Source organism: Glycine max, chromosome 9 (assembly GCF_000004515.6).
Source record: "Glycine max cultivar Williams 82 chromosome 9, Glycine_max_v4.0, whole genome shotgun sequence".
Classification (NCBI taxonomy): Eukaryota; Viridiplantae; Streptophyta; class Magnoliopsida; order Fabales; family Fabaceae; genus Glycine; species Glycine max.
Window position 1 is genome coordinate 3509866 of NC_038245.2, and position 58229 is coordinate 3568094.

The 58229-nt window shown below is 30.5% G+C and overlaps 3 protein-coding genes, 1 non-coding gene and 1 pseudogene across 4 annotated transcripts; 3 read left to right on the top strand and 2 right to left on the bottom strand.

Moving 5' to 3' along the window:
* Positions 1–15227: 15227 nt before the first annotated feature.
* LOC100305812 (uncharacterized) lies at positions 15228–15845 on the bottom strand. Its single transcript, NM_001250111.3, has one exon. It carries the CDS (start codon positions 15762–15764, stop codon positions 15480–15482), a length of 285 nt encoding a protein of 94 aa, NP_001237040.1. The 5' UTR covers positions 15765–15845; the 3' UTR covers positions 15228–15479.
* Positions 15846–30555: 14710 nt separating this feature from the next.
* Positions 30556–39177, top strand: LOC102665200 (sucrose synthase 2-like; annotated as a pseudogene).
* Positions 39178–39397: 220 nt separating this feature from the next.
* On the bottom strand, positions 39398–39470 carry TRNAN-GUU (transfer RNA asparagine (anticodon GUU)). The gene has a single exon. It is a non-coding gene; the product is annotated as a tRNA-Asn (tRNA).
* Positions 39471–41134: 1664 nt separating this feature from the next.
* LOC100778771 (probable acyl-CoA dehydrogenase IBR3) lies at positions 41135–48869 on the top strand. The gene is made up of 17 exons (XM_041005359.1): positions 41135–41478; positions 41634–41771; positions 42183–42323; positions 42427–42558; positions 42899–43084; positions 43483–43560; positions 43806–43919; positions 44163–44261; positions 44630–44747; positions 44893–45155; positions 46241–46435; positions 46572–46714; positions 46872–46956; positions 47046–47255; positions 47919–48071; positions 48199–48303; positions 48403–48869. Exons 1-17 carry the CDS (start codon positions 41344–41346, stop codon positions 48592–48594), a joined length of 2487 nt encoding a protein of 828 aa, XP_040861293.1. The 5' UTR covers positions 41135–41343; the 3' UTR covers positions 48595–48869.
* Positions 48870–50894: 2025 nt separating this feature from the next.
* On the top strand, positions 50895–53490 carry LOC100784682 (pectinesterase/pectinesterase inhibitor). The gene is made up of 2 exons (XM_003534788.3): positions 50895–52038; positions 52523–53490. The coding sequence occupies exons 1-2, from the start codon at positions 51012–51014 to the stop codon at positions 53233–53235; spliced, it is 1740 nt and encodes a 579-aa protein (XP_003534836.1). The 5' UTR covers positions 50895–51011; the 3' UTR covers positions 53236–53490.
* Positions 53491–58229: the final 4739 nt, after the last annotated feature.

Genomic DNA, 58229 nt, shown 5'->3' on the forward strand with positions numbered 1-58229 from the left:
AGTTGAAAACAATTCATATATAATATTTAATTAACTGAGTTAGATCTCTAAGTCTCTAGTGATTAATGTAATAAAATAAGTTAAAAACAAAGACACTTGCTAAACTTAAAGATTATATCTATAAAAAAACTGAGATATTTCACAAGTTAAACCATTAACTTAAACATACGAAGAATGTCGGGGAAACGTTCTTAAATCATAACTAATAAGGAACTTGTAGTTTTAATCTTCTTGGACTTGCATGTATATATTTTATTGGAACAAAGTATATATATGCCTTAAAATATAGTTACCTGTAACTTGAGAAAGATAATTCATTTATAATAACTGGATATCCTTTATTTTATGAAGATTTTTTTTTTAACTTTATTCTTTTTCAATATATAAGTCTCTCCATACATATATATATATATATATGTGTGTGGGTGTGTATATGTATGTATGTCGGCCTACATATTTAATATATCTTCAGCACCGTACAAAAATTGTTTAGGAATTTTTCTCAAGTATATTATATAAATATTTTTTTAAAGAATGAGAGAATATTTACAAATTAATTAATAAAAAAAGAATTTTAATTTATGAAAAAATTGATTTTATTTATTTTTCTTCTTATGATTTCACAAAAGTATTTTTAGAAAATTTTAACCAAACAAGCTATATAAAACTTTCAGATCAATAAAATTCAAATAAAATTTGCAGACATAGCACATTGATTCCTTTCTCATTTGAAACAGTTGATTTTATTCATGATGGATATAATAATATTCCTCCCAACGTCCCCTTCGGTATCCTTCATTCGGTAGTGATTATTCTTAATTTTTCACTAACAGTTAACTAATTCAATTCAATTTAACAAGTGATTCCGTGTCAAACATAACTGCGTCAAAAGTAAACTCATTCAACAGATATATCTGATTCTTCAACATTATGTTCAAATTCCACAAAGAAAAGCATTATGTTGTAATTATTTTATATGTTCAAACAATTGTAATTAAGTTAGTTGGAAAATGCCGAACCTCTTTAGCTAACTGATTGTCTTTGATTATTTATGCCAGTCAAAGAGTCAAACACGTCTTTAAATCTTACGCTTTGTTACTTGCGTAAACTGCATGACGTAGTTACATTTGGTATTAATGTCTGGAAGGAATATATATGTAGGAAAAGAATTAGAAAAAGGAAAAGTAATTCTTGTCACTAGACACTAAAGTAGTAGTCACGAAATCCCTATTCCTATTCTGGATCAAATTTTACACAAATAAGATTAATAACAAGAATTTAATTTTAGAAGTATAAAAATACAAATAATTAAACAGAAAAATACTTTATTAACTGTAAATACTCAAATTTATCTTTATTTGTTTATTTTTTTTAGTTTTATTATTTTTACATACGATCCAACCCAATTGGGCCAGTCTGGGCGCATTTTACTTCATATTGTTTCCTTAAGGGAATTGCTATTTCCACTTCCATCTTTTACTAAAATATTCCCTTTTTACTTACTTTTTTCCAAAAATACACAAAAAAATCACTCCCTTTTATCGAATTTACTCCTTTTTAGCGAAAAGATTATGTCGCGACGACATCGCCGAACAATGATTTTACTGCAAATACATTGTAATCATCACTAGGGATATTCAAAGTTTATCAAAGAGAAATGATAACAGCACTTTTTCTAACATTTTTTTATTATTGGTTGAAATTTATTGAAAATCACAAATTTTTGTAGATTTCACTTCTCATTTAATGATTCTCTATCCTTGTTTTATAATTTTCAACAAGTTTCAACCAATGAGAGAGTAAGTGTTAGGAGTGTGTTATTAACACTTCTCATTTATCAATTTTGGATCGGAGCTTAGTTTACCTATTACAAATTTTGATTTTTTATGTTGATTATCTTGATGGCAGATGCTACTGGCGTAGTCTTTCATGGTTAGTTTTGTTTCTGTTTTGGCATAGTATCCCTTTGTATAATGCTAAAAAAAAATATGAAATTCGCAGCAAGGTAGTGATGTTGAATCAAAAAAATGTTTATAAATTGCTTTAAAAGATCAAAGTAACAGGAAAAGATATATGTCTGCATAAGAATCCATAGTAAAGTGGAGTTGCAACGGAATTTGGCACAAATAAAGTCCTTTTCCTTTCCAAGATTGAGTCCTCAAATCATATAATTTTGTCAATGTTAATTGCACTCTCCTTAAATTTGTTACTTGTGTTTCTAATTTCTATAATTTTTCTTTTACCTGTGCAAAAATGAATAACTATGAGGAGGGTAAAATGAGAATAAGTGGGAATTTTTCAGAGGAAGAAGATTAATCAAAAACACACATTGTGGAATAAAAGAATCTATTTTATATTTAAATTATATTATAAACAAATGACATATTAAAATGTGTACTTATTAATGAGCTCTTGAAGCATAAAAATTCTGCAGTAGAATGAAGACTCTACGTGTATTCACACAGACTGACCTTTATTCGTCAACAACTTTGACAAGTGGAACGTGCAATCCAAGACTCTATTTATAGCACGCTGAGGATACCAAATTTCTGATCAAATCAAAATCATTATTGATAGTATCTTTTTTAAACTATATTATTTCTTGTTACCTTTTATTGCTAACCATTTAGCAATTAAAATTGAAATAATAATTGATCAAGTCAAACTTGTATCTAGCCGTCTTTTCAACCCAAATTCCAAATACAAAATCATACATGTTTGTTTCTCCTTTTTCACCAAATCTTTCATATTATTTATATTTTCAGTGCTAGCAAAAATATAATAATATTTCACCTTTTTGAAATCAATTAATCATTTGATCATATTAAATTCTCTAATTTAATTAATCATCAAATATTAAAATAATTTCTTTAATAGAGATTAGAACACTCGTTTGTGTGTGATCCCGTAGGTTCAATACTAAGCCAGTAATATATTAATCAAATTAATATACTAATCAAGGTAGGCGTCTAGCAACACTCCTTAACGCCCAGATAGCATGAAGTAACATTTTACTTTCAAAAACCATTAGAAGAGTAGTGTAATAATTTCTTCCATCTTTAAAGCTCTGGGTTAACTCTAGAGTATGATATTACTATCAAATCCTTTTGAGTTAACTCATAATGACTTAAGAAACTTATTTCTTCTTTCATTTAATTTTCCTGGTCAAGATATAATTTTATTCATAGAGCTCAAACTCATTATCAAGAGTTGATGGATTCCTTCTTGATTAATCATTAATTGTACAGGTATTTAATCATATTCAATATTCATTCAACAAGTGTTCTAAAGCATTAGGTGTCCGGAATCAAAATATAACAAATAACCTATTAATTACTATGACAATCTCATGTCAAAGAAAGTTATTATACATCTTCTTGAGAATTTTTCTTTTGACAATTTATGGTAAGTTTTAACCATTAGAAAATTTCAATTGAGTCTGTTCAATGATCACATCAACATGTGACTCATCTATATATGCAAATTAATAAATGAGATCTATTAATATTTATCCAATAAATACTAGCACATATATATTAATCTATCTGGATTATTGATATCCTATTTAAAATAATCCTATGATCAAGAATGGTTTAGATTAAAATTAGAACAAACTTGTTTCTCATTATCATAATTTTTATTATAATAACAAGTCTTTAATTTTAATCAAGGACATTATCAAATGGATCATTTAATCAAATAGTGAAATATGACAATGAAAATAAAATAATACTATATTATTAGAATTAAAATCGATTACGTGATGACCTGGATCGTGGACATACAAATTTATTCTCAACAACCACCAAGTACTATGTGTCAATCCTCTAACTTAAACCCCTTAGGAAGAGTTATTCTATGAAGCATCAAGGAAAATGAAATCACAATCCACTTGAAAACAAATAAGTGATAATAACCCAACCTTTATGATTGGAGATCTCATAAAGAAGGTTCAATGGATAAGAACAAGTCAATGGTCAAATCTACTAGCACTAAAATTGTTTTAATCAATTTTAATTTTTTGTCCCTTCATATGATGTGAGATAATTTTAGACACTACATTAATGGAAATTTAGTTAAACTTTATGTTGTGAGGAAGCTTAGCACAAGTCAATTGTCAAATCTACTAGCACTAAAATTGTTTTAATCAATTTTAATTTTTTGTCCCTTCATATGATGTGAGATAATTTTAGACACTACATTAATGGAAATTTAGTTAAGCTTTATGTTGTGAGGAAGCTTGACACAATTCAAAAGTTTTTAATGATTTTCATGTCCTTTATGGGTGGTGTGTGATTTGTATCATACACATGATGATATTACTTATATGAGTGTCAAGTGGAATCACTTGTATGAGATCTTGGCGATATTTCTAAAAACTCATGAATGTGGAAAAAAAAATTTGCCCCAATCTATTAGTTATGTTGTCCTAATCTATTATTGAAAAAATGTGTTAAATCTTAAGAAATTATTGATGTAAACTCAGGATGCTTTAGAACTCTTGAACACACAACACTTAAATTACTCCCACCCTAAGAAAGCTAACAATCAGGTTTGGTGATCCACTCAAACCCTTGAGTACAAGAAACAAGGATTCTAAGTGTTGGAAACGTGACCAAAATGGTCAAGCTTTGACAAGTCTAAAAAGTTCTATATAGAACCCAAGAGAAAACTCTCACCAATATGAATTTTCAAAATACTCAATTTCATTGTACTTGGTTCTAGGTACAATAAGCTTTGTCAACATATATATATATATATATATATATATATATATATATATATATATATATATATATATATATATAGGGTAAGTGTTAACCTAGATAATTTAATAGTAAATCTCTATGTAACAATAATTAACTAATCACATAAAAAGACCCAATTAAACTCACATTAGTTAGCTTGTTTAATATGTAACATCTAGATACATTTATTATACCCAAGATGAAAAGACTCTTATTAAACCAAAATAAATAAAAAGACACTTATTGAACTCTAAATTTCGTTCATGAAATACATCAATCGGACATAAAAGCACTCTTTTGGTACAAAATAACATAATGAAACATAAATACAACCAACAATAGTTGGTAGTCCAAACTCATTAACTTTAATGGTTTTGGCTCAACTCTCCTTCTACAACTCCATATTTAGTCCAAGTTAATCTAAAAATATGATTATGCTCAGATTTAGTTTGGAAAAAAATTTGTTTGAGCCCAATGTCTTAACAAGTTCAATTAATGATTCCTTGAATCTCTTGGTCATTGCTCTTTTGGTAGACCCACTTGAAATTTGCAAAGGATCGCTTAAGGTGCTTGAGTGTGCTTTTTTCAGCCTATGTTTCTCATCACTTGCACACCACACGGATAACTGGATATAAGTTATTGAGAACAATGTGAATTCACATGTCTTAGGCTTAATTTGGTTCGCGATCATACATTGTAAATTATGCATGGTTTGTGAATGATGCATAATTCATGAGTAGTTTGTGATTGATTGTGATTTTGAACTTCAAAGAGAACATTATCTTTCAACCAAGGCGATATAGGATTGATCAAATAAAAGCCTTTTAGCAATAATACACTAGATCAAACTATATATATATATATATATATATGTATGTATGTATAATACAACATTTCAACAGCTCCTATCTGCAGTCTACAGAAGATCGTATTGCAGTTCTTCGAGCTGCTTCCTATATATATACTGATCACATACATTATATGAGTTGGCTTATAACACACCCATTATAGAAGCTACCTATATATTATATCTAAAGTCTAAACCAAAATGATTAAGGTTTGAATGATCTATCAAGACGAGTTTGTGGCTTGGGGTAATTCACAATCATAATTCCACCATAGCGAGAAGCAGCGTCTCTGCTATTGATGACACTGATACGATCTTCCAACTCATCATTTGGCATTTGAACCACCCAACGTCCTTGTCTTGAAGGAAATATTCCATTATTTGTATTGTGTTTTCTACATGCTGATCTCTGAAGCATGGGCATTCTTAAAATCATGCCGTACACATACATACCTGGCACACGTTGTGTACTCATAATACGTAGCAGATACGTGTCAAAAAAATGTTGGATATTTAATTTGGATACTTCTTGGGTGCATGTCGAACCCGTATCCCAGTCCAATAACTAAAAATATTATTTTTTTTATAAAGAAAGAGTAAGAGTTATAAACAGGATCAGGACCAAATGTGGCCTATTGATGGAGATTAATTGGATCCACTTGAAGGGTCTGAAATTCTTGAAATTGTTATTCTTTTTCTTGATGAATCAGATTTGGAGACAAATTTATTTCACTTACTATAAACATAAAAATAATAAGATTAGAACTGTTCATGTATGATATCATAGTTGAACATTTACTTATTATATATAATTTTCTATTATTAGATTTTTTTGTCATATTGAAGAATTTAATCTTATTTTATATTATTTATGTTTAATCATTATTCATAAAATACAGTCTCACTTATATTGAATTCTATTGTTAGCATATACATATTTTATTATTTTTAAAAATTTATATTAACATACCCATATCTTAGATTTTCGGAAAGTCCCGTATCCAACCCATATCCAAGCAAAAGGTGCTGAAGGTCCATAAAATTTGTCTATCAGATCAAAGCCTTTTGAACCATATATATATAGCTTACATAAATTTTTGGTCCCTTGATAAATATCTGTTTTTTGCGTTTGGTTCCTAATAAATTTTTCATTTGGATCGAGTTTTTAATATTTGAAAATTTTTATCTTAATTTCTCTATCCTTAGTAGGAATTTGTTATCTGCCTATGTGGTTATTAATCGGCCATGCAAACATATCATGTGTGATGTCACGTGTGATTTTTGTTTGACTAAGATTATATATGAATTTTTTTTTCTAAAAAAAATAAAAACAACGACCTTCTTCTCCACAGTAGGAACAACCACCAGCGTCACAAACCAAGCACCTAACTTTCTGTCACTGCTAGACTCAAATGACAAAAGGGTGCTTGTGTTTGCGTTCGATGATCTCAACGATGAAGCATCCACTACCACCATCGGCAATCGATAACGATGTAGAGGACATGAAGATGAAGATGAAGGCGAAGGCGGTATAAAACAAGAACAACGTGGAGCGCTTGGAGGGACTGGTGCGTTTTGACGAACCTTCTTTTTGAGGTGTTGAAGCATGTGGACGTGTGGATGCTAGCAATGTCGGGGTGTGTGAACAAGCAGTGGCACAAGACGACGCATGATGAGAGGCTCTGGGAACTGATCTGTAGAAAACAGTGGGCAAACACTAGCTGCGGGGAGCAACAACTATGATTTGTGGGGGTTGTGGTCCTCATGCTCGGTGGCTTCTGTGGCCTCCACGTGCTTTATCTCTTCCCTCTCTCACATGCTTGCGTGATATGTAAGTAGATAACGGATTATAACTAACGACAAGGACTTGGAATAAATTTTTTCAAATATTAGGAACCCGATTTGAAAGAAAAATTTATTAGGGATCAAACGCAAAAAAAAAAAGTATTTATGAGAAACCAAAAATATATTTAAGCATATATATATATATATATATATATATATTCTTTCCTTGCTCTAATTTGTACTAGTTTTTTTATCTCTATTTTTCCCCTTTGAAATCAATCGGAATTCATGTAATAGCCTGCTTTGTTTTCCACAAATTTCACTCTATATTTTTTTTCTCTCGAAGAAGCACTCTGTTTTTTTTTTTTTTATCAGTTTTGAAGAAGCACTCTATATGGTCCTAGTAGCAGTTGAATGAGTTGAATCTACTAATTAATAGTTTATTTATTACCTATGACGATTATTTCAACATAATAATATGCTTTCTGATAAATAAATAAAAAAGCATTGCAGATATATTGGTTCCATTTTTCTTTTTCTTAACGGTACATTTAACTCATATATAATGGATTAGAACTTTCGTGCAACTCGCCTCCTCTTCTCAATTCCGTGATTATCCAAGTGCAAAATAACATAATAATCTAACAAGTATATATCCACGGAAAAAATCAATTTATCAAATGATACTTTCTGTATCTAATATTTAACTGTTAAAATAAACTCATCCAGGATGTGGCGATTGGAGTAATCATCATATTCTTCGACATTAATTAGGTGATCATTGAGGTCTAAAAACATTTTTAAGACAAGACAAGCCTCACAAATCTCAATGTATATAGTCGTACTCATAGTAACAGTTGAATCTAATACTAGTAATATTTTATATTTACCACAAAAATACCTAATCGACGATTTTTATATATTTTTTTTAATCCTTCGATTCTTTAAGGAAAAGAAATTTTTATTAATTTAAAATTTGATCGAAATATAAATAAAGTCTGAAATAAAATATTCATCTAAAAAATCAAACTCAAATATTATTTAAATAATTCAACTTTAATTTCAAAACACATTAATCATTATATTTAACAAATCCAAATGAAAATATTGCAGATATTGGTTCCTTTTCTCTTATGTTTTTTTAATTCCTCAAGACTCTTTTCGTGTGATAAAAGCCTAAAAAATAATTAAATTATCAAATGATGCTTCCGTGTCTAATAGCATAACCTCGTTAAAATAAACACATTCAGGATATATGCCGGTTGGTGGTGTATCCGATTCTTGGACATTATATATGTTCTAGCAACTTTCTACCAAACTTTGCTTGGTGCAATGCCACCTCGCTTTGGTGCTTGATTAATTTCCATTTATCCCCCAAACAAAATATTTGTGTAGTACCAGTCAAAGTGTTAAACACAATATTTCCTTTACCCTCTTTAAATCTTTCGCTTTCATAGTGGCGTAAACACCATGACGTAGTTATATTCGGCAGTGTCTGAATAATATGTATGCAGATATGCGAAAAAGAAAAGCAATTATTCTAATTACAACAATAATGGTAGCGGCATCCCTATCCCCTATCTCTAAGATGCGAACTTCACTCTAAGGCATAATGGCATGAAATCTGTACAAGTACAAAAATATAAATTATTAAAATTAAATAAAATATTTTGTTACCTAATTAAGAGTCCATGACGGATCCCGAAACTTCAGACAGTAGAGCTATATAGGATAATTAGATTCAGACGTCCAAGTAATAGGGTGTGTTTATCAGCAAAAAAATTATAGAAATATATACAGGTTTGAATGCTATACTACTCCACACTAACATATTTATTTGTATTGAAATTAAAATAAGAAATTAATATTACATTTATAGCTTTTAATTTTAAGTACACCACAGTCAAATCTATCTTAATTTCCTCATAGAAAATCCTAAATTTTCCCGTTCAATACGTTCATAAGGTACAGGATAGGTATCTTCGTCTAACTGATCACACGCACAATTATTAAATTTAATCAAGTTGTTTGTTGTACTTTATTAATTGCAAAATTCATTCATTTGTTTTGTCTATTACATTACATTAAATGGGTTCCTTATTTTTTAGTTCACTATATGAGTTTTCTAATATTTTAAAATACACTATCTTAATTGTTGAATGTTAAATTTTAAATGTTGACTAGATTAAAAAATTAATCAATATTTTCTTAAAAAATGAAAATTTTAAAAAATATTTTTAAAAAAACTAGAATCATGATCTTTGAAGTAAGAAACATATTCTTTTATCACTATACCCAAGTACTCATTTAAATATTTGGTGTAAAATATAATATTAATATAAGTTTTATGTGAAAATAATTTAAAATTCAATTCTTTTTAATTTATTATATTTTTATAATCTTATATATTGTCTTTTGAAATATAATATGTAAGATTAAATTCTTTTCTCATAAATTAGAATATGTATATTTATATAAATTTTATTTTTATTTTATATATTATAAGAATATGAAACTTGCTTATATAAATATATATGTTCTAATTTATGTGAAAATAGAATTTAATCTTATATATTATATTTTAAAAGATAATATATAAAATTATAAAAATATAATAGATTAAAAAAGAATAAAAATTAAATTTTGGACTATTTTTACATAAAATTTATATAAATACTATATTTTACACAAAATATTTAAATAAGCACAAACACTTGGGTGTAATGATAAAATGTGAATGTATGTATACATGATTTTAATGATGTCAAAGAAGAATCAAACAAGGTTGCTTCAAAGGATAAACAATGCTTCAAGATTAATACAAGATTGCTTCAATAAACAAAGCCTTGTTTCAAGATTCATTAAAAATCAAGTCTTGCCTCAAAATAAAGTGTTTTCAAGACATGCAAGACTATGGTAATCGATTACCAGAGAGTGTAATCGATTACCAAAAGACAAGTTTGAAAAATAGCTATTTAAAAGGGTTTTGAATTTGAAATTTGAACATGTAATCGATTACCAGCAACTAAACTCTTGAAATTCAAATAAAGTCATGACCCTTCAAAATATAACTATATAATCGATTACCAGGAACCTGTAATCGATGACCAGTGAAGAAATTCAGAAAAAGCTTTTTGAAAAGACACATCTTTTCAAACTATTTAGAAAAGCACAAAGGACTTGTGTCTGACTTCAAAATGCAAGAGAGAGATATTCCAACATAACTTTATTCATTGTCAAATGCTCTCTCAACAAGTCTTGGACAAACACTTGCAAATCTATTAAGAGTTTATACAAGATCTTCAATTGTAATATCCTTCTCTTAAAGAGAGAATTCTTCTTCTTCTTCTTATTCAAAGAGATTGATTAAGGGACCAAGGGTCTCTTAAGTTGTAAGGATTCTTGAACACAATGGAAAGATTATCTTTGTGTGGTTCAGATTTTGTAAAAGGATTTTTACAAAGAGAGTGGAAAATCTCAAGTGAGTTACTCGAGAATTGGAAGTAGGTACAGGAAGTGACCGAACCGGTATAAATCGAGTTTACATTTTTCTCTTCCCTTATCTCAATTATTATTGCAATCAATTTTGTCTTATATGTTTAAAAAATATTATTAAATTGATTACTGCTTCTTCTTCTACATTCTGAGTCTATAATTTAGAAGGGGATTAAAAGTTTGTTAGTGAAAATTAATTCATCCTTTCATAAGTTATTGAGGCCACTTGGTCCAACATAAAAGAGTATTTTTTTACTTCATGATTCTAGTTCTTCCTAAAATATTTTTTTAAATTTTTATTTTTTAAGAAAATATTTAGTGAATGTTTAAAATTTAACGATAGTGAATTAAAAAATAGAGAAACCAATTTAGTAATAGACAAAACTGGGAACAAATTTTACAATTAAGTCTATAATTTATTAACAAATGAAATAACACTTATATAATTAATTAAGTCTATAATTAATCAACAAATGAAATAACACTTATTTAATTAACTGTGAGGGTAATGAATTAGGGTATAATTAATTAATGTCCATACACGTACTGCATGGGAGCTTAAAAGAACTTAATTTACAAAGAAAACCAATCACATCCCTCACTTTTGCCACATCTCATATTAATATTTTTTAATTAAGTAAATTAAAAAAAAATAAAAACATAAACGCGCGTTCGTGATTTTCACCCTCGACTCAAGTAGTTTCACTTGTGTTTCCGATTCACGCACCCAACCGGGAGAGGAAATCATGAATCCTAAAGGCTAGCTTTCTGGGAGAAGGAATCACGAGAGGACACGGTCCCCGTCCCAATCCACCAAGACAAGCTTGGTACACAACGAAATCATCATGCCGAAGTTGGATATGCGGTAGAAATGTTAAAAAAAATCCAATTATATAAAACTAATTCACAATATATCCACCAAACAACTTTAAATCCATTTTAATGGGTTATTTTTATATTCAAATCCAATTTTTGGATTTTAAAAATCAATCTAATTTTTAGACACATATATTATAAACAACCCAACAATGTTCTCCTCTTCGCCCATGGAATGCATCATTGGCACTGTTCCTTCTTGCTGGACCATAGAACTTGTCTATCAGAGTAAAGCCTTCTGCACCGATCTTCCTTAGGTCTGCTTGAGGAGGTGCAATAGATGTTAAATGTTGGAACTGTTTCAACAGATTTTAGTTTTTTTTATCAATGTATTATTGCTAGTAGAGTTGTTGGTTTGTTGCTTGAAACATTGAGGACCCAAATGTCCTTTTTATAGAACAGCACAAGTGGTTAATTAATTAATTCCTGTAGCATCATGCTGCTCTCCGTGTGGAACAAGGAAGAATATTTAGTTACTCGAAGGAATAAATTAGAGAACAATATCTAGGCGTGCCCGACTAGGAATTAAAGCCACTTCTTCCCCACAAACCAATAATTGTAGTAATCTAAATTTGAGTTTTTAGATTTTTTTTTTTATTTGGATTGGACGCGTTTAAGCCTTATTTATAGAGGGAATATATTCGAATTTATCTTTTTACAAAGCTGAAATTTGGGAGAAAGTGAAAGTGGTCACAGACTTCTATCTAAAGATGTGAAATTGTCATTTTTTTTCACCCACAATTTGAATAATTAATTAAAAATTTGAATAATTAATTAAATTATTATAAACATTCTGTTACTTGAAACTCACCAACAAAAATATAAAAATATCGAATTTTCTCCTCTTTAATCTCACCTACAAAATCCTTTAAATTTCATTGAATTTTCATACAATTTTTAACTTATAAGCTTTTAAAATATATTTCTTATCCCAAATTCATTATAAACTTCCAAAATATTTATATAGAAATACTATTTTAGTGAATTCTAATATTTAATTGTTTCCACACAAATTTTTATATACCCTCGGAGCATTGTATTCAATCTTACAAGTTACATATCTATACTTCATTTTTTTGAAAAGAATCATTTACTATTCATGAAAAAAGATTTTATAATGTTTTAAAAAACCCTAACTACTTAATTAATGCATCCCCTCTCTCAACAATACTTTATAAGGGAGCATTCTCTTGGGTCCTGGCCACACATGTGCTCTGGTAATGGATTTAAAAAGATTTGTATCCTTTAGACTGGCACATTACATCTTATCCTTTGATTATGTCTCTCGCGGAAAATTCGGCTGTTGGAAATAACGTATTAAAGTCAATTTTTTTCCAGCATTATACTTCCAGCAATATTATAAGTGTATCGTACTTCTTTTAAAATTTTGATTTATTAAACAAATTATTAAAGCGATTGATTTAAGCTTTTCTATTTATATACCACTATAAAATTATGAATAGAATTGAATATGTTCATATTTATCATCAACATTGTCGAAAAACTGTATTGCAAATGAAGGTTTTCCACAAGAACACGGAGATTGGCGAATGGGATCTAACCAACTCCGGAGAATCTTTTTCAAATTTCAACTGAAATTACTTGACAGTCTTAATTAACGGAAGAATTAAAAAAAAAAAAAAAACCTCGCGTGAATCTAATTCCTTATAAATCAGTAGTTTCCATAGTTTACTTAAAGTGGGGAAGAAAGTATATGAATCTCTTGCCAATCAACATCAACACATAAGGTGTTACAAACCGGCACCACAGGCTTTTTTTTATCGTCTTAATTATAATCCTTTAATTCATAATTTTTTTTTTATTAATATGAAGTTTGGCCGGAAAATAAATAAAATTCGATTAATAATTATTTCTATCCAGTATCAAATTCGAATAATTCCAAAGCGTGCAATTCAACCTTAACTTAATATAAGCATATAGTCTTCCTAAAATGGGTCAACTTCAGACAGCAGTAAAATTGTAGATAAAGAATGAGCAACTGCAGCACTTATGAATGTCTTTGTGGTAGTCTTAGCTTTCACTTGTTTCTCCACTTGAATAGATTTGTGCAACAAATCTTCTTCCATCTTCACATAATGTTGTAATTCTATCATATCAGGTATCTTTTTCTTTATAGATCTAGGAGTTACACTTAATAGATTTTAAGTTTAAGTTTCTTGATATACGAACAGTCGAAGCTTGTGTTTATCACAACGAGGAGGACGGACGTACATTAATCACTTGAGTTCACGCATCACACTAGGTGTGCATGACCAGAAGTGTACAACCATAAATAGTTCTAAATAAAATAATTTGTTAACATAAATAACACTAAATTTTTTGAATATTTTTTTATGATAAATATTAAATATTTTTTATATTTATAAACTATTAAATAAAGTTTTCATTTATTATTTTCTTTATAAAAGAGAATATTTTTAGAATATATTTTGTTAACATATACCTTAAAAAACACTAAAGTGACCATCAAGTGCATGAATCCATTGGCAGTAGATTCAAAATTAAAGAGTCCTAATAAGAATTTTAATTTGGAATGTGAAATTTTTTAAGCTGAGTTGCAAATTGCTAACAATACAATAATACAAAATTTTGAATTTAAAATTAAAAAATGATGATAATAATACTTTTTTTACAAAATTTTTAATTATTTTTTATTGACTAAATTTTATGTACATCTCACTACCTTTTTAAAATTATAAAAGAAATAAAATTCTTCGGTGAACATAATCATATTCAGTATTCGTATTAAGGTTTTGTTTAGATGATTTTTTCTATAAACACCTATAGTAGGAAAATAGATAAGAAAGTAAAAATGTATTATTTTTTAAAAGTTAAATTAACTTAAACATTTAGTTTAACAAAAAAACTTATATAATTAACTTTTATAAAAGCTCTTCTCATAACTTCTCTAAAAAAATAATAAGTTAGTTAATTGTAAGCTTACAAAGGAACACAATACATTTTACCTTGGAACTTTCTTTTCTTTATAAGTATTTATAAAGAAGTTTATCCAAATAAAAGCTAACGACAATTAATATATGTTTATAGATAAGTTTATTACTTACTTTTAGTATCACATAATAGTTGGACTTATGTTTTTCTTCTTCTTATTTATTTGATGAAGATTAATTTTAGAAATTAAAGAATTCTTTAAAAAAATTGTGAAAAAAAAATTAGAAGCTTTAAACTTTATTGGGCAACAAACACATGATTTTTGCTTTAGTTAAATCTAATTAAGATATTCGAAGGTTTTACTTGTCTACTTTTTAACATAATTACATGCATCGACCATTACGAGCGACCTGCATATATCTCAAACTTGCATATGCCGGTATTATTTTTTAATTTTATATTTATAGTTTCATACTATATACATACCATTTATTTAAAAGTGACGAGAATTGTAATCATGTAAAATACTTTATCTGTTGAAATTTATGAGTAGAGATTAGTTTCTGAAACTAAAAAAAAATAGTAGACCATGCATAACAAGTAGTTTCATTACATCCCTTGATACTTGAGTACTTTATTCAACTACATATGTAATTTACCTTCCACAAACTACAGAAGACCTTGATATAAATATAGATGAAGGTCTCCGAGTTTTTTTTTTTATACACGTATATATCAAACAAGAGTAAGCTAACATGAAATACAGACCCATTTGAAGACACCTGATATTGATAACATGCATAAGCCAAAAAAACTTAAAATTTTAAGGGTCTACCCCAATAACGAATTTCGGGTTTACCTGCCTTTGGATAATTCATAGCAGATTTCGCAGCAAAATGGCCAGTTGTTGCCTCCATGCCAATTGCAGCAGAATCTTCCATGACATCATTAGACACATTATAAACAACCCAACAACGATCTCCTCTTCGCCCATGGAATGCATCATTGACACTGTTCCTTCTTGCTGGACCATAGAACTTGTCTATCAGAGCAAAGCCTTCTGCACCGATCTTCCTTAGGTCTGCCTGAGGAGGTGCCATAGCTATGTTAAATGTTGGAGATGTTGCAGCAACTGATTTTAGTATGGTTGGGTTTTTGAGTTGTTGGCTAATTTGTTGCTTGAAAGGATGAGAGACACAAATGGCCTTTTATAGAACAGCACAAGTTGTAGCACAAGTTGTTACCCCGTGAAGCTTCATCTACAGCTTTCCGTGTGTAGCAAGAAAGAATAATATTTAATTTTTCTAAAGTATTAAATTAAAGAACAGTATCTTGGTGTGCCATCTAGTGATTAAAGCCACCATACCATTGATTATATTAATCTGTACTTGAGTTCTTAGATTTATTTATTTGGTGTTGGCAATTAGGCTTGATTAATAGAGGGAATATATTCGAATTTATCATTTTTAAGAAGTCGAAATATTTTGAGAGAAAGTGAAAGTGATCGATCACCCACTTTGTGTATATCTATCTAGTTTCTGGCGAGATAGCTGCCAAAATAATAGATTTGAGATTCGTATAGTGCAATCTGAGAATAATCACGGTTAGCCGGCCAAGATTTAGGTGATTGTTGTCGCCAAAAAATTCCGTTCAACTCCAACCATCTTGAATAGAAAAAGAAAATAATTGGATCCTTGGAACATTTGCTAAAAGAAAATGGTAAAGCCACATTATCTACTAGCAACAAAAAATTTATCATCTTATTTATTTCTAATTCATATTATTTACTAGTTATATCAATCTTATTATATCACAATCTTATTATTATAACATATTTTGAAATTATATTATCAAGTAACTAACTTATTTATATATATTTTATATTTTGAATTTTTATAAAATTCAATAATAATGTAAATTCTAATAAAATAATTAGTATTAAAAAAATATTTTAATAAATTTTATATTATTTTATTTGTGTTGTTCATTATTAATCGAACAATATACATAATAAAAAAATTTATCTTGTAACTCAAGTATTGGCTTGTACTATTTTCTTTGTTCTGGATTGTAATGCATAACAGACACAACCCAACCATTACTAACTTTTAATTAACTAGGTTAATATATATCTTGCCTGTATCACATAAATATTGTGATGTCTTACATGCATGCTATATCACGCAAGTACTGTGATAATAATTAAATAAAAGAAATTTGTGTTTAGAATCAGCAAGTCAATACTACAACACAAAAGCTGATGCTAAATAGACACTAGCGTCCCGACTTTCCATCTGCCTCTAATCCGACACTACAAAGCTAAAAAGTTAACTTGTTGTGTTCATATATTCTGAATGTTAAACTCACGTTGTTAGTGTCGGCTTATAATTAACACAACTGGTATTGACTATGTGGCCAACATTATAAACATCACAGCTTAAACCAAATTATGCACTGCAATTTGAATCCTTGCCGGCGCTCATCATTCCAAATTATGTAGCTATAAATGGTCAAAGAAAATAATTAAATAAGGAAAAAATAATAATCAACCTTTGTGACAATTCTGATTTAATTTTATTGTTCAATAACTCGCTAGAGTCCAGGATAACTCGGTAGCAAAGTCATTTTGTAACAAACTCGGAGCAGACTCAGGTTGACTCGGGCAGAATCGTGCAAACTCACGAGTTTGGGGTCAGACCATCACTAGACATAGTGTTGCGACCTTTGCCGTCGCTAGACATGACACTGGGAGTTCTTGTTTGGGGTGGTGTTGGTGAGTTAGGGTTTCAAGAAAGCCATCTGTGTTTGGGGGCAGAGGCACAGAGTTACTATTAATTAATGTTGAGGTTTTCATAAATGACACATCTCTTGTTTATTTTGAATTGTTGGGACATGACCCCGTACAAATATTTTAAGGTCTAAGGCAAAAATGTTAAAGGGATCTTTTTTTTATAAAAATTTTAAAGAGACTTAGTATATTATATAAATATCAATTTTTATATTAATTTTTTAGCTTTTTCAGTTGTAAAATCATTATCAGAATTTTATAATCAAGGGAGTGTGATACTTCACTTTCAATAAATAAAATAGCTAACACATTCAATCTATCTTGTAACATTGTTGATTTTTAGATATGATTTAAATAATTTTAATTTTGAAAAACTTTTTTCAACAGTAATAACTATTATAGGAATTGTCAATAAAATTCTATATGCAATATAAACATTTGAAAAATAATCTAAAGTTTTAATATAACTCAATACTTCTATTGGTGTGTTAATTTCTTCTCTTAACACTTCTCTTAGTACTTTCAATTTTGAAAATAAATCAAGACCATCAATATCAGAGTATTCATTAAACCTTACAAACTATCCAAGATTAATACAATATTTTTTTAATTCATCCTCATCTAAAGCTTTAATTTTTTTGGAATCAAATAAAAAATCAAAAATAGTCTCATATTGTAAAAATTGTTCAAATCGTGTAAGAGTTAGCTTATATATGTTCTAGTCAAAGTCGTATATATGTTTAATTTATTCTCAAATAAAAAACAAAAAATAGTCTCATATTGTAAAAATTTTAAAAATAGTCTCATATTGTAAAAATTGTTCAATTCGTTCTCAAAATAGTTCAGAAGGATCATTGGCCTATATATGTTCTAGTCAGAGTCGTATATAGAGATTATAAGACCTAAAATAAAATTTACTTCCAATTTTAATTTAATACACTTTGTTAATTTTTTTTAAAAAAAATTGTGAGTTGCTATTTTAAATATTATTCAAATGTCAAATTGACTCAATTAAAGATTTAAATTAATTTATGTATACAAAATATCAACATGAAATAAAATTTTAACTAAATGTGTGATGTTATAATCAATATTTTTCGTCAAAATATCTTTTTTTATATATCAACCATAGACATTAAATTTAAATTTTGTACTAATTTCAATAGATTTTTTTCAGGTAAAGGAGAGGTTAAATATAAAATAGATATAAAATAATTTTCTTTAACATTTTGAAATAAAATTAAAATTTTAGATAAATGATTTACGATGACCATTACATTCATAACTTAAGATTATGTAGTCTTATTAATAAAAAAATGATTATAAATAATAAATCATATCTTAACAAAATTTGCTACTTAATAATTTAAATTGACAAAAAATATTAAAAATGTAAAGAAAAAAATGAAACTCTTGGGGACCTAAGGCAAAGGTCTCATTGACCTTATGGTTTCCGCGACCCTGGTTGGGACTATGTTTGAGCCTAACAACGTTTTTTTTTTTTACGTGAAACATTACATGAATTGTTGGGACTCTCGTTTAGATATATATGTTATGTTTTACATTAAAAAAAAAAATTTTTAGACACTTAAAAGAATTACATGTTATGTGTACCTAGTGTATAACAATTCATTATATGTTATGTTTTATGTGCCTAACAACATAAATAATAATAAGTATAATAGTATTAAAAAAAATAAAAAATAAACTATTTAAATCATAATACATAGTAATAAATGAAATAAACATGTATTTATAGATATTTTATTTCTTTTATTTTTTTATATAAAGAGTTTACCAGTAAAATCTATAGAGATTGAACTAGTTTACAAAAATTTCCTGAGTTTGATTAACGGTTTTATAGTTAAAAGCTCTAGCTAATAATAAGTCGTTGACAAATCAAGTAGGTTTCTGTGGTACTGTGATAGTATTGATCTAACACAAGACTTTAATTAAGTTACAGTAACATTACACCAGATCAAACTAGATACTCACAATACAACAGCTCCTGTCTGCAGTCTATAAAAGATCTTACTGCAATTCTTTGAGCTGCTTCCTATGTAATATATATATATATATATATATATATATGAGATGGCCTACTACAAACACACCATTATATATCAAGGTTTGAATGATCTAGCAAGACGAGTTTGTGGCTTGGGGTAATTGACAATCGTAATCCCACCATAGCGAGCTGCAGCATCTCTGCTATTGATGACACTCATAGGCTCTTCCAACTCATCATTGGGCACTTGAACCACCCAAGGTCCTTGTCTTGAAGGAAATACCCCATTCCTTTTGGGTCTGCTTTGTGCTGATGGACCATAAAACCTGTCTATTAGATCAAAGCCTTCAGAAGCTATAACTCTCAGGTCAGTGGGTGGTGCCATTGATGATTTGATGATGCTCAATAACAGTACAAGAGACACCAGTTTCAGTGGAAGTTGATGATCTTTGAGTGTATGTGTGTGTTTGTTATCTTGCTTCTTGCTTCGAAACAAGAAGCGCAGGTCCACTTTATAAAGAAGCAAAAGTGGTCTTCATATGGGACCAAGAATATTTGAAGTCTACAGGTTAATTAGAATTTAGAACCACCACTAGGCCACACCATGTGGTGATGAATTTAAAACGATTTTTATTCTTTAAGGTAGCTTCATTTCATCCTCAATAAAATAAAGTTATTTGATTTAGTTAGTGTTTGGTTTTATGTTAAACTACTTTAAAAATACAAGCAAAAATAAATTTTTTAGGTAAATAATCACATATTTAATTTGATTTTATATTGAAAAATTGTTTTTGAGTTGAAGTAACTTTATTTTTACATTAAAAAATTTATACCTTTTATTAGTATCTTTTAAAAATTGTTTTTGAGTTGAAGTAACTTTATTTTCTCATTTAGCGTGTATAATAGATGGAATATTTCAATATTTATCACCAAAGTTGTCGAAAGTTGTATCTAAATAATGAAGGTTTTTCTCAAGCACATTAGATATACTGAGCTTGATCTTTCGAGATAAGATGGAAAATGCAGGTTGGACCATTGGTGAATATATTGGGATAGGCCGGAGATTCTTTTTGAACTAATATATATATTATTTGGCAGTCCAAAAGCAGAAAATTGAAATGGAACAAAATGTAGAGCATAATGGCACACGAATCTAATTCCTTCTTCTTTTATCATTGAATTTTTTTTTTAATTTCCTTTTCAACAGTGAAAGAAAGTATGAATCTTCAGTTGTTCCACAAACCGCGTTCGTACCACTGATCAACTTCTTAACTCCATATCTAATATAACTACCAAAAAAAAAAAAACAAATTTATCAAATGAGGATATGGTACTTTCGTTGTTAATATAAAATTGCGTTAAAATAAAAACTCATTCAGGATATGCCGGTTAGTGTATCAGATTCTTCAGCATTATTTGTTCTAGCATCTTTTTTATTACTTTCAAAGGTTCTTAACTACTCTAGTTGGAAATGCCACGACCACGCTTTAGCTACTTGTTTGATTGTCATTTATCCCCCCAAATATATATATCTAAAGGGTCAAACACAAGATTTCCCTTACACTCTTTAAACCTTTCGCGTTCTTACTTACGTAAACTCCATGACGTACGTAGTTATATTTGGCATCAGTTTCTGAACTCTGAAAAAGAATATATGAAAGCAAGAAGGAAACAAAAAAAAATTCTAATTACAATTAATAGAAGTAGCGGCATCCCTATCCCTAATAATTATATGCGAACTTACGGAAAAGCACAAAGGCATGCAATATGTAGGAGTGCAAAAATATAAATTATTATAAATAAATAAAATATTTGGTTAAAAGATACCTAAGAGATCCAAAAAATTCAAGCAGTGGATCTGAAATAGAGATGATAATTAAAATCAGACTCAATTAATAAATACATAAAAAATACTCATGATATATTTTGTTCAGCATGATAGAGAAATAATACATATTGTAAGCTTACATGTGCCAGCTTTAATCAAAATCAGCCCCACCCCAAACCATAAATACTCATGATATATAGAAATGAATAATATTAAAATAATTATCGTGGAAGAATAAAAAATTATTTTAAAATAATTATTATTATTTAATATAATATTAGTTATTTAATATAATATTAATTATTATTTTTTACTTATATTTCATTATATTAATGATAAACTACAAAATCTATAAATATATTAATGATATAAAATTAATTTTGAAAAATAATTATTTGTTTTTATCTATTTATTATTTTTTCTTGGTTTATCTAAAATAATCTAAGACACCGATTATTTTGAGAAGGAGGAAATACTAATTATGAGTCTAACAATGTCTATATATTGTTATTTAATAATTCACAACAGATATCCATGCTATTAACAGCAGGGCCATGGAATGGTTCATTGACAGTACTGCTCCTTCTTGGTGGAGCATAGAGCTTGTCTATCAGAGCAAAGCCTTCCGCCCCAATCTTCCTGAGGTCTGATGGAGGAGGTGCCATAGATGTTAAGTGTTGGAGATGTTGCAATGGATTTCAGTGTGGTTGCTATTTGAGTTGTTAGACTCTTGCTTCAAAGGATGAGAGACACAAATGTCCTTTATATAGAAAAGGCACAAGTGGTTCCAGGGGCAGACCAGCAAAAAAAAATAAAAATTATGGGATCAAATATAACCTAAATAATTTTCTGATAAAAATCTATGTTAACTATTTATTTATAAAATAAATAAAATTTATTAAAATTAATTTCGATAAATATCTTGTTCAACTTAATATTTCTTTTTATTATATTATTGGTGTGAAATACTTAAGATTATCTTTATCAAAAAATCTAATTATATATTTTTATTGGATATTTTTTCTCATTTATATTTTTTTTATTCACAAAATTTAAACCTAGTTAAGATCTTGCTTTAGTCAATTATTACTCACATCAGCAATTTATTAATGTACAATTTAATATTAGTTTGATTTTCTATAATGAAAGTCTCCAAATAAAAATAATTAATTGAATACTAAAATAATATATTAATTATATTATATTATATATATTAAAAAAATCAGGGAGTGACCCCCCTCACCTATACGTTGGTCTGCGCCCAAGTGGTTGCGAGTAGCTTCTTCTGCAACTCTCTACGTGGAGCAATAAAGAATGTCTAATTATAAATTTAAATTCACTTTTTGATCCTTATAGTTTAAGGATTGCTTAATTTTGATCACTCAAATATTTTATTTCCATATTTGGTTATTATACTTTTAAAATTTAGTATTTTAGTTCGTTATTAGTCTATTATTAATTTTTAATAGAAATTATTGATATGACATCTTAATTAATGTGACCTTAACATGTTAAAATAACAAATGATTTCATAGTGTAATACATAAGTTAATATGATACAAAAACATAATTTTAATATTCAATTTCACGTCAATTCATTCGATATCACATCGACAACATATATGTCAGATTATCACTGTCATCTTTTATATTAAGATATCAATTTTAAGTTAATAATTTTTGTTAAAAATTCGAAAACAGATTCATAGTGAATTAAAGTGTCAAAATTTTAAAAAGGCGAATTTAAGCCTTAATTATTCTAAGGATTAAATTAGATAACAATATCTAGGCGTGCCCATCTATCTAGTAATTAAAGCCACTATATCAATGATTATATTAATCTATATTTGAGTTCTTAGATTTGTTTATTTGGTTTTGGCGGTTAGCCTTGATTTGTAGAGGGAATATATACGAATATATCACTTTTGAAAAGTCGAAAATTGAGAGAAAGTGAGAGTGATCACAGACTTTCTGGCTAGTTGCCAACATAATTGGATTTGAGAGTCCTATAGTGCAATGCTGATGAGTTTAGTTACTCTTGGCCAAAATTCGGGTTATTGTTGTCGCCTAAAAATTATATTTAACTCCAAACATCTCTAGATTTGGGATAATGCTGTAGCTGTACTGTAATTTTGATCAATTCTTTTAGTTTTTTTGAAGGAGGAATTAGACCAATATATTTTCTGAAAATCTCTTAAAAATTACCTTAATTTATATAAATAGAAAAACAGCTTTAAAAAAAGTTGAGTAAATGAGTCTTTAGGAAACAAAAATCAATTTCTCTCATCATAAAGCGATTCAAACCTTTGATTTATGCCTAGAATTTTTTTTACTTAATATTAATATTTAGGCTAAAATACAATTTTCATCCCTCTATTTATCTAAATTCATAATTGTAATCTCTTTATTTTTTAATTAAGATATTTCGTCCCTCACTTTTTAAAAAAAATATGTTATTTTAGTCTCTTTTTTTAATTTCAAACTCGATAATGTACTTTTTTAATTTTTTTTAATAAATTAAACTTGTTAACAATTAAATAATTTTTAAAAAATTATTTGTCATATAAATAATAAATAGACATGTGTTAATCAATATTTACAAACTATATAGATCAACGTTTGAAATCAGCCACAAGAATTCAAACTGTGAATCATTTGAAAGTGAAAAATAAAATGTTTTAATTAAAAAATAAGGGACTAAAATTATGAATTTTTTAAAATGAAAATGAAATATCTCAATTAAAAAAATAAAAAAACTAAAATTATAAATTTGAGAAAATGGGAGAAAAATGCATTTTGTCTAATATTTATGCAACTTTTATTATAAGTTGGTTTTAAGGTATTAGTAATTAAGGTATTTTTTTTCTTTGTAGAGTGGGATTCAAACATGTCAGAGGAAAAATACTTTTATTTATAATAAGGCTCCTAATTTTTTGTTAGTTTTATTGATTTCTTTTAAAAAAAACTCTCACCACAAAATTTGCTTTACACCTAAAATAATGTTGGGCTCAAATAGTTAATAATCTAAAATATATAAAAATAAAAATATATTATCATGAAAAATAATCTAAAATAATTTAGATGACTCAAATAGTGTTATAAAGCGAGCATCCTCCTTCCCTAGACTTCAACATGATAATCAAATTCGCATAAGATATGCTTGGGTGAAAAAGGAAAGTCATTCAATGACATAATTAATCATATCCTCCTCAACCATGAATTTGGATCACTCCAACCAACTGCCGTCTTAAACGCACGAGTCATTATTCTCATCTCTTTACATACTTCTCAAATAATTAAAAAAATAATAACAATTTTCTTTTAGTTAATCTCTGGTTAGACGTGTACAAAAAGTTACATTATAGTTTATGATCATTGTGAGATTATACTAGCCAAATATGTATACAGTAGTCATATTTATCTAGAATAAAACTATTTTTCATGAACAATATATAGATACTTCTTTATATTTGACTCAAATGAGATTGATTTTGGTATAAGATATGGTCTTCTAAAAAATGTATAGTATTATTCAGGTTAAAATATATTTTTAGATTTTTATGTTTTTTATTATATTCACTTTGATTTTTTTTCTTTTAAAAAATTCAATGTTTTTAAAGTGAGTAATGATAATTACGAATTTTGAATTTAATTGATAGTCAATTTTGGCTAAAAATGATTAGAATTTTTTCACTCTAACGTCATTTTTAATGAAATAATGAAGAAATTAATATCATTATAATTTTTTTATCAGCAAAAGTTAAAAAGAAGAAAATTTCAAGTGCTTTGTAAAAAAATTGATGAAAAAATTAGATAAAAAGCCTTGAAAAAAAGTTATAGACTTGGACAGCTCGCTTAGAGCACAAGATCGGCCCAGCGCGTTTGCTCGCTTAGTGACTAGCTCATGCTTAGTATGAAGAAGGCCAACGAGAAAGCACAAGGTCGCGCTTAACGCGAACTCTGTGCTAAGCACGTGATTTCACCGTCATTCCCGTTAAGCCTAGGAATGTGCACTAAGTGCAAAGTTAGCATGAAAAGTAAGTTACCTTAGACCTATAAAAGGAATAGGAAGCAAAAAGAAAAGATACACTGAGTCTCAGAGCTCTCTATTGGATATATCCAAAGCCTGAGCATCTCTAATAGGAGAAATCGTTCTTCTTTAGTCATTCTTCCTTTTCCTTCTTTTAGTCATCCAATCCCTTCTTCCATCCACATCAGCCCCTGAAGTGTAAAGTCTCTCATGACAATGAGAGGCTATACCCCATTGTTGGGAGCCTGACATACCAACTCTTGTAATGTAACTTTTTCTTATCATCTATTTAATGCAATCTTGTTTCTATTGCTATTTTTCTGTGCCTATTTGTTTATTATGGTCTAATCATCCATATAATGTTTAGGGGATAATGCATTGAAAAATGATTATTTTCTAAAGAACTGAGAAAGAGTTTCTAAATGAAATCATTACTAGAAATAGATTGATATTCGTTTAGCCTATTTCATGCATCTCTAATCTTAATACAATTTATTATTTTTAATTTTGCAAAGAAATTTGGGAGAGAAGAAGAGATAAATTAGGCTCTTCATGCGGAAACCAAAGATAGAGTATCTTAATATATAGATGTGGGTGGAAACAGGAATATCATTAGATAAAGAAAATCATTAACATTGCATCACAAGTAGTTTTGACATGTTAGGCCCCAACATGTTTGGATTCTAAATTCATCTTTCTGCATTTAAACTATTGTTTAAGTTTGCTTTCTTTTTTTTTTCCTTTTACCCTCAAATTTCACACTTACAATTCTTTATCTCTTCTACTTCTTCTAATTGCTTAAAGATTGGATTTGCATCACTTTAAGTACAACCAAAGTCCACGTGGATTCGATACTCAAACTTTCGAGTACTTTATTACTTAATATGAATTGATACACTTGTCAACGAGTTAATAAGCAAAAATAAACTTTTTTTATAACAATGATCGTTTTTAATTTTGAGACACAATTTTGAATTATTTTTTGACTAATTCAAGACATGAAACTTATCTCATTAGATTCAAGTGCATGAAAACTACAAAACTCAACCAATGCTCGAGCCAAAAGAGATGAAAAAATAATGTGAAAAGTGAATTCAACAAGTAATAAAAAAAATCTAATATTATATAATTTTTCAGTTGCCTATGATAAACATTTTTTACATGATTTTTAACATGTTTAGGACACCTTTTAATTCTAACACCATAGGTTTCATATAAGTGAATCTAATGAAACAAATTTCACATATCGAATTAGTTAAAAAAAAATTCAAAATCATGTTCCAAAATTAAAAAATAATAATTGTTTTGAAAAGACTATTGAGATTTACTTTAAAAATATAAAAGACTAAATTATTTCTTTTTTAAATAAGAGACCAAATTAAATATAATAAAATCATAAAGGATTAAAAGTGTTGCAATTTGTACCGAATCATGATTTTGTTGTATTACAACTTTGTCCCTTATGTAACATAACAAAATCATAATTCCTTTGTGTAACAAGTTATACTAAAAAAAATGAACAATAAAAATATGATTTTGTTATATATGTTATATTTATCCTTGCCTCCCCCCTATCTTCTCTCCTTCCATAACATAATTATGTTTCCATTGTGCACTTTTCTCGACACCCAGATGCACGACCGAATCATGATTTTGCTGCACTAGTAGGATGCAAAAAAACAACATTTTTCACACCATCCCTAGTGCAGGAGAACCGTTATACATATTGGAGAAGGATAAATTTGGAATTTTTTAATAGTGGTAAGGACCAATTGCAAAGGGGTTGGGACCAATATCAACTCCCAAACCAAATGAAACCATGGTCCATAAAATGAAGAGAAGCCCATGGTTGTCTCAATCCCTCCCCTTCCATAAAATGAAGAGTTTGAAGCTCCTGATAGTGATTGCTCTTGTAAGTTGTGATAATTAAGTACTTGATTTATTTAACAAATGATAAATCAAAACCAAGTTAATTTGTTATTTGGATTCAATGTGTTTGGATGGATGTTTGTAAAATTAATTTTGAATTAAATTAATTTTTGTTATTAACAACAAAATTATATGATTTATGCTTAAATTATTTTTTTCTCTAAAAATAGTAGTACTGTAGTAGTAAAATTTAATATAATTTTTTTTCATCTAACATAAAAATTATCTAGAGTTCCTTTAACTCAAAATCAATTCTAAACTTAAAATAAATTTAATAAGAAAGTCTAGATTAATTGATTGAATAAAGTATATCAGTAGTATACATTCTCTAGTATTATCTTTAATTCTTACCAATAAAAATAAATCTTCAATATTAAATTAACTATGTAAAAATTTACCTTAAATCGTATTAACTAACATTTCAATGTAATTCTACATGATTGGGGAAACATATAAACATGCACTCTCTCACATTATTGACAGGTACATATAAAACACACAGCACTTGCAGGAACGGAGATATTTTCACCAGGTGAATTGATGAACGGTTAATTAAATTTTTATTTTTAATTTTTTTAAAAATTCATTTTTTAGTTTTTAAACTTTTATTTGACTAGTCAATATTTTTTATTTTTTCTATTAAAATTTGTAATTTCTAAACTTTTATTTTATTAGTCAATGTCTCTTAATTTTTTTATTAAGGTTTTTAACTTCTAAACTTTTGAAAAAATTTAATTTTTAATCTTTGAAATCTCATTAAATAAATAAAAATAATGTGTTTAAATTTTTGTTCAAAGAATAAAAATTAAAATTTCTAAAAATTTAAAGACCTTAATCAGTAAAAAAATAAATTTATGAGTTAAAAACCTTAATGAAAAAAAATTAAAGGATCTTAACCGATAAAAAAATTAAAAACTAAAAACCAAGTTTTTAAAAAATTTAAAAACTACAAACATAATTAACCCATTAATTAATCCAGCAAAGGGAGAAAATGTAAACGCCAAATATCAATACATAAAAGCCAACCCGTATATAACATATCCACTAGATCGAGATATAGTACACACACTACAAGGCAATCATAACATATAAGCATTCAGCTGCAAACCTTATACACACTACCATATGCACAAGCTCTTTCAGTACTCTCATATTTTTCTTTTTTCTTTTTGATAAATCAGTACTTTCATACTTGGTGCAAGTATGTAACACTAAAAGGGGAAAAAATCAGAACAAAAACCTAAGTATTTGTATACTTGAACTTACACTAGTTGATACTACTTAGTGAGACCAATGATCTACCAGCCCAATTACGACGTGGTGGCTTTGGGTTTTCTTTGTTGTCAATATTAGCCCCACCAAATGAAGCACCAGGGTTATTGCTATTCACAATGATAGGCACTTCAAAAGGAGGAACTTGATTTCTTCTGAATCGACCATAGTGCCTCTCTATCAGATCAAAGCCATCCGAACCTATTTTGATAAGGCTTGCTGATGGAGATGCCTTTGGACTCATTGTAATGAAGGTTGTTTTTCAGGTTAAATGGTTTCTTGCTCCAAAGTACCAAGCCCAAGGCCTCTTATATAGATAGAAAAAGTTCTTTTAATAAATATCTTGCAGAATCTATGATATATATATATGTGTGTGTGTGTGTGTGTGTGTGTGTGTGTGTGTGTGTGTGTGTGTGTGTGTGTGTGTGTGTGTGTGTGTGTGTGTGTGTGTGTGTAACATGAGTGAACCAGAATCACTTTTGTCACAGTAAATTAAGGCTGTCTTAATCACCCCATTAAACGGATTTAGATATTAAATAGCCATGCACTACAGTATAAATATAATAATGTTTTGTGATATTTATTCTGATTTGGTTCGTTGTTGAGCTTGAGCTTGATTAGTTACCGGATATATTCAAATTAATAGCACTAACAGAGATGGATTTGTGTTTGATTTGGTCGTTATCTGATCTAGATATGATCATATATAAGGCTAAGCTACACTTATTAGAGTTATGAAGAACCCATCAAACAAAGTTTCAACTCTAATTGCTCTAGTCTTAAAATTAAATCAGATAGATCAATCATGGTAAAGGACATGGAGAATCTAATTCCTAACTGGACCCCTCTATAATAAATTCACATGTTTTTATCTAATGATCGATCTAGTCTTAAATCCAGATAGATCAATCATATGATAAAGGAGATGGTCCTGTAAAAAAAAAATGATAAGGGACATGGTGAATCCAATTCTCAGATGGAGCCTTCTACAATAAATTCACTCCTTTTTCATTTTAATTTTGAGAAATAAGTATATAAATTTACTTCTTTGTTTATTTTTATGAAAATCTATCTGTCTACTAATTGCATTTTAATTAATTTTATTGATTGCATGACTAGATTATAATACCATCTTACTTTTACCTTTAAAGTGATGAAATAATTCTTATATTGTAAATTTAACTAATTAGTTAACGATACATTTTTAAGAATTGATTGTTATTAGTAGGGCCAACTATAAAAACTAAAATTCCTCCATCAAATATACAAGATCAAATTTGATACAAAAGTTTCATAATTACGTTTTTTTTTTCAAAAAAAATTCAAGAACATATAATAGAAAATATATCTACTTGAAAGGCAAACTAAATGTTTTTTTTTCCCTTTTAAAAGTCCAAATTTACAAATGTCAATCATAAGTTTCACATGTCATCAAGAATCAATTTACAAAAAAATGATAAATATAAAGGGTAAAAAGAAAAAGAAAAACTAGAGAAGAAAAATATGGAAAGAATAGTAATTGAAAAAGAGAATATTTATTGTAGCCTATCAAAAATCAAGATGCGAATCTCTTAAATAGTATTTCTAAGTTTGTTTCATTAGCAAAGATTAATAAATAATATTGAATTATTAAATCAATTATAACGAAATTAATATAAAAGGAAGGGTAGTAAAATTAATCGATTGCAAATGTCATCATTTATATCTATTAAGATAGAAATGATATTAAAGAAAAAAAAAACTATCCATAAATTACACTCGAATATTTTTTGTTTAAAAAGAAAACAAATTGCAATTATTTTTACAATAAAAATTATAAAAAGGAACAAATGTATTTTATCAAAACATCATCAAAAAAGGTATTTTATCAAAAAGCTTGAGAAAATATAAAACTTAAATCATCTTAGTGTATAGAGAGAAAATAAAGGTTGAAACACTAGTGGAAGATCTCGTTCATACATATGAGAGATCTATTTAATGGGAGAATGGTGTTTTATTCTCATCACATGTAAAATTTTGTTTGATCAATAACACACCGCAAATGGATTTCTGTCTGGTTCGTTTACAGAAGTGGTAACAAAATGAGCACCACAAAAGAACAAGTCCACCGTTTGAGAATTTAAATTAAGACTGAAAGAAGTACAGCAGCACTCTGTGTTGCGGGGCGACAAGTGCATGCAGCCACCTCTTCCTTCTACGTGCCAAGTGCAAACAACAATGCATGTTTCTACACTCTTCCTTTTCTTTCTCTTTCTCCCTTATCACTTGCCTCTTCCAATGTCTTCCTCTTCCTTTCTCTCTCACACACTCTTTCCTTTTTGTTCTGTCTCTCTTTTCCAATGCTTCACCCAGTTTTTGCCATTTCCAATACCATGCCCACTTCCGGATATATTCGACAGAGCTTCCAGTTTGAGGGAGAGAGTGCAAGACACCCTCTCTAGGTACCGCAACGAGTTCATCTCTCTTCTCTCCAGGTAAAGGTTCAGTTGTGATTTTGTGGCAACTGGGTATTCTTAAATTCTTCATGAGTGTGTTAAGTATGTGTGTGATAACTTATAAGTAAATAATTACTCGTTTACTCGTTTTGTTGCAAAGGTATGTTGCTGGGGGCAAAGGAATACTACAACCACATGACCTTCTAGATGAGGTAGAAAAGCTTCTTGAAGAGGATGAAGATATGCAGAAACTCAAAGATAGCCCTTTTGTCAAAGAGTTAGAATCTGCAAAGGTTAGCTCAATGTACGTCTCTAAGTCTTAGTTTTTTTCCTTTTATTTGGTACTCATGACATTGGTTTGGTGCATAGTATCCATTACATTTGTTGATGATTAATCTTTTCTGTGGAATCTGACTAAATACCTTTAGTTGGATTTCTCCTTCCAGTTACGTTTTTTTTTTTCATTTAAAGTCTCGAACCTTAGATCTTTCGCAAGGGAACCAAGTTCAGTAACACTCGGACCAACTATTTGTTGGCTCTAAGTTTTAGCTTTGATATCGATAAATGACAGACAACACTTGAATTTTTGCGTGTTTTCCTTGTTATTGCAATTTTTCAAAAAGCTATTGTTGTTGTTGTCACAGGAAGCCATAGTTCTACCTCCTTTTGTGTCCATAGCTTTGCCTTCCAAGACCTGGTGTTTAGGAGTATGTTCGTGTTAATGCATTTGAATTCAGTGTGGATAATCTGAGTGTTGCAGAATATGACTCAAAGAAGAACTTGTAGATGGACAATAAGGGTTGCCTGACTTATCTCTGTTATATCATTTATGTGAATTATTTTCTGCGGTACTATTTAATGTTATACTCATTGCCTATGCTATGGAAGGTTGCCATTCACCAAAGTGTTGAACAAAATAAATGAATTTTGTTGCTTACTTAATCTGTATGTCCCTAAACTATTTGACAATTTTTAATTAGAAACCTGAATTATTATTATTATTATTTAATTGTCTCCCCTGTAAGAATACTGAGTTTAGAAAATGCAGAGATACCAGAGATATTTGGCTGTTGAGACTGATTAAAAAACAAATACAAATTCAGAGACTCAATTAAAAAAAATAGTTCATGAACCCAATTAAAAATTATCAAATGGTTAAGAGACCAGCGGATTAGTTTAACCTTTTTGTGTGACATTTTATAATTTGATTTTGGTTTCACATAATAAAATGATTTTTGAAAATTTGGTCCAGGTGCACTGACAAATATGTGCTTGAACTAGACTTTGAGTCATTTAATGCAACATTTCCTAGACCAACTCGATCATCCTCCATTGGTATCGGGGTTCAATTTCTCGACCGTCATCTGTCATCTGTCATCGTTCATGTTTCGTAACAAAGAAAGTTTGGAACCTCTCCTTGCATTTCTTCGCACACACTAATATGATGGCCATGTAAGTTTGTCAAGTATATGGATGAAAGCAGTATTCAATCGTTTAGAAACACGTATATATATTTGTAGTAATGTTTCATGATTCACTGAAATCTTAGAACAGTGATATTTATATGCATTAATTTTGCATGATTCACAGAAATTTTAAAATACCAATGTATAAATATATTCTTTTGATGGTGAAGATTTGTTCTTTTAGTCTAAATATTAAATTAGAGTGTTATTCTTAGTTTACCTTCCTCATTTGTCATAGTTCATGAATTATTTCAGAGCTGTTTCAACTAGGCAGGTTAGGTAACCTTAACGACTGGTTGCATATTCACAAATATTTTTATTACAAATATATTATGTAAGCAATGATGCTAAATGATCACATTCATAACATATCCAAGCTCCAGTCTTCATTGGCAAAGGCAAAATAATTACTTTCTAAGCTCCTACCCAACACACCATATTCTGACTTTGAATATGAGTAAGCAAGAATCTCTAAAAACTGATGTAGTTATGGATTTTTATTAGTTTTGGAGCTATTTACTTACATGTAGAAGTAACTACTCATTTACTGGATGCACTAGATAAGATATTAAATTTTTTTTTCTTCATTATTTGAGTGCAGACTACAAGGATTCGGATTTGAGAGAGGTTGGGGTGATACCAAGAGAGAGTGTCAGAAATGGTGCATCTTCTCCTAGAAATTCTTCAAGCTCCTGATTCAAACACCTTAGAGACATTTCTGGGAAGTGTAACATCCCAATTTTTCGTAAATAAATTTAAAAAGTTTTTTAGTAAAATAAATAAATAAATATATATAGAGCAAATAATAGACTGAGTACCCTAGGTATAAATAGTTATGTTAAGTCAGCTGCCTCCTTTTGGTCTTATTTTCGTTTTTCTCCTTCTCCTCTCAAAACCCTTTCTTTTTCCGCAGCCCACCAAACCAGTCTCAGAAAAACGACGATCTCGAACCCTTTCACCGTTGGATCGTCGTGAAATTTGAGTATCATGTTCGAAACACAATTCCGAGCATTCTCACCGTTGGGAATTTCGATATCATGTCTGAACTGAGAGAAACACCCTTCGCATTGTAGCCTTTTTCTTTCCCGCAGAAACCCAGAGCTGTCTTGGTAAAACTACGATCCCGGTTTCGTTAACCGTTGGATTATTGTGAAATTTGGATATGTTGTTCGAAATTCAATTCCGCACGCTTTCACCGTTGGGGGATTTGCGAGATAATATTTGTGGAGGGAGAAAAAGGAATCGCATGAAGACAGTATGAGTGGAGGTTTCAATCTCTTCTCCGTCTCTCTGACGTTTGAGAATTCTATCGGAGCAGTCGGAGGAATAACTGAAAGAATTTCAGGGAACCGCTAGAGATGTTGCTATCCCTGGCTGAAGACACGTGAGTCCGCTCAGAGGTAAGGAATGAGTTATTCACAGTTGGGGATTAGTGAGAACATGTGTAGGGATCCTTAGAGGATTAAATTGGGGTTTTATTTTGAGATGTTTATTAAATTGCAATTTTTCCTTTATGATTATAAATAAAATATTGATGTTCTAATGAAAATTGCTTGATAAACTGTGCTCTTGATATTTGTATATTTCGACCTATGATTTTGATATAATTGTGTAATATTAGTTAAGGGGTTTTAGTCCTAATGTTGTGATAGTGTTTTATATAAATTGTTATATTGAGGATATGAAATGATGATTCAAATTGTGAGTATGTGATGAATTGTAGAAGAATATGTTGCTTTGACATTATAATATTGTTATTGAGATTGAGTATAAGTGTAAAGTTGAACATGTGTTAATTTGTGAGATACGTGTAAACATGTGATGGTGGATTGTCACACTATGAGAAGTGAAATTGTGAATGAGTTCTAGTTGTGGATAAGTGTGTAGTTAACACTTGATGTGAAATTACTTGTGTTGTAAGCTATGAATTGTACAATAACCCGACCAGTGTTATCTTGAGAAAAGCGTTGATGCGCAGTGTTAAAGAGAAAATGTAGGTTTCCTATTTAGGAGCCAGTGTTAAATCATAGTGCGATTGTGTTGAACGTGTTTAAAACACGAGTGTAAGGTCGTGGGTATTGTATAATTCATGAGCAGTGTCTGCATGCAAAAATTATTTTAGGGGTTGGACCTGAATCAGGAGGGAGAGGCCCTGACGGACTCTTCGGAATGTAGGCCTTGGGGGTCACCGGGTTTGAGTGCTCCTTTAAGCCTATGCTGATCTCATATGGTTGGAGCATTCTCGCAAAACATCGTGACCCTGACTGGTCTCCCTATGATCTTACTTAGTGAGAGTGACCTGACAAACCCATTGTGTGGTGTGTCTTGTTATGTACTCCTAAGCGTCCCAGGGTGGTTTTTCACTGACATGGTACCACATTGCATATAGGATTGAGTCTTAGCATAACTATTGCATATGCTTGCTAATTGATGTGTTATTATATCTTGATCGAAGTGTGGGATTCTTGTGTAATGTGATTGATAATTGAAAAGTGAATTTTGAATGATGAAGTGGTGAAGTTACGTGAGCTATGTTTAAGCAAGTGGTATCTCATTTATATAATATGTATATTTAATTGTCTTGTTTCTCTATTAGCTAGGAATGTGATAACTCACTCTCTGTGTGTTGTTGTGTTTGGATCCTGTGATGATCTTGAACTTGTGTTCGGGGGAGCAGATGAATAGGTGGATGACTATGAAGAACCTCATGCTAGAGGACACGGGAACACCACGCTCTGATAGGATGTGACATTAGGATATAGGTTCTATATTAATTGTATGAGACTTATATGATTTTCTTTGAGTCGAGATGACTTTATTATTTATTTGGACAAGTTTGAATATGATGTAGAAGAAAGTGAATGTGAGCCTTTTATCCATTTGAAAAGCTTGTATTTAAAAATGTTTTAAAAATACTTTTAATTAATATTTGAATTTTTATTCCTTTATTAATATATATGTGAGGGGTAGAGGGTGTCACAGGAAGAATTCCAATGGTGTTCAATGTTGTAATTGTATAACAACATGGTTACTTTGGACAAGCAAATATTTTAGGTGTGCCTGATGCTGGTGGGCAGGTATTGTTTTTCAAGTTTTGTTTGGAATTCTACATGACATCAATTACAAGTGAAATAAAACAGTTGTTTATTGTGCTTATGATGTTGGCTTGTTAATACTTTATTAAGAACTATAAAACCTTGTGCTGATTAATGTAAGTATTACCGTCACTCATGATGGACAGGCTATTTATATACTTGATCAAGTGCGTGCTTTGGAAAATGAGATGCTGATCAAAATTCAAAAACAAGGACTTGATGTGTCTCCAAAAAATTCTGATCGTACGTGATTCCAAAAGTTCTAGCACCTTCTAGGTATGACAAAAGAAATATTTGTTTCACATTTTATTGAAATCCTTGTGGTGCTTCTAGGTTACTAGATTGATACTAGAGGCAAAAGGGACAACATGCAATCAGAGACTGGAAAGAGTTGGTGGAACTGCACACACATATATACTGCGAGTACGAACTAAGAATGGAATTTTGAGAAAATGGATTTTAAGGTTTGACATGTGGCCTTATCTAGAGACATTTGCAGAGGTGAGTATCAGATGATGTTCAAATTTTGATCTTGCCTAGCCTCATTGTTCTTTCCCTTCTCTCTGTCTCCATGCACTAGTGCAGAAAGGAAGTTAAATAAGTATATATATTTCCAGTTTTTCTCATTTAAATTTATTATTTATCTTGCTTTGGGATTGGTTGTTATGGGTAGCCTTTCAGGCAAACTAAGCTCAAGTTAATACAGTTGAAAGTTTGGAAGTATTCATGAAACTAAAAGTTCTTTTTGGTCAATAACAGATAAAACATTTAGAAACTTTTTTTTTTTAACTTGGAAACAGTTTTTTTTGTCAACTCATATCAGGGAAATTTTTATATATGTGATAATAAGCTTAAGAATTTTCAGATTTTTTTTTTTTCTTCTTTTAATTTACATGCTGAAGGATGCAGAGCAATTGTTGACCTTATATGCCACAGTCTAGCCTGCAAGCAGCAGTCTAGGTTGAAGAATTTCATTAGTTATCATTTCATTCTCCTCTAAGGTAACAAGAAGGAGCACTCAATAGTCAATAATCTTGTCTTGTCTACATGGTCTAATGGCATTTCTGCTTTGTGGAATATGACTGTCTCTTACTCTATAAAGGATGCATCACACAAAATTGCGGCTGAGTTACAAGGAATTCCAGATCTGATAATTGGCAACTACAGTGATGGAAATCTTGTTGCAACCTTCTTGTCTTATAAGCTAGGAATCACACGGGTGCACTAACTCTTCAACATCAAGTTATTATCAAATTCAAAGATCAATCAACTTATAAATCCATAATCACCCATTATTTTGGCCTGGAAGGATTCCAAGACATTATTAATGTTTTCTTTACTGAACTTTCCATGTAGTGCAACATAGCTCATGCCTTGGAGAAGACTAAGCATCCTGATTCTGATATATATTGGAAAAAATATGAAGACAATTTTATTTGTCAATTCACAGCTGACCTTATTGCAATGAACAATGCAGATTTTATAATCACTAGTGCATACCAAGAAATAGCAGAAAGTTAAGTTCTTTTATATAAACACAATACTTAAAATGAATGTTCCATTATTGTTTTCATCACACTAGTAATCAATGTTTCAAAGATTCATTTCACTTTAAGACATATGTCACATTAGATTATACATATCATGTGATCTTTGCAGATTTTATAATCACTAGTACATAACAAGAAATTGCAAGAAGGTAAGTTCTTTTATATAAACACAATACTTAAAATGAATGTTCCATAATTGTTTTCATCACACTAGTAATCAATGTTTCAAAGATTCATTTCACTTTAAGACACATGTCACTTAGATTTTACATATCATGTGATCTTTGTACGATGCTCTAATTTGGATCATTCTGCCAAATCTAACAATATCTCTTTTTGTCTCTTAATAATTTGGTTTCTCGTGTCATACTTTCCCTATCCCCAGAAATGCACAGAGCAACTAAGTATTCAAGATGTTGATCACATGATCCAAATACAGATAAAAAACTTAGTCAAATTGAAGTAATATTGATGGAAAGATTTTTGTTTCTAATTTTACATAAAAACTTAGTCATGAGTAATGACCACATGATGAGAATTTCTAATCTAATCCGGAGTCAATAAGATCTCATTAAAGAGTAATTGAATGGTATCCTTGAGTATTTAAGCTGGTTCTTTTACATAGTTGTTTGATGAATTAGCTCTATGCACTTTTTTTTCAGTGGACTAAATGTGACTTTGTAAATATATTGTTTGACTTGCATATCACATTATTCCCTAACATTATTTATTACTTTGCTTCAGCAAGAATAATGTTGGACAATATGAGAGCCACACTGCTTTCACTCATCCAGGACTGTATCGTGTTGTTCATGGCATTGATGTTTTTTATCCCAAGTTTAATATTGTGTCTCCTGGTGCCGACATGTGCATATATTTCCCATACTCGGACAGAGAAAGGAGACTAACTTCTCTACATGGTTCGATTGAAAAACTGGTATATGGTGCTGAACAGAATGAAGAGCACATGTGAGTATTTTTCATTAAGATAAATGTTTGCACGGTAAAAAAAGACACATTTTGTTCTCTTCCTCTTTTGTTTTTTAAATTGATTTTTTTGCACTGGCATGATGGCCAAGTTAGATACATCTAACTTGGATATTAAAAGATCGAATTGACAGCAGTTGCATTAATCTCTATCTAATGAACTAACTGCAATAAATATTATTTAAGCCTCTTCTCTAAGGCATATGAATATGATCGAGCAAATAATGCACAAAGATAGACATTTTCTTGATTGTAAGAAGCTGCCATTGCTAAATTGATAAAATAATAATAATAATAATAATAATACGGTTAATCGTAATGTCCTATGTAGCATACTGTAGGGTAAGCCAAACCTAAATTTGTTTTATTATCATGAAGCCTCTAATTGGACCTGTTTTACTCTCCTAATATGACAATTAATGCACTAATCATGTTGTATTTAGTAAGAAATTTTTTTGGCTTGTAGTTTTAAATTTTGAATATATGGCTTTAATCTTCACTTGGTTAAAATTGCAATGGCTGGGTGTAGCAGGTTTTGTGTTTCAGAAATGCATTTTTTATGAATTAAGTCAAAACATCTCTTGCAGTTTCTCTATTGCTCTTGTAACAAGCAAATAAGAATCAGGTTTAATATCTGTTTTTTTGGCTGATGCAGAGGCTTGTTAAATGATAAATCAAAGCCAATTATCTTTTCTATGGCAAGACTTGATTCAGTGAAAAATATAACAGGGCTTGTTGAATGCTTTGGTAAAAGCTCCAAGCTGAGAGAGCTTGTGAATCTTGTGGTAGTTGGTGGCTACATTGATTTACAAAAGTCTACGGATGTAGAAGAAATGGGGGAGATATAGAAAATGCACCGCCTCATAGAAGAATACAACTTACATGGCCAATTTCGTTGGATAAAGGCCCAAATGAACCGCGCTCGTAATGGAGAGCTCTACCGTTACATTGCTGATGTGAAAGGTGCTTTTGTGCAGGTAGGAGAAAGATTGGTATTCTTTTAAGTAATGATTAACGTACCGTTAAGATTTTCCACCCAGTATCCACCTAGAACATGAGGTTGTGTAAATATGATTGACTTTGTCTTGAAAGTAATTAGGAGTAAATGAATATGGTTATATATAATTATCGATTTGTACAATTGTAGCACTAATAATGGTTAAATGTCTCTCCAGTAGTTAACAGTGTCACCAGATTATTGAAATGTTTAACAGTGGTTAACTTGGTCTCACAAGTGATTAAGAATAAATTATGTATATACAATTATCAGTCTTGTACTTGTGGTTTTAATGGTTAAATATGTCCATATCTAGTTAGTTAATTGTATGATAAGGTTATTGAAAATCTTCTCAAGTAGGATTCGAACCTACGACCAATCAGTTAACAGTCGACCGCTCTACCACTGGGCTACTGAAGAACAATGGGAAATTCGAGCTCATAGAGTTCAATTCCCGTTCTCAATCCATGATCAATATGAGCTCGAAGTTTCCTTCGTAACTCGTAAAATTTCTTCACAGTGGTTCCGTTCCATGCCTTATTTCATAGGGAACCCCAAAGTGGCTCTATTTCATTATATAATGTCTAATGGTAGTTAGCTTTGCAATCACAAGTGATTAAGAATAAATGAATGTTTATATACAATTATCAATCTAGACTTGTAGTACTAATGGTTAAACATGTTTCACACCTATAAAGGATTGTGAGAACACAATAAAGATTATACCGTAGGAAAAATAATAATAAACACAAGAATTTAGTATGGTTCGACACCTCTTGCCTATATCCACAAAATCGTCTCAAAAGTATTTCAGTGTCACAAAAATGATTACAAGATTATAACCCTCCTTAAATTGTGTATCACTCTACAAACTCGAGTATCACATTTAATGGTTACAAGAAATAATAACACTCTCACACAAAAATACTTTTCTCTCAACAAAATGACTTTGTTTCATAATCTCTCTTCTCACACTCTTTTCATGTGTATCTTCTCCACTAATTCTCTTTTCTATTTTTCAGTGAAGATTGTCACCAATTATAATAAATAAGTTCTTTTGGAAATTGACACAAAAAAAATTCAATGTATCTATTCAAATAAGTTTCATCTAGTAAAATGTAATCTTCTACTTTGCATTTAAATCACCTAAACCTTAGTGGATAAAGTTCAATTCTCACTACGCATTAAATGTACCTTATATTTTGGCTTTGGCTTGGAACTCTACAATTCACTTTCTCAAGTCAAAAGAGAAATATCATTCAATCAATTTAAAAGTGAACAAACTCACCCTCCAATGGAATCTCCCAACACTTCTACAATATTAGAAAACTTCACTTTCTTCTTCACTTTGCTATTATGGTTCCTTTTTAAGGCTTATTCATCCAAATAACAAATATTACCTTTATTTCTCTATCCTCACAATACCAAGTGTCCCCCCTTGTACACCTTACATCCCTACTTTGAACCAACATACTTGTACCTTTGTAATATCATCTCCCCCATAGAAATGATATTAACAACAACAGAAGGTACAACCCTCGCAATTGAGAAAGTTCAAATAATACCATCATGGAGTTTCATCCTTACACTCCATATGCCTTCAACCTTTGTTTTTCCACCATTCTCTAACTTGAAATGGTCAAATTTTCCATCCATTTTTTAAGTGTCAAACATATCTTGATCTCTACAAATGTACTTTGAGATAGCAAAATTTATCACTCATTTTATTTTAGTAACCTCATCATCCTTTGTTACGAAAAACAAATTATCTTCATTTTCAACACTTTTTACTTCAGAGTTAAAACTATCTTTATTTCTATCTCTTAGTTTCTTCGAAGTCTTCCTTCAAACAATCACAACATATAAAATTTCAAACATTTAGTGTACTCCTAGTCTCCTACTAGACAAGAAAGTCAAACAGCACGAGCCAACTAACAAAAAGTTATCTGCCGCCAGTTATTTTGATGCCTTTAGGATGATTTTTTTTAATTCAAAATTACCAATTACCAATATATATGTATATATAATTATAATACGGCATTTTATTTTAGGATATCCGAAAGGAATCCAAATGCTTTCTTCTTTTTTTTTTTTTTTTATCAGTTCGTGGTGAGAAGATTAATCCAAAGCGCGCAATGATTAAAAACTGCTAATTGTACATATTCACTCGCATCTTGTTTAACACGACATCGTGGTACTTATCGTAGACAAGGGTCCCACAATCGGAGTGTGACACTTAACCAAATCGTCCCGCACCTTCACAATTTCTGTCATTTCATAGATCGAATTCGGATATGGCGAGGAACACAGCAGACCTCGCAACGAACTTCAATGTTGCTCACCACTTCCCCCACGACTCTCTGCTCCGCTATTGCTCTTCCCACGTTTCTGGCTTCCCTCATCCCCCAACTCACTTCACCGTTTCCCAGGTTTTTCTCTTCTTTTTATTTTCGACCTTTTCTTATAGTTATTAATTGTTAGTTTTTTTGTTTACGGGACCACATCTCTCCCCTTTCTTTCATATGGGTTTGTATCAAAATTTGATTTTTTATTTTATTTTGACTCTGGTGAAATCTTGTTCTAGTTTGGGCATGGACAATCCAACCCCACGTACTTGTTGGAAGTAGGTTCATATGGTTCCGTGGTGAAGCGCTATGTTCTCAGGAAGAAGCCTCCGGGGAAATTGCTTGCTTCAGCTCATGCCGTCGACAGAGAGTTTCAGGTTTTCTCTTTTTACATTGTATATTGAATGTTGTTAAGTTGTTTTAGATTTGAATTTGAATATAAAAGAAAAATCATGGTGTGTCTGGATTCACATTAGATCATCTAGAATCAGCAGCTAACATGATTTTGAGTAAATGTTCACATATTTGGTTTCACATTGAGAAATTGATTCTAGATTCTTAATTGATTCTGAGTCACAACAATTTTAGATAACTTTTACCTTGAGTAAAAAACAATTATGCTTAATTTTACTATTAACTAGTTTTTTTAGAATTAAAATGTTCCAGAATAATCATATTACTTCAAAATTAATTTTAATCAGAATTCCTTTGGCTAATGTTCGTCCAAACACAAGTAGTGTATGAAGTTTTGGCAGTGAATTAACCTAATGTGCCTCTATAATTAACAGGTTCTCCATGCATTGGGCACTCATACCAAAGTTCCGGTTCCCAAAGTTTTTTGTCTGTGCAATGATCCAACTGTTATTGGAACTGCGTTTTATATCATGGAATATTTGGAGGGGCGCATATTTCTTGACCCCAAGTTACCAGTATGGTTTGTTTTCTAGTTAGTTTTGGTTTTTTTAACTGCAATTGGTGATTGCTAAATCGTCATTGGTTTGATTTGTAACATGTGTTGTGTAAATGAGTCAGGGTGTTACATCTCAAAAGAGGAGGGCAATTTACAGGGCAACAGCTAAAGCCTTAGCTTCCTTACATTCTGCTAATGTAGATTCCATTGGTCTGGGAAATTACGGGCGACGCAATGATTATTGCAAAAGACAGGTAAATTATTTTATATGATTATCTATGGTCAATGTTATTCCTTGAATTTTATTTTTCAAGGAGATATATTGTATTAGGATAGAAAGCTGAACACAGATGGATGCAATAAGAAGTTATTACAACACAATAAAATTCATGAAAATGAATGTTGCGGAGACCTTAAAAAGGTTGAGCTCTCCATTTGGTTCTTTAAAAAGTTTGATGAGGCACTTATCCCTTCCTTTCCCCATGCCCATTTATTGGTCCTGCTATTGTACCGGGACACAAAAAGAAGGGTTAGGATCAAAATAGTTTTATTTTATCAACTCTACAGTGCTAATGGATGGTTTTTTCTTTTTAGATTGAGAGGTGGGCTAAGCAATATGTTGCCTCAACCAGTGAGGGTAAACCTGCAAGTAATCCAAAAATGTTTGCCCTTATTGATTGGCTACGGAATCAAATCCCTCCTGAAGATTCTTCGGGAGCAACAGGAGGTCTGGTTCACGGAGATTTCCGCATTGACAACCTTGTGTTCCATCCCACAGAGGTAAGATGCATATAATAAGATTTTACAGTTTCCTAAAGTTCCGTTGGGTGAAAAGTATTTTTCTTTGTTCTAGTATTAATGCATAGATTTTTTATCTGGTCATGCTCAAAATTAGCGTATCATAACTGCTGTACTTTAGAAACAGAAATACTAAGAGATCTAGTTCAATTGGTTGAACAATGTGCATAAGTTGTTGTATACCCCCTCCTGTATCTGAGTTCGATTCCTATGGATCAAAAAACAAAAAGAAACAGAAATTTATGTTCTCAATGCCATGTATAGTTTACTCTGGAGTTTGGACAGTGTCAAGACTCAATATTAGCATTTAGGACTTATAACAATTCATTGACATCTTAGAACCCACTTCTTATGCCTGATAAGTTTTCTTTCTGCTGCAGGATCGAGTAATTGGAATACTTGACTGGGAATTGTCTACCCTTGGTAACCAAATGTGTGATGTTGCATATAGCTGTATGGTACGTACTATATTGTCATTTTTCTGCATCAAGACTTTTTGGCAAATAAAGATGTGTTACATTGCACAGCATAGTTGTTTTGAATTTGCATTTTGTTTATATAAATTTTATGGTTAGTATTTTCATCTATTCTGTTGGCTTGTTGAACTGATGTTAAAGTAGAACCATTGTCTCAGGACTCAGATTACCTAATTTGTTGATTAATTGAATTACTTGTTCAATCCATGTTTTTTTCTTCCTGGAAGCCTTATATTGCAGATATTGGACCTGAAAAAGTACATGAAGGTATAGAGCATTTTGGATTACCTGAGGGAATCCCTTCATTACCAGAATATTTGGCTGATTACTGCTCTTTGGCAGTAAGTATTGCAATTATATGTGCCTCAATTGGATTTTTGTGTCATTTATGACGTCTGCTGATATAGATAAAAGAAATTTATGTATTACCTTTTGCCTGAAGACTTCTTAGGGATTGGAAACTCCACTATTAGTTATGTGATGGAATTTAGATTCAAATAAAAAATGGTGTTTTCTTTATATCAGTTGTTTTTGTCATATTTTTGCCTATATTAGAGATCTAACAATGGAGTTTTGCATGCCAGCGAAGAAAATGGCCTGTTGCTGAATGGAAGTTCTATGTTGCCTTTTCTTTCTTCCGGGCAGCTTCAATTTATGCAGGAGTGTATAATAGATGGGTTAAGGTATCTAAACTTGTTAGGGATGCTGTTGTCGTTAAAGTTTCAAGATTTAGGGTGTGTTTGAATTATTTTTTGTTTTAGTTTTTAAAATATCATTTTACAAAGCAGTTTTGAAAATCTAAATTTTATGTAGTAAGAGTGGGGAAAAAAGAACATGAGATAGTACAAAGAACAGCATGAACATTAGAAAACTACAAGTAAAAACTCAAAACAACTTAAAGATGTTTTGGTTTTTTGTTTTAAAAACTGAAAAGAGGCATTTCTTTTGAAATTTAAAAAAAAAACTATTTTTATCCAATAAGTTTTTTTGTTTTCTTGTTTTTAAAAACAGAAAACAGACAGACCCTTAATATTTTGTGGCTTCAATTTAGGGTAATGCATCGGGCGGTGAACGTGCTCGACACACAGAAGTACTTACAAATGGCCTTATAGATACTGCTTGGAAATTTATTGAACACAAATCTGTGCTTCCTCAGCATCCACCCTCAGGTTGCTGTTATAGCATTTAAACATTATGGGCTCTCATATGTAACTTATCTCAGAGATACTTTGTTACTCTACTTGAAGCTAATCATATTACTAGATTATTAGTATTGCACTAATAGCTAAGGCATTTTTACTCTTAACAAATCAGATGCAAACGCTCAAGACTATTCCAAAGAGTTACCGAATGGGAATGATATACAGGAACTCTCAAATCAGGGGAAGTTTGTTCCTAATCAAAAGGTTTTGGTGCTGAGGAACAAATTAATTAAGTTCATGGAGGAACATATTTACCCCATGGAAAATGAATTTTATAAACTTGCTCAATCAGACTCACGTTGGACTGTTCACCCAGTAGAGGAAAAGTTAAAGGAAATGGCAAAGAAAGAAGGCTTGTGGAACTTATGGATTCCTGTATGCATCTTAATTTTTCTCTTCTTTACTTTATTTTATCTGTATTTTGTGATTTCAGAAGCTTTTCTTATCCATCTATCAGGTTTGATATATTACCAATTCCTCATGATTTTCAATAATAGGCATGAACTTATTTGTTATAGTCTTATAGACCTTGATTATTGGTATATTAGTATTTTCACCATTTTCTACTTTTTATTGTCAAAGTTCACACTATTTTACTAGATAGTCCATAATCTCTTTTAGTGAATACTAGTCACAGGATAAGTTAAATTTAAGGCTTTTGATGTGAAGCACTCGACCTTATACAAAATTAATGCTTTTAAGATTTGTTTAGAAAGATTATTAAATATACACCTTAGCTCAAACTTTGTGAGTTGTACATTGAAATATTAAAATGCCAATGCAGAAGTTTCAAAATTTGGGGAGTTATATGTTGAAATTATTTGGATTATCTAATAATACAATACTAATTACTAAATCAATGTTCTTATTTGTACTAATAGTTAGGTAAAATACTTGTGTTGCATTACTAGTCAACCCAAGCTCACAAATAAGACTACTAAGCCTAATTAAATTAAATAAGGAAATAAATCAAGAAATATAAGGAATAGGAAATAACTCCTAAGATTGCCTCCTCAATTAGATATTTTCTTGATTTTGCCATATATTTTAATAAAGATCATGTAAGGTATTCTAAATATTCAAAGATACAACACAAATATGAGATATTTTGTAGATATCCTACCCCCTCCCACTCTCAAAAAAAAAACTTGATAAAATCTAAGCTTGTTAAAAAAGGATACTTAAAAAAGAAAATAATATAAATATAAAGGGTCCATGAAACATGAATTGAAAAAGAACTCATGGATGCTAGAGATGCTGGAGGGATGGGCATTTCTAGAAAATATAACTCAACTGGACAGCTAAGAAAATATTCAGCCTGAAGAGCTAGATGGCCTATTGCAATATTAAACATTTGGCTTCTATGATTATTTTTTAAATTCTTTTATTAGCTTTCAGTGTTACTATGTTTTTTTGAAAGGAAAAAAAAAGGTGCTCTGAATGTATCTGCTTTTATGCAGCTTGATAGTGCTGTGAGAGCAAGAAATCTTCTCTTTGATGGGAGCAATAATTATCACTCTAGTGATGCAAATGACTTGCTATTAGGGGCTGGTCTCACAAATCTCGAATATGGATACCTTTGTGAGATCATGGGTCGTTCTCTTTGGGCTCCACAAGTGTTTAACTGTGGTGCACCTGACACAGGTAATATGGAGGTAAGATGGAACTTATAGATTTGCTTGGTTGATCAATAACTGACTGACTGTACTTGGATTCTCTCCCGGGTTGAGCGTTACCACGCACTCTATGATGCATTTTTGTCTAATTTAGTAGAATTACTTTGCATATTAGGTATTACTGCGCTATGGAAATAAAGAGCAACTACAAGAATGGCTAATTCCTTTGCTTGAGGGGACAATTAGGTCTGGATTTGCAATGACAGAACCACATGTTGCATCTTCCGATGCAACCAATATTGAGTGTTCTATCAAAAGGTAGGATTATCCATAATCTTTAAGTAATTCACGAGTTCAGTCTTGCATTGGCAATTATTTTAAAAACATAGGTTTAAGTCAAGCTTCTTAATAGAAGACAACTAGACAATTATGAGGCTATGGACTACTTATTTTCTTAAATTTTCTCCTTTAATAGGCAAGGAGATTCGTATATTATCAATGGGACAAAATGGTGGACAAGCGGTGCTATGGATCCAAGATGTAGAATTCTTATAGTCATGGTGAGTATTTGGTTGAAAGTTATTGAATTAGCAGTCCATGTGCCATTCATGTCAATAGAGACCAGAGAGTGATAAAAACATATGGACAGGGGAAAACTGACTTCAACGCTGCGAAGCATAAACAACAATCTATGATCTTAGTGGATGTCAAGACTCCTGGCATCCACATAAAGAGACCATTGACAGTGTTTGGCTTTGATGATGCTCCGCATGGGCATGCAGAAATAACATTTGAAAATGTTTGTGTGCCCGCAAAAAACATCATACTTGGCGAAGGACGTGGATTTGAGATTGCCCAAGTAAGTGGAAAATATTTCCTTTAGGTTGAATATTGGAATGTGATGTTGGTTTGAACCCTGTTATCACCAACTTAATCATCTTTTTGTACAATTAAATTTTAGTTCTATTAGAAAACTTGCAGAGCTTCAACTTTCATGTGTAATACTTGCTAAAAGTATCAATGTTAATTTTTTCCATAGCGGCTGACTAATAATGTGGACACCATGATAAATTGACAGTCCCAAAATATTGACACCATACGAAGCACTAAACAGTCTCAAAAGTATTAAAATTGAGATAGCACTAAGGTTTGAACTTTGAAAGATGTTCATGTTTCCCCATGAGGCACCCTTTTAAGGGGAAAACCATGAGGCTCATTCCAATAGTCCAGAGAGGACCATTCCTTATGTGAACCCATAATTATAGATGAACATTGGCAAACATCTAGATAACAGCCCAATAATTTAAGATGAGACTTTTCTTAAGTATTAATTATCATTTAAAAGTGGACACGCCAATAATAGTTTTAATATATTTTAATGTAGAAGAAATTACGGATTTATGTGTGGGAGTTATTTGGGGTTTCTGACCGCAAATGCTATATCTTCCTATATTGTTTGAGATGTTTGCTTTAATTACCAAAAAGCATATTTTTCATGTGCTGATGACTTGCATTCTTGCAGGGTAGGCTTGGTCCTGGAAGGCTCCACCATTGTATGAGACTGATAGGTGTTGCTGAGCGAGGCATGCATATGATGGTTCAAAGAGCTGTTAGCAGAAGAACATTTGGGAAGTTGATTGCTCAACATGGTTCATTTATTTCAGATATGGCCAAGGTATGAGGATTCTAATAGGAATGGGGGGGGGGGGGGGGGGGAAATCTGGAAGTGGCTGGAATAGAAACCTCTTTCTGTTTTAACTTTATTCAGAAACTCTTCTGCTTACTTAGCTTCTGTTCTTCAGTGCCGGATAGAGCTAGAGAGCACCAGATTGTTAGTGTTGGAAGCAGCTGACCAACTTGACAGGCATGGCAACAAAAAAGCTCGAGGGATATTAGCAATGGCGAAGGTAATTGTTTGTAACACAGCATACTGTTCTAATCTTAGGTTCCTATCACTTCACTTGTAATGTTGATTTCTTTCAATACTGTGCTTGGCATTGGAGCAGGTAGCCACACCGAACATGGCACTGAAGGTGCTTGACATGGCGATACAAGTGCATGGAGCAGCTGGTGTATCATCTGACACAGTCCTGGCACATCTCTGGGCAGCTTCAAGGACTCTGAGAATTGCGGACGGTCCAGATGAAGTTCACTTGGGGACCATAGCCAAGTTAGAACTACAGAAAGCCAAGCTTTGAGAACCTGAACATACTTCTCCACGGGGCTAAATGAAAGTCATCAAATAAAAACTAAGCGAAACGGGAAATTAAACTTAGACCAAGAAAATGTTCCATGGAGAAAACCTCTATGAAAATGGCCATGTTTCAAAATGCTCCTGGAAGCATTATGAAACACATGAGGTTGTTCAAAATAATCTTTCTCATAGTGTATTCCAATGTAGGGAGTAATGAATCTTGAATATGCATAAGTATACCTAAGTTCTAACTCTAAAGTGAATGAGCTTTCTCATAAATATTTGTGGCTATAATTTTGTGTGAAATTTTTATTTTATATTTTTCTTTTATCCCTAAATGTGTAATTCGCTAATAAATGTGTTCCTGAAAGATGAAAATACAAAATTTAGTTTTGGAAGTGTAAAAAGTGCAACAAATATATTTGACCGCTAATTTTTGTTGGTCACCGTTAATAAAATAGTCTACGTGGTACAGAAGAATGAATTTGTCATCGAAATAATTGTCAATACGGTCATCTCTAATTGTCAACATAAGGATATGTTTGTCATATAATATTTTCTTGACTTTTCGTCTTCCTATCGTCTAGAAATAGGAATAGAATAGTCATTTTGGTCCATGAACGTGTAATTTATTGATAAATGTGTCCTTAAAAGATGAAAATACAAATTTTAGTTTCCAAAAATGTAAAAAGTACGACAAATATATTTAACCATTAACTTTTTTTCGTTACCGTTAATAAAATACTTAAAACTCAAATAAGTGAAATATGTGATATATTATTTTTTATTTATAGTAGATTGTGACTAATTATTATAATTTAGAAAAACTTGTAATGATTGGTACTGGTAACAATTTATTTTGCTAAATTGGTATAATGTTTATTTTAAATAATTTTTATTATGATACATAAATTATTATTGATAATTAATATTATTGTTATTATTATATTTTTTTTAAATTATATTTATCAATATATTAGTGATTATTGTAATGTTATACTTTTAATAATAAAAAATGGTAAAAATTTACTTTTAAATTATATTTTATCCTAAAATTATATTTTTCCCTTAAATGAAACAAAATTTTGGATCTAACAAATTAGTCCAATAAAAATATACTGATACTTAGACCCAATAAAAAAATTATTGACATTTTCGTCCAATAATGATAATTTATTGACATTTTCGTCCAATGGAATGTACTCACCTTTAGGTTTTTCTCCAATAAAAAATATTAACATCGTTCAACAAAAAATTATTGACATTTATGTTCAAAAATGATATCTTACTGATATTTTCGTCCAATCTAGTCAGTATGATCATATTGACAAATATTTCAGTGAAAAATTTGTCTCTTTGTATCACGTAGGCTATTTTATCAACAGACGAAAATTAACGATCGAATATATTTGTTACACTTTGATACTTTGGAGGACTAAATTTTATATATTTATATTTCAAGAACTTGTCAATAAATTATACATTTAGGGATGAAAGTGACTATTTAGCCTAATTTATATTTAAGTCAATAACTCTTTATTAAGTAAATTAATATTTTAAGATTTTTTTATTTTTTCTGAGTTAGTTACAAATATTTAAAATTATATTTACAAATAATAAAAAAAAACAAACCTAGCCTAGCTGCATATACATATAGCCATGTTTTGTTGCGAATTAATGAAATTATCGATTTGGGTATGTAGTTTTCATGCATGATAATAATAAGATTTAACCAATAAAATTTAATATAATTAGTAAATAATAAGTTCTTTAAAAATGAAATTTAACTATTATTTGTGTATGAAAAATATTTTTTTGAGATGTAAAATTTATTTCAAATTTGATGAAATAAATTTTCATTATTAGGTAGAACACTTCCTATTTACACACGCAAAAAAAAAAAAAAAAAAGTTACAATGAATAAAATTAATTAAAAAAAAAACTTCAAAGGCCATGCAAGCATATACGTCAAAAACTGATATTAGCTCTAAAGTTCTTGATTCAAGGAGATCCTTTAAACCATTTTAACAATCGTTTTCTTAACAACAACATGCCAAATTTAAACAACTAGCATATTTTAATTGATGTCTGGATATATTAAACAACATGCCAAATTTAAACAAACATGTCAAGTTTAGGAATTAGGTAACATGTCTGGATATATTAAACATACATTACAAAGTACCCTCCGTTTCATAAGGGATATTCCCACCTTCCATTTAACAAATGAAGTGAGAATTTAGAGCGAGTATAAATAAAATCGCAGTCATAAATTAGAAAGAATAAGTGCTTTAATTACAACTTTGAGAAAAGCTACCCAGAAGAAGGGGACACAAAAGGTTAAACAAAACACTATTCCTTATTCTTTTGCCATCTTGTTAAGGGGAAATCATAGTCTAGAATTGCATGTTCATATAGGGTATGGCTGATTACGATGGTAAAGAACAAAAAAGAAGGTTTGCCGTTCTTGGCATCTCTTCAATCCTTCTTGTGGCGATGGTGGCCGCGGTGGCAGTTACAATAAACCGTGGAGGTAATAAAGGAGAAGAAGGGGATGATGAATCTCGTGTCCAAACCGCTCAAAGGAACAACGTAGAAATGATTTGCAATTCAACAGAATACAAAGAAACCTGCAAGAAGAGCCTTGAAAAAGCGTCGTCGGACGAAAATGCGGACACAAAGGAGCTCATCAAGGCCGCGTTCAATGCCTCGGCCGTGGAACTTTTGAACCACATAAAGAACTCAACCCTTTACAAAGAGCTGGCCAAGGACAACATGACAAGACAAGCAATGGATATTTGCAAGGAAGTGTTTGATTATGCGATTGATGGTGTTCAGAAATCCATTGAGACATTGGACAAGTTTGAATTCATCAAGTTGAGTGAATATGTTTATGACCTAAAAGTTTGGCTCACGGGGAGTCTTTCTCACCAACAAACATGCTTGGATGGTTTTGAGAACACAAACACAAAAGCAGGTGAGAAAATGGCAAAGGCTATGAACGCATCTTTGGAGCTTAGTAGCAATGCATTGGACATGATCAATTTCATCTCTGGCTTAATCAAGGATCTTAACATAAGCTCACTTGTTGGTAATAATAGGAGACTTCTCAGCTCTAAGGAAGAAGCACTTGTAGATGGTTACCCTTCGTGGGTGAGTGAAGGGCAAAGACGTCTTCTAGGGCTTTCAAGTATTAAACCTAATGCAACTGTGGCAAAAGATGGGTCTGGCCAATTTGCAACACTCACTGATGCTCTTAAGACTGTTCCCCCTAAAAATGCTCAAGCTTTTGTGATCTATGTCAAGGCTGGTGTGTACAAAGAAAATGTGAATGTGGGCATGGACATGACCCATGTCACAGTTATTGGAGATGGTCCTAAAAAGACGAGGTTCAGTGGTAGTTTAAATTACAAAGATGGTGTCCAAACTTTCAACTCTGCTACCTTTGGTAAGTATCACAAAATCCCTTTTATGTATATCCATCTATATATATATATATATTATAGGACATTCTTGGGTTGAATAAGTTTATGGTGCTTGTAGAATTTTTAATCCTTCTGGAGAATAATTATAAGTGATAAAATATACTAGAGACTAAAAAAAACAGTAAACAAAATAGAGACTAATTAAAATTTGAAATCTGAAATTATAATTTAATATAAAGTTATGTTTTTTCGCACTCCTTTCATATTTCTCTATCTCCTTTTTTCATTTCAATCATATGTCTCGTTGTGAGTTTTCTAATCCAAGTAACACAAATGTAGATAAAATGCAATGCAAAAAGAGTGTCATGGCTCTTTATATATATAATTAACCTTCATAGTTAGTTATACTGATATATTGTCTATAATTCACTTTTGCACCCCTTTATAAACATAAGGTGTGAGACTAATATTTGGTTACCTAACTTATTGTAAGTCATTAATTAACAGCTGTTAATGCTGCCAACTTCATGGCCAAGGATGTTGGATTTGAAAACACAGCAGGGGCTGAGAAACACCAAGCAGTGGCACTTCGAGTAACGGCAGACCAAGCTGTTTTTTATAACTGTCAAATGGACGCGTTCCAAGACACCCTTTACGTCCAATCTCAACGCCAATTCTACCGTGATTGCACTATCACTGGCACTATTGACTTTATCTTTGGAGATGCGTTTGGAGTGTTCCAAAACTGCAAACTAATTGTGAGACCACCTTTACCTAATCAACAATGCATGGTGACAGCTGGTGGCAGAAACAAAGTTGATAGCGCTAGTGGCCTTGTGTTCCAAAGTTGCCACTTCTCAGGGGAACCCCAAGTGGCTCAACTAACACGCAAGATAGCATACCTTGGAAGGCCATGGAGGCCATACTCAAAGGTGGTGATCATGGACTCTCAAATTGACAACATCTTTTTACCAGAAGGGTACATGGCATGGATGGGAAGTCAGTTCAAAGAGACATGTATATATTACGAGTATAATAACAAGGGCCCTGGTGCTGACACTTCGCAAAGAGTTAAATGGCCAGGTGTTAAGACCATAACATCTGTTGAAGCAACTAAATATTATCCGGGGAGGTTCTTTGAACTTGTTAATTCAACTGAACGTGATTCTTGGATTGTTGATGCTAGGGTACCTTACTCTCTTGGCTCTATGGCTGCTTAAAATTATAGAAAAATGTTACTTTTTGTACAAAAAAATTAGACCACAGTTTGTACAGCTAAGAGAAAAAAAAAGATAAAAATATTTGAGATTTAATAAATAATGTAATGGAGAGACATCAACAAAAAAAAAAGGACATTGCACAAATTGACAAATTAGCGAGAGAAAATTGTAAAGAGCATCATGCTATAGTGCTACCCCACTTTACACAAGGGTTATAGATTATAATCATATTATTTTGAGTAAATTATAGCAATATTTCCCTTAGGTTTTCACTGACTATAAGTGTATTTTCTCCTTTTCCAAACTTTACTAATTACACATTCATTTTCTCTTTTTATATATCTTTGCCATCCCTTTGAATTAATCTAAGGTTGTCAAAGTTGAGTTAAATATTTTAAAGTGAATTACATACATGTCCTCATCCTTTTAAAAAAAAGTTTAATTATTCATTTAATTTTTTAGTAAGTTAAGTGTTGAGTTGTCTACTTAAATGATTAGGAATATCACCATAGATTATAAATGAGAAAGATAAATTGTTGCTTCAAGTTGAAGATTTTATCATGGGTAGTTGTTATTCGTTTATGGGTTCTTGGAGCATTAGGGTTTAACAATGACTTTTTTATTTTTCTTTTATATTTTAACAACATAATATTTTAATTATTCATCTAAATATAATCAAACTTATTTGACATACACGTGACATTTAATCTGTATTGTTTTATGACATTTCATCACTTTACAAAAGACTATTTTTAGGGACCAAAAGTTTAAAACCTCATAATTTGAGGACTAAAAACTTAATTAACTCTTTATTCTATTATTTTTTACAATTTTGTCTTGAGCATACTCATGAAATGTTTTTTCTTATTCAGGAGTAATATATATATATATATCAATTTCCATCTCTTATTTTATTAGTAAATGAAGCCACCTAGTCATAAATTATTACAAAAAATTTCATATAGTAATAATTTTGATTTAAATACATTTTTAATCCTCAATAAATAATTAAATTTTGTTTTTATCCCTATTAAACTTTTTTTGTTATTGCTCTCTAATAAAATAAAATATTTATTTATAGTCTCTAATCTCTCATTTAAATGATGATGTGTATGTTAAAAATTCAAAAGATAATTTATAATAATTTTTAACTATCATTATTCATTTCCAATTTTAATCCATATGACTTTCAGGTTATTAACACAACACTCTCGCCAACTATGCTAATAGGTTAATTATGTTATAAAATAAATAATTTTGTTGTACATAACACTAAAATTTTTAATGTATATTTAATGTGCATATAAATTTAAATAATTAATTTTGTGATAACTCATATGAATTATTTAATTCATATATTTTTTATAAATAAAAAATATTTACTATTAAAAAATTAGTTTATTAATAAATTTTAAAAAAAAAACATGTTTAAAAAAAATTTAAAAATACACTTATGGATCACGTAATTTTTTATTTTTTTTCAAAAATATATTTTTTAATTTATTAATATAATAAATTTTTTAATAATAAATATTTTTTATTTATTAAAAAGTATACGGATTAAATAATTCGTATGAGTTATATCAAAATTAAAGATTATTTGTCATTATTAAAAGTAAAAAAAATAGTAAGAGGTTGTGTTTCTTTGTGAAAAAATAGTGAAAATTAAATAACATTACAATGAATGGTATGTGAAATGCAGAGGGATGGAACGGAGAAGCAAGGAACAAATGACTGGGTGGTTGTATTCTGTTGACAGAGAAGGTGGACACATATTGAGTATTGTGTCAGAGCGAGGAAGGTAGACGAAAAGGTGCATTTTGAGAGAAGATTGTCACGTGAGTGGTGAGTGGTGAGTGGTGAGTGGGGTCATAGTGATGTTTTCTTAATGAATCTATTAAAAATTTAATCATTATATCAGATTTTTATTTCAACTTAAAAATATTTTAATCTCAATCATTTATTATTATTAATTATAATCTAATAATCATCTTAGATAATAATAAGATGAATTAATTTCAATTATTTAATTAAGGCAAATAGTCAACATTAAAATATTTTAAATTCAAATTAAAATATCATCTAACTATACAATTTTTATCAAATTTATCAAGTAAAAAATTAAATATATTAAAATTTTAATTTATGTTAAAATTAATTTTGTTTGGTAATTTTGTTTAAAATTTTTACGATTAAATGAATTTTTAATTTAAATTTAAAATGTTTTAATTTTATCATTTGAGCATTCTCACATTAAATCGAATTATATCAAGTTAACTTAATCAACTATTACATTAATTTATAACTTGATATAAGATATAATTTTTATCTATATGATAGTTAGGACTGAAAATATGCCTGATAACTTATCGGGAGCCCATATCCTGGGCTAGTTAAGGTTTGAATTCACCTGACCTATTTTCACCCCTACCGACAATTGAATTGTCATGATTGTTTTTGTCAATTTTTATCACACTTGATCAACAACAAAAAACTAATCAAATTATTCATATTTTAATATATTAAAAAGTTATACCACGTGAATTTTAATATATATAAATTATATAAATAATTTTGGATGAATATAAAATTATTGAAAGATGTAATAGCTGGACAAAATATATATATTTGTGTGCCCATTTCACCTTCTCCTTCAAATCTAACATTATCCAATACAAGCATGAAATCCAGAACCGAGATCCCAATACAAATATTGATCAAGTACCCACAACAAAATATACAAATCTGAGCTAAAAATAAGATACAGATTGAGGAAGGGGGAAGGGGGAAGGGGGAAGGGGGAAGGACACCTTTTGCTTTGCGTATGAAATTCGACTATGTGAGTGACTTGGGCATAGTCTTAGAGCTTTTTTCTTAAAATATGTTTTTTTATCCCTATAAATATTGAAAAGTTTGAAATTCATCCGGCATATTTTTCAGTATTTTTTCGTTTTTCATAAAATTGAAATGTGTGTTTTTTGATACGGAGTTAGGTTAGATGAATCCAAGTCTGTGTGTCATTTTTAAAAAATTAAGTTATAGGTTAAAATATGTTTTTCGTCTCTATAAATATATGAATATGCAGCAAAATTTTGAGTATATGCAGCAACTGCTGCTCTCGGTTACACCAAATGCAACAGTAGATGACTGCTGGTTTTGGACTCTTGACGCTGCTAGAGGCTTCACTGTGAAACGTTGTTATGCGTGGCTGTGTGATTTTTTTGCAGGTGGAAGGGTCGTTGTTGCAGACCAGCAGCGGGCTATGTGGCTGAAATTATGGAAGAACAATGCTCCTTCCAAGATACTTATCTTTGCTTGGCGTGTGTTGATCAATAAAATAGCTACGAGAGACGCGTTGTCTCGCAGAGGAGTGCTGAGGGACGATGCTGACAGGCGCTGTGTGTTATGCTCAAGTGAAGACGAGACTATTAAACACATTTTTTTGGACTGCAGAGTCGCAAAAAAAATATGGCAGCAGGTTTGTCTTTGGCTGGATGTTCCGATTGTGGAAGGGGAAGATATTCAAGCCCACTTTATGGCATTCGGGAAGCTAATTAAAGGGAAGAAACAAAAGTGAGTTAAACATCTTATATGGATGGCGGTAATTTGGAATATTTGGTTGACAAGAAATAAGGTAATCTTTAAAGAGGAGGCTGCTACAATTCCGGTTATGATTTCGGGTATAAAGGATTGCGCTTGGGCTTGGTTCAAGGCGAGGCAAGGGAGAACTTGTTGGGTTGGATGGTCGGACTGGTATAATTTCCCAATGGGATGTCTACTTTCATTGTAACGTCAAGTTTGGTGGACGTAGCAACAGAATACTGTAAGACAAGTAAAGGGGAGGTTTTAGCATTGGGGTAATGGTCAAGCACATAGGAGAAAACTTGGTTTACTGTTGGTGTGGAGAGCTTCTGCATAATTAACAAATTGGAAGGATATTGATGCATAAGTAAATTGGAATGTGTTTTAACTAGAATGATGATGCTGCATAAATAATTAATAATTTGGAGTGTATTTCATTGGAAGGATGATGCTGGAGTGTGCTGGAGATGTGCTGCATAATCAACACTGACAGACGTGGGAGCATGGAAGAATTAGTAGGAGTGTGTTTTATTGTTGGATGGGTTAGAAATAAATTGTATTGCTCTTTTGTAGGAGGTGTTTTTATGTATCAACTGAACACATAAGTATGTATTTTGGGATACTCTTTTTCCTCCTTGAGTCTTTTTCCCATAGGGTTTTGGCTCTTGGAGGTTTTATTGAGGCCCCCCGTTTTCTCCGGAGTACACCTTGTACTTCGGTTGAATAAATCTTCGCTTATTTAAAAAAAAATGAATATTTGAAATTTGTCCTTGTAAAATTTATGCATTTTCCAAGATTCAAGCCCTAAGTTGTATGCATGTTTTTTTTACCACTAAATATTAGTTGTTAATTTGTTAATTTCTTTGCTAGTAGGAAAAGTCGAACCCACAACTTATCCCTTCCTCCCTTTTTCTTACTTTTAGCTGTAATTCAATCTTATATCTTCAAGTTGTATGCATGTTAGAGATATGAAATCAATTGAGTGTCTTTTCTTCGTTTGATAGTTGAACTTTTTTGGAATATTGACACTTGACAAAACCAACAAACATTTTTTAAGTGACATAAAATAGAAAGTAATGATGTGTTTTGATTGGCTTTTTATTTTTGTTTTTACAAACGGGGCAACATTGTTTAATTTGACTAATGTTATTTTAGCAAACAACAAGATCATATAAATGGGGCATCAACCCAACCTGAAGAAAGTGGTCCTTATGTTTTGGTTGATGAAGAAAATGACCAATTAAGGCATACTTTGATTCCATCCGATATAAGAGGGATTTAATATGGTTGATGAAGAACATGATCCAATAGGGCTTACTTAGATTCCATCGATATAAGAGGAATTTAATATTATAATGATTAGTTTTATGTGATAAAATTTAGTTTACCAAAATATGTGTGTTCCGTTATAA

What these genes read in the sequence shown, in the direction of transcription:
- LOC100305812 (NM_001250111.3), bottom strand. Translation starts at nt 15,764, where the DNA reads ATGGCACCTCCTCAGGCAGACCTAAGGAAGATCGGTGCAGAAGGCTTT.
- LOC100778771 (XM_041005359.1), top strand. Translation starts at nt 41,344, where the DNA reads ATGGCGAGGAACACAGCAGACCTCGCAACGAACTTCAATGTTGCTCAC. An exon ending in CCGTCGACAGAGAGTTTCAG is followed by an intron (nt 41,772 to 42,182) that starts GTTTTCTCTTTT and finishes TATAATTAACAG; the next exon opens with GTTCTCCATGCATTGGGCAC. An exon ending in GTGGATTTGAGATTGCCCAA is followed by an intron (nt 47,256 to 47,918) that starts GTAAGTGGAAAA and finishes GCATTCTTGCAG; the next exon opens with GGTAGGCTTGGTCCTGGAAG.
- LOC100784682 (XM_003534788.3), top strand. Translation starts at nt 51,012, where the DNA reads ATGGCTGATTACGATGGTAAAGAACAAAAAAGAAGGTTTGCCGTTCTT. An exon ending in TTTCAACTCTGCTACCTTTG is followed by an intron (nt 52,039 to 52,522) that starts GTAAGTATCACA and finishes ATTAATTAACAG; the next exon opens with CTGTTAATGCTGCCAACTTC.